The sequence below is a fragment of the Protopterus annectens genome, chromosome 2.part1, assembly GCF_019279795.1.
Source record: "Protopterus annectens isolate FY-2018-M chromosome 2.part1, PAN1.0, whole genome shotgun sequence".
Classification (NCBI taxonomy): Eukaryota; Metazoa; Chordata; order Ceratodontiformes; family Protopteridae; genus Protopterus; species Protopterus annectens.
In genome coordinates, this window is record NC_056729.1 from 1,399,463,395 (window position 1) to 1,399,535,483 (window position 72,089).

Genomic DNA, 72,089 nt, shown 5'->3' on the forward strand with positions numbered 1-72,089 from the left:
TAGTTAACATACATTTCTTTACTAGAATGTCTATTCAGTTCTATCTCTATGGATTTGCTGGCTCTCTATCACAATATGTAACATTTAAAATGAGTATTACCATGACGTAAAAGTTAATATTCATTTAGGTTTTAGTTACAGGAATACAAAATATATCACAATTCTATTTAACGTGGCTAATAGTTCCATTTGTCAACATCATAACCAGTTTGTTACTCATTTAAACATGCCTGTAAGAAAATGAAGGAATACATTTCAAAAAATACAAACCATAACTTTGCCAAGCCTTCATAATACATAGTGCAGCTATATTTATTGGGGGGAGGTCATTTAGCATGGCCAGTAGCAAATGCACTTAAATGCAATCTTTGTTGTTATTTAGCAGAGTCTAATGACTATTTGTTTTAGCCAATGTGTATTTAAAAGATCTGCTGGGTCTCTGTTGTTTTATATGCTGGAAAGGATATCCTGTGCCACAGTCACAATTACAAGGTGCAGCTGAGTTACAGATATAATACTATTTTCTAACATTTCAAGGTTATGTTTTTTGAACTGTTACAATGAACAATTATATACGATTTACAAAGAATGACTAAAGTATACTAATGAGCATGTTCAATTGTTGCTTTCCATTCTTTTGATTGATTTTGCCTGTAACTTGACTAAAGTGACCCTAGAGACCTAGCTTATTAGTATTTATCTGAGTACTTAACTGAGGAAAGAATGGATAAGAAACACTGTAGCCAGCATCAAGGTGTCTGCCAGAGAAATAACTAAATGTTCATCATTATGATCATTCCTGCAGTGGCCTTTGCTATATAAATTATATCCAGCACAGCTGTCCAGCTTCCAAAGCTTCAAGGTACTTTCCATGGATAAAACCAGTTAGCTTCAAACGAGCTGACTAAAAGGTCAGGTTTGGGTACCAAGTCCTTCAGTGCTTTTCTACCACTGACAAAAGTGCTCTTCTGTGTACCTTCAAGGATAGACTGTTGGCTATTGCTGTTCCATTGCTGAAAAGATGAGCTCCTTTTGGGAAAAAACTTCCATACTACTTTTATACTTGTGAAACCTAACGTTTTCTGAAAAACAAGTACTTTTATGCTAGGAAAAAGTATTTTGTTGACTGTATTGTGCCTTTTATATACTTTTAAATGGGAGCACACTTTTTTTTGCAATTGTTTAACAAAGTTGTTAAAAGTTATTTAAAACTACCTTTTCTGTGTGTGACGCCCCTGCACTGGGCCAGTAATCAAGAAGCCTCAATCATCACCACTAGCACCAGTGAGAGACATGCACATTGGGAGGATAACAAGTACACACAAAGTAAAGTACAATTTCCCTTAAGAGCACACAGAGATCACAGTCAGTCTGGGGCTGTTTCTCTCTCTTTATCCAGATTGCCAATAAGACTCCCCACTACCACAGCTGTAGGGTTTAGATCTCAGCTGAGTTGTCAAGCCAAAACCTCCACCACTCTCTCTGTCTAAATAGTGCTTCATCTCTCTGCCCAAGTAGCTCACACACACACACACACACACACACACACACACACACACACACACACACACACACACACACACACACACATACATACACACTTTGAGATTTGATTGATATATAAACACACAAGCACTCCTGGGGAAGGCTGGCACAGGTTCACTAGCTATGCCATTCTGCCCTGACTATAAGGTAGTACCAGCTGCCACCAACCACTCTTATCAGCTGATATAAGACCCTTCCCAAAGTGTGACCAATTCTACTGTGTAATGTAACTATTATCCAAATGATGTGTGTCCAAAACTAAGGCTATTTAAGAGTGGCCTGTGCAGTGTCACCAAAATACATATGCAAGTACTCTGCGAGCTTAGATATCTGTAAACAAATCCAACCATAATTAAAAGATTTAAATATGTTTAATAATAAATAATAAAAGAACAAGACAATTTTCAATGACTCAACACAGTGACAATAGAGTTTAGAATCACAGGAAATATTTTAAAACAACATTGCAGAACAGTCTCACATCAATACAGAAAACATCTGAACTAATCTTACTATATTCCTCTCTATCTCTAAGAGAGATACTATGATCTAAGTCTTACTTACAGAGCAAAGCAAATGCAGATGAGAAATGCTAAAGAAGGATGTTTCATGTCCAAAGACAGTTACAAAATGCACAGACTCACTCTCTGAGATAATTCTTAAATTACTATCAAATAATTTTGCTGGGTTATCTCATATTACATCATTCTTTGTCACCTCTGTGTCAAAAATACTTATTTTTCAGAAGTTTGCATGGAACTGGAAGTCGTAAAACAGTTAAACACTTTTACCTTTGAAACCTCTAATTATTTCTATTTCCAGACAATAGAAATAATTTCTAGCTGCAGACATTCTGTCTCCTGGCTGAGATAAACACCATCGTAAACAATTCTTTTTTTTAGGAGTTTGCAAGTTAAGTAGGGTACACTGTGGTTACATTCTTGAAGCTAAGCACATAACATAGAGTTTAACACACACTTCTGCGCCAGCAGTTTAATACACACATAACATGTAGTTCTCTTACATTTGTAAAACAAGCCTATGGATCGTATTAATATGCACAAATGACACAGAATTATTTACAAAATTTCAGCTAGCTGGGCTAGCAGCCTTCACAGTCCCCATTGCTTGAGATGGTTGAGCCTATCTGGGAATTCCTTACCCCAATCCCTGTCTTCAGAGCCCATCTGCGTTGGCATTGCTAAACCCACTATGGTGCTGCACTGTCATATCATATGCTTGCAACCCTAGGCTCCACCTTAGTAACTTGTCAGTTTGCTGGCTGGCATGATGTAGCCATGTTAAGGGATTGTGGTCAGTAACTACAGTGAATTTCCTTCCATACATATAAGGCTGAAGTTTCTGCAGTGCCCACACTATGGCTAGAGATTTCTTTTCTACAGCTGCATAGCATTCCTCCCTGGGTTGGAGCCTATGACTGAGATAAATCACTGGCTAACACAGGGCGTCCTCTCAAAGCTTCTTTAAGCTTCTGGAATGCCTGCTCACATACTGGGGTCCACACTACCTTATGTGACCTGTTCTTCCTTGTCAGGTCTGTGAGGGGAGCAGCTATGGTACTATAACTGGGGGCAAACTTTCTGTAGTACACTGTTGTCGCTAAAAATGCCCTCACCTGTTTTTGGTAACAGGTGCAGGCCATGCCTGAATGGCTTCCACTTTGACAGGTTCTGGCCTGATCTTACCACTCTCCACTCTGTGCCCTGGGTAGGAGACCTCTGCCATACTCACCTGCCATTTGCTGGGCTTAATGGTCAACCCTGCCCCCTGTAGTCTCCCCAGCACCTGCCTGACATAGTGAAGGTGCTCTTGCCAGGAATGGCTGTAGATGGCAGTATCATCTAGGTAAGCAAGGGCAAACTCTCCTGCTTCTGCTAGGATATGATCTGCCAGCCTCTGGAAAGTTGCTGTGGTATTTTTCATCCCAAAGGGCATCTTAGTGAACTCATACAAGCCAAAATGAGTCACAAAGGCTGACCTCTCTCTAGCACTGGGAGTCAAGGGCACCTGCCAGTAACCCTTGGTAAGATCAATGGTGGTAAGATTCTTAGCCCCACACAGCTGCTCTAGGGCTTCATCTGTCCTAGGCATGGGGTAAGCATTTGATTATGTGTGACTATTTAATTTCCTCTAGTTGACACAGAACCTAGTGCTGTCATCCTTCTTTGGTACCAGCACCATTGGGGAGGCCCAGGGACTGCTGGACTCTTGAATTATCCCTAGTTTCAACATTTTCTGTATCTTCTCCCTCAGAGTCTTTTTGACTCTCTCTCAGGCATATAAGGGGCCTGCTTAATAGGCCTTTGGGGTCCTGTATCCACATGGTGTTGCACCAGGTGGGTGCACCCTAGTTTCCCAGTGAACATGTCCCCAAACTCCTGTAACACTGCTCTGATTTCTTGAACCTGGGTAGTGGATACCAGCTTGGACATTGCTAAACCTTCCACTGAAGTGTCAGTCCAAGCCTCACTGAGGAGATCAGTCACCAGATCCCCCTCCGACTCCTTCTGCAATCTACTGCAAATACGCAGCACAAGAGCCTCCCTATCATGGTAAGGTTTCATCATGTTAACATAGTACAATTTGTGCCCCTGCCTCCTGCATAGCAGCTCTACCAAGTAGTTAACATCACTGACTTTCCTTACCACCTTGTAGGGTCCCTCCCAAGCTGCCTGCAGCTTGTAGTGTCTGACAGAAATGAGAACCATTACCTGCTGCCCTACAGACCTTTTTCTGCTGTTGGGCTTTTGCCAGGTTCTCCTGGCCCCAGCCCACAAGTTCCCTGGGCCTTGTCCTGAGGTTTAGGACATATGCCACAACAGACTCCTTGTGGGATTCACACTCACCCTCCCACTCATCTCGAATTAAATCTAGAGGTCCCCTCACCCTAAGCCCATACAACGACTCAAAGGGTGGAAAACTTGTGGATTCCTAGGGGAACCTCCTTGTAAGCAAACAGCTGGGGTATATATTTGTCGCAATGTTTTACCCCACAGTACTTCCACAGACAAGCCAGCAGGTCTGACATGAAATTATCACCTCTGTCAGTCAGTATTTCATTTTGGAAACCCTCCCTGCTGAAAATCTCTAACAAAGCATTTGCCACCTTTTCTGCCTCAATGGAGGACAGGGCCACTGCCCTAGGGTATCTTGTAGCATAACCTACTGCCACTAAGATATACTTTTTCCCTGTGGATTTTATATATTTAAGTAGTGGGGTGTGTAGGGGGTGCAGAGGGCTTGCCCCTCTGCCTACATCCTTTATGTTGCCTTTTTTTTAATACATTTTTTGAGCATTCGAAAACATAATTGTTCGATCATTAAAGGTCAATCTTTAGTGATTCGAACAATTGCATTTTCAATTTTCCAATAGGAACCCACCACCAACCAATCTTATCAGCTACTATAAGGCCCTTCCCAAAGGGTGACCAATTCTACTGTGCAATGTTACTATTATCCAAATGATAAGTGGTTCCAAGACTAAGACTATTTACGAGTGGCCTGTACAGTGTCACCAAATACATATGCAAGTACACTAAGAGCTTAAATATCTGTAAACAAACCAGCCACAGTTTAAATATATTTAATAATAAATAACAAAAGAACAAGAGAATTCTCAATAACTCAACACAGTGACAACAGAGTTCAGAAACACAGGAAATATTTTAAAACAACATTGCAAGACAGTCTCACATAAATACAGAAAACATCTAAACTAATCTTACTATCTTCTTATCTATCTCTAAGCGAGATACTGTGATCTAAGTCTTACTTACAGAGCAAAGCAAATGCAGATGAGAAGTGCTGAAGATGGATGTTTCAGGTCCAAAGACAAATACAAAATGCACAGACTCTGAGATAGTTCTTAGGTTACTATCAAACATTTCTACTGGGTTATCTCAGATTACATCATTCTTTGTCACCTCTGTGTCAAAAATACTTATTTTTCAGAAGTTTGCCTGGAACTGGAAGTCGTAAAGTATTTAACACATTTACCTTTGAAGCCTGTAATTATTTCTATTTGCAGACAATAGAAAGAATATCTAGCTGCAGACATTCTGTCTCCTAGCTGAGTTAAACCCAATTGTAAACAAATAATTTATTTTAGGAGTTTGCAAGTTAACTCTGTTATTTTCCAGTAGGGTACACTGTGGTTAGTTACTCATTTAAACATGCCTGTAAGCCAATGAAGGAACACATCTCTGAAAATATAAACTTTAACTTTGCCAAGCCTTCATAATACGTAGTGCAGCTATATTTAATGGGGTGAGGTCATTTAGCATGGCCAGTAGCAAATGCACTTAAATGCAATCTTTGTTGTTATTTAGCAGAGTCTAATGACTATTTGTTTTAGCCAATGTGTATTTAAAAGATCTGCTGGGTCTCTGTTGTTTTATATGCTGGAAAGGATATCCTGTGCCACAGTCACAATTACAAGGTGCAGCTGAGTTACAGATATAATACTATTTTCTAACATTTCAAGGTTATGTTTTTTGAACTGTTACAATGAACAATTATATACGATTTACAAAGAATGACTAAAGCATATTAATGGGCATGTTCAATTGTTGCTTTCCATTCTTTTGATTGATTTTGCCTGTAACTTGACTAAAGTGACCCTAGAGACCTAGCTTATTAGTATTTATCTGAGTACTTAACTGAGGAAAGAATGGAAAAGAAACACTGTAACCAGCATCAAGGTGACTGCCAGAGAAATAACTAAATGTTCATCATTATGATCATTCCTGCAGTGGCCTTTGCTATATGAATTATATCCTGCACAGCTGTCCAGCTTCCAAAGCTTCAAGGTACTTTCCATGCATAAAACCAGTTAGTCAGCTTCAAACAAGCTGGCTAAAAGGTCAGGTTTGGGTACCAAGTCCTTCAGTGCTTTTCTACTGCTGACAAGAGTGCTCTTCTTTGTACTTTCAAAGATAGACGGTTGGCTATTGCTGTTCCATTGCAGAGAAGATGAACTCCCTTTGGGAAAAAACTTCCATACTACTTTTATACTTGTGAAACCTAACATTTTCTGAAAAACATGTACTTTTATGCTAGGAAAAAGTATGTTGTTCACTGTATTGTCCCTTTTATATACTTTTAAATGGGAGCACACTTTTTGCAATTGTCTAACAAAGTTGTTAAAAGTTATTTAAAACTACCTTTTCTGTGTGTGATGCCCCTGCACTGACCCAGTAATCAAGGAGCCTCAATCCTCATCATTAGCACCAGTGAGGGACATACACATTGGGAGGATAACAAGTACACACAAAGTAAAGTACAATTTCCCTTAAGAGCCCACAGAGATCACAGTCAGTCTGGGGCTGGTTTCTCTCTCTTTATCCAGATCCCCAGTAAGACTCCCCATTGGCACAGCTGTAGGAATAAGATCTCAGCCGAGTGGTCAACCCAAAACCTCCAGTACCCTCTCTGTCCAACCAGAGCTTCATCTCCCTGGCCAAGTAGCTGACACACACACACACACACACACACACACACACACACACACACACACACACACACACACACACACACACACACACACACTTTGAGATTTGATTTATATATAAACACACAGGCACTCCTGGGGAAGGCTGGCACAGGTTCATTAGCTATGCCCCTTCTGCCCTGACTGTAAGGTAGTACCAGCTCCCACCAATCACTGTTATCAGCTACTATAAGACCCTTCCCAAAAGGTGACAAATTCTACTGTGTAATGTAACTATTATCCAAATGATAAGCGTGTCCAAGACTAAGGCTATTTAAGACTGGCCTATACAGTGTCACCAAATACATATGCAAGTACTCTAGGAGCTTAAATATCTCTAAACAAACCAGCCATAATTAAAAGGTTTAAATATATTTAATAATAAATAATAAAAGAACAAGACAATTCTCAATAACTCAACACAGTGACAACAGAGTTTAGAATCACAGGAATTATTTTAAAACAACATTGCAGGACAGACTCACATCAATACAGAAAACATCTGAACTAATCTTACTATATTCCTCTCTATCTCTAAGAGAGATACTATGATCTAAGTCTTACTTACAGAGCAAAGCAAATGCAGATGAGAAATGCTGAAGAAGGATGTTTCAGGTCCAAAGACAAATACAAAATGCACAGACTCACTCTCTGAGAGAGTTCTTAAGTTGCTATCAAACATTTCTGCTGGGTTATCCCAGAGTACATCATTCTTTGTCACCTCTGTGTCAAAAATACTTATTTTTCAGTAGTTTGCCTGGAACTGGAAGTCGTAAAACAGTTAAACACTTTTACCTTTGAAACCTCTAATTATTTCTGTTTTCAGACAGTAGAAATAATTTCTAGCTGCAGACATTCTGTCTCCTGGCTGAGATAAACACCATCATAAACAATTCTTTTTTTTAGGAGTTTGCAAGTTAAGTTGGGTACACTGTGGTTACATTCTTGAAGCTAAGCACATAACATAGAATTTAACACACACTTCTGCACCAGCAGTGTAATACACACATAGCATGTAGTTCTCTTACATTTGTAAAACAAGCCTATGGATCGTATTAATATGCACAAATGACATAGAATTATTTACAAAATTCCAGTTAGCTGGGCTGGCAGGCTTCACAGTCCCCATTGCTTGAGATGGTTGAGCCTATCTAGGAATTCCTTACCCCATTCCCTGTCTTCAGAGCCCATCTGCGTTGGCATTGCTAAACCCACTACGGTGCCGCACTGTCATATCTTATGCTTGCAACCATAGACTCCACCTTAGTAACTTGGCAGTTTGCTGGCTGGCATGATGTAGCCATGTTAAGGGATTGTGGTCAGTAACTACAGTGAATTTCCTTCCATACATATAAGGCTGACGTTTCTGCAGTGCCCACACTATGGCTAGAGATTCCTTTTCTACAGCTGCATAGCATTCCTCCCTGGGTTGGAGACTATGACTGAGATAAACCAATGGGTGCTCTTCTCCCTCTGAAGAAATCTGGCTAAGTACAGCCCCCACCCCATGGTTCAAAGCATCCACCTGCACAACAAATTCTTTGCTGTAATCTGGACTGGTTAACACAGGGCATCCTCTCAAAGCTTCTTTAAGCTTCTGGAATGCCTGCTCACATGCTGGGGTCCACACTACCTTATCTGACCTGTTCTTCCTTGTCAGGTCTGTGAGGGGAGCAGCTATGGTACTATAACTGGGGGCAAACGTTCTGTAGTACACTGTTGTCGCTAAAAATTCCCTCACCTGTTTTTGGTAACAGGTGCAAGCCATGCCTGAATGGCTTCCACTTTGGCAGGTTCTGGCCTGATCTTACCACTCTCCACTCTATGTCCTGGGTAGGAGACCTCTGCCATACCCACCTGACATTTGTTTGCTTAATGGTCAACCCACCCCTCTGTAGTCTGCCCAGCACCTCACTGACATGTTGAAAGTGCTCTTGCCAAGAATGGCTGAAGATGGCAATATCATCTAGGTAAGCAAGGGCAAACCCTCCTGCTCCTGCTAGGATATGATCTACCAGCCTCTGGAAAGTTGCTGCGGCATTTTTCATCCCAAAGGGCATCTTTGTGAACTCATACAAGTCAAAAGGAGTCACAAAGGCTGACCTCTCTCTAGCACTGGGAGTCAAGGGTACCTGCCAGTAACCCTTGGTAAGATCAATGGTGGTAAGATACTTAGCCCCACACAGCTGCTCTAGTGCTTCATCTGTCCTAGGCATGGGGTAAGCATCTGATTCTGTGTGACTATTTACTTTCCTCTATTCCACATGGAACCTAGTGCTGCCATCCTCCTTTGGTACCAGCACAACTGGGGAGGCCTAGGGACTGCTGGACTCCTGAATTATCCCCAGTTCCAACATTTCCTGTATCTTCTCCCTCAGTGTCTCTTTGACTCTCTCAGGCATATAAGGGGCCTGCTTAATAGCCCTTTGGGGTCCTGTATCCACATGGTGTTGCACCAGGTGAGTGCACCTTGGGTTCCCAGTGAACATGTCCCACTCATGTAACACTTCTCAGATTTCCTGAACCTGGGTAGGGGATAACTGCTTGGACATTGCTAACCCTTCCACTGAAGCATCAGTCTAAGCCTCACTGAGGAGATCAGTCACCAGATCCCCCTCAGACTCTTCCTGCAATCTACTGCAAATACTCAGCACAAAAGCATCCCTGTCATGGTAAGGTTTCATCATGTTAACATGGTATAATTTGTGCCCTGCCTCCTGCATAGCAGTTCTACCAAGTAGTTAACATCACTGACCTTCCTTACCACCTTGTAGGGTCCCTCCCAAGCTGCCTGCAGCTTGTTGTGTCTGAAAGAAATGAGAACCATTACCTGCTGCCCTACAGACCTTTTTCTGCTGTTGGGCTTCTGCAAGGTTCTTCTGGGCCCAGCCCATGGGTTCCCTGGGCCTTGTCCTCAGGTCTAGGACATATGCCACAGCAGACACCTTGTGGGATTCACACTCACCCTACCACTCATCTCAAATTAAATCTAGAGGTCCCCTCACCCTAAGCCCATACAACTCAAAGTGTGAAAAACCTGTGGATTTCTAGGGAAACCTCCCTGTAAGCAAACAACAGCTGGGGCATATATTTGTCCCAATGCCTCTTAAACTAGTTTGGAAATGCCATAGGATAATCCTGAGTGTAGAGTTTAACCTCTCAACAAGACCATTAGCCTGGGGATGGTGGGGGGTGGTCTTTAGGTATTTTACCCCACAGTACTTCCACAGACAAGCCAGCAGGTCTGACATGAAATTATCACCTCTGTCAGTCAGTATTTCTTTTTGGAAGCCCTCCCTGCTGAAAATCACGAACAAAGCCTTTGCCACCTTTTCTGCCTCAATGGAGGATAGGGCCACTGCCCTAGGGTATCTTGTAGCATAATCTTCTGCCAGTAGGATATACTTTTTCCCAGTGGATCTTGGGGTACTCAGAGGACTGACAATATCCATAGATACCCTCAGATATGGCTCCTCAATCGCAGGCAAAGGCATCAAAGGAGCTTTCACCTTGTCCCCTACCTTGCCTACCTTTTGGCACTGCTCACAGGTCCTGCAGTACCCTGTTACATCTCTTGAAATCCCAGGCCAATAAATGTTTTGCATAATATATCTGTTTGTACGTTTTATGCCCATATGACCTGCAAAGGGAATATCATGGGCTATGGCTAGAAGTACCTGACGGTAGGCTCTGGGCACTAACAACTGCTGTTTTCTCTCACCCTCTAGCCCTCCCTCAGGGATCCACTCTCTGTACAGTAACCCTTTGTCGCAGTATACAGATTCCCCCTTCCATTGAGAATCAGGTGTCTCACTAGTTACCTCCCTCTGGCTTTGTAATGTAGGGTCTGATAGCTGAGCCTGTCTCAACTCTCTCTTTGTAACCCTTCCCAGTTCCCCTTCCACAGGAAGTCTGGTATCCTCTGACAGCGGTGCCTCACTGTCAGCCTGGGTACTGCTACTCACCTCTGCCCTTGCATTCACTCTGTCCAAGGGAACATCAGTACCCACAAGCAGCTGTCGCTCACCTTCAGTCTCACTACTACATGGTAGCTCCCTCCCTGAAGTAACCACCTCACCAGTCCTGGCTGCAAGTGTGCAGTCTGTCTGGGTCTCCCCCAAGCTACTAGACCCACATGCTTGTCTCAAGCCTGACTGCGTGTAACTGCATGAACACATGGTACTGCATTATCAAAATCATTCCCTATCAGGACATCTGCCCATCCTCAAACACACCTACTTGCTTTCTTCCTTTTCCACCCTCCCTGTCAAAGTGAACCCAGCCAAAGGTATTTGGAATGGGGTCCCTCCTAAAGTTCTGACTGGAGTATACTGCCCAAGCAAGTAGTGCTCCTCTGTAACCATTGCAGGCTTCACAATGGTTAGGTCAGAGGCTGTGTCTCTCTTAGCCATGGTTTCTTTTCCATTCACTAAGATAGGATATAACCTCTTGTGGTAGTTTGCTACCTTTGTTGTCTCGATGCAACTTACTGCTGGCATTTTGTCATTCCCATTTACTGGCTCTCCCATCTCCATGGACATCTATGTGCTACATGGTCCCACTAGTTGCATTTAAAACACTTAATCTTAGGTCCTGGATGTGTACCTGGACTAGTGTCTTCCCGTGCTACTGGCAGATTCTGTTGGAGCAGTCTGAGCTGCCCACCATGGATTCCTTAGACCCATGAGCAGCACTGGGTTTTCCTTTTCTGTGCAGGGATGCCCTGCTGCCTGCTAATGGTATAGGTCTCCCTAATTCCCAACTTATATATAGTAAGGCATTATCTATCAGCTAAACAGATTCTCATGTCTTCAGGCAAAGTGCTAAGGGCTTGTTCCCTCACCAAAAGGTCTGCCAGCCCTTCAGAAGTGGTGACCTGACATCCACTCATCCACCTATGAAAATAAGTGCTTAGTTCAGCAACATATTCACACACTTTCATCTGCCTTGCGTCTATGCTCATGAAACTTTTACCTATAAGCTTCAGGTGTTAACTTAAAAGGTTCTAGCAAACAATTCTTTACAACATTATAATTTAAACAATCATTATCAGACAGTTTGAAAAGAACGGTTACAGCTTTACCATGGATTAAGGGGGGGTCAGGACCCATATGCAGACCTCTTGATCAACATTATACTGTTTACATACCATCTCAAACATATGAATAAAATTATGAAAATTATTCCTGTCTGTAAATTGTGGAAGAAATTTACTGACCTTTATTGCTTCTGGGGTTCATTTACTCCCTTCCCTGTTACTTCCATGACTCTGGCGAAGAGTCAGCATCTCCTTTTCATGTTACCTCTGCCTCTCCTTCTTCTCAGCTTCCAGGCATAGCAGTTTCTCATTTTCCTCAGTCTCTAGAAGCCTCAGTCTCTCTGCTGTCTGTATTTTCAAATGTTTGGCCTCTAGCTCAAGTCTCTTTAACTCCAGATGGATTTTTAAGTCCTCTGTGGAAAGGCTGAGATGTTCATTCTCTGAGAGTTGTACATCCCTACGGCCAGTCTGAATGTCCTCCTGGTTGCTGTTCTCTGATGTAGCTGTGACTAAAGCTGCAATCATGTCTACTTTAGGCAGGTTGGCATGCACCAGTCCTTTAGTCTGGCACATCTCTGCCAGCTGGCTCCTGGTTGGCTTGCCATACTCCTCTGCTGACATGCTTGCCTGCTCTCCCTGACTAACTAAGCTAACAGAAAAAAAATAAAACTATTGTGATATGAACTCTGAATGTTCACTACATGGCTGATTAAGAGTAGAAGCACCTTCAGTGATCACTGTACACAAACAACAGGAATTCAATATCTACACTACTACAAGACAATTAATATGTGATGTGCCTATCTCACCGCTATCAACCAATTAATATGTGATGTGGCTATCCCACCACTGCTAAACAATTAATATGTGACACCCCTGCACTGGCCCAGTAATCAAGGTGCCTCACTCGTCACCACTAGCACCAGTGAGGGACATGTACATTGGGAGGATAACAAGTACACACACAGTAAAGTACAATTTCCCTTAAGAGCACACAGAGATCACAGTCAGTCTGGGACAGGTTTCTCTCTCTTTATGCAGATCCCCAATAAGACTCGCCACTGGCACAGCTACAGGGTTAAGATCTCAGCCGAGTGATCAAGCCAAAACCTCTAGCACCCTTTCTGTCCAACCAGTGCTTCATCTCCCTGCCCAAGTAGCTCACACACACACACACACACACACACACACACACACACACACACACACACACACACACACACACACACACACACACACACACTTTGAAATTGAATTTATATACAAACACACAGACACTCCTGGGGAAGGCTGGCACAGGTTCACTAGTTATGCACCCTTCTGCCCTGACTATAAGGTAGTACTAGCTGACACCAATGGTTGCATATTACATTATCAAAGTTTCAGTACTTCGAATACCATATGGTTGACACCATATGATCGAAGTACTAAAATTTTGAAAATGTAATAAAAAAAAAAAAAAGAAACAAAAGTAACTGCAGTGAGCAGGGGGCGGTAAGCCCTCCTGCACCCCCACCTCCCCTACTTAAATATACCAACTCCGAGGTTGCACTTTAACAGAGATAAGTACAGGAAAGGGAAGGTTTCCCTTTCCTATGCTGTAGCTTGATCTCGGAGTTTATATATTTAAGTAGTGGGGTGTGTGGGGGGTGCAGGGGGCTTGCCCCTCTGCCTACATCCTTTATGTTACCTTTTTTTTTAATAAATTTTTTGAGCATTCGAAAACATAATTGTTCGATCATTAAAGGTCAATCTTTAGTGATTCGAGCAATTGCATTTTCAATGTTCCAGTAGGAACCCGCCACCAACCACTCTTATCAGCTACTATAAGGCCCTTCCTAAAGGGTGACCAATTTTACTGTGCAATGTTACTATTATCCAAATGATAAGTGGTTCCAAGACTAAGGCTATTTAAGAGTGGCCTGTACAGTGTCACCAAATACATATGCAAGTACACTTAGAGCTTAAATATCTGTAAACAAACCAGCCGCAGTTTAAATATATTTAATAATAAATAATAAAAGAACAAGAGAATTTTCAATAACTCAACACAGTGACAACAGAGTTCAGAAGCACAGGAAATATTTTAAAACAACATTGCAAGACAGTCTCACATAAATACAGAAAACATCTAAACTAATCTTAGTATCTTCCTATCTATCTCTAAGCGAGATACTGTGATCTAAGTCTTACTTACAGAGCAAAGCAAATGCAGATGAGAAGTGCTGAAGATGGATGTTTCAGGTCCAAAGACAAATACAAAATGCACAGACTCACTCTCTGAGGTAGTTCTTAAGTTACTATCAGACATTTCTACTGGGTTATCTCAGATTACATCATTCTTTGTCACCTCTGTGTCAAAAATACTTATTTTTCAGAAATTTGCATGGAACTGGAAGTCGTAAAGCATTTAACACTTTTACCTTTGAAACCTGTAATTATTTCTGTTCCCAGGCAATAGAAAGAATTTCTAGCTGCAGACATTCTGTCTCCTAGCCGAGTTAAACACCATTGTAAACAAATCACTTATTTTAGGAGTTTGCAAGTTAATTCTGTTATTTTCCAGTAGGGTACACTGTGGTTAGTTACTCATTTAAGCATGCCTGTAAGAAAATGAAGGAGCACATCTTTGAAAATATAAACTATAACTTTGCCAAGCCTCCATAATATGTAGTGCAGCTATATTTATTGGGGGGAGGTCATTTAGCATGGCCATTAGCAAATGCACTTAAATGCAATCTTTGTTGTTATTTAGCAGAGTCTAATGACTGTTTTAGCCAATGTGTATTTAAAAGATCTGCTGGGTCTCTATTGTTTTATATGCTGGAAAGGATATCCTGTGCAACAGTCACAATTACAAGGTGCAGCTGAGTTACAGATTTAATACTATTTTCTAACATTTCAAAGTTATTATATACAATTTACAAAGAATGACTAAAGTATACTAATGAGCATGTTCAATTGTTGCTTTCCATTCTTTTGATTGATTTTGCCTGTAACTTGACTAAAGTGACCCTAGAGACCTAGCTTATTAGTATTTATCTGAGTACTTAACTGAGCATAGAATGGATAAGAAACACTGTAACCAGCATCAAGGTGACTGCCAGAGAAATAACTAAATGTTCATCATTATGATCATTCCTGCAGTGGCCTTCGCTATATGAAATATATCCAGCACAGCTGTCCAGCTTCCAAAGCTTCAAGTTGCTTTCCATGCATAAAACCAGTTAGTCAGCTTCAAACGAGCTGACTAAAAGGTCAGGTTTGGGTACCAAGTCCTTCAGTGCTTTTCTACTGCTGACAAGAGTGCTCTTCTTTGTACTTTCAAAGATAGACGGTTGGCTATTGCTGTTCCATTGCAGAGAAGATGAACTCCCTTTGGGAAAAAACTTCCATACTACTTTTATACTTGTGAAACCTAACATTTTCTGAAAAGCAAGTACTTTTATGCTAGGAAAATAGTATTTTGTTGACTGCATTTTGCCTTTTATGTACTTTTAAATGAGAGCACACTTTTTTGCAATTGTGTAACAAAGTTGTTAAAAGTTACTTAAAACTACCTTTTCTGTGGAAGCAGTCCCTCATTTAGATCTTCTTCTAGCCTCAAAAAGAAAAAATATTTTTAAGCTGCATTTGTCAATGTCACTGCAGCAGACTGGTAATTTGCCTGAATCACAGGTGAGTGACTCTGCTGTGGCCAAAGCTGGTTCCTCAGATCACTCATCTTTTACTTCAGACCCCTTTGGTATAGTCCATACAGCTACCATGGACCAGGGGTTAGCCACATCCTCTGCAGCTGTAGGGTCCCTTCAGTGGGTAAGAGAGAGGCATTCTTGTCAGTCATGGGATATGGGGCAAGAAATGTGCCCTGCTTAGCCAGAATGTTGTACCCAACCCTGGAAAAGCTGGTGCTGGCAATATTGGGTATGTTTATCCACAATTTCCTGTCAGAAAGAGACAGAAAACAAAATATTTATCTTCTTCTATGTCAGTTACTCTGGACAGGAATAATGTATTGGGCTTGGCAAAGGGTCTTTTGCAGGCTTTTGACCCTTAGTTCCTTAATCCTTTTTTAACAGCTCCTTCTGTTCTAGATTCAGTTAAAAAATTAACCAGTACAGGTGTTCCGCTTAGGATTTCCCCATATCTTTCAGTTTGTCTATACTCTGTTATCAATTCTTGATAGGGAAGGTAATCACTAGCCTGCAATCCAAATGTCTTCTTGGCCTCTTCCCATTCTATTACCTTTCCTTCTCTAATTATTTGTTCCAAATACCTTGGCTCCTTTGCCAGATTTCTTCAGTAAATTCCAAGCCTCTCTTATCTATTCTCTGCAGCCCTAATTGCAGTCATCCCTATTGGCAAAATCTCCTTTCTTCATTCCGGTGTTGACTGAATTCTTAGTATACTTTCTCCTACTTTATGAATATCATATTCTGCATGACTTCTGTTATTCTTCTTAAGGATCTGCCTCCAAATTGCCATTCTTTCCTTATTTCTTCAATTTCCTCCTGGTTCATCATCATCCCGTTTCACTTTGAATTGTATCTTTCTGCTTGTGTTATGTACAAGAGCCTTAACCATGTAGCTCTAAAATATCCCTTAAAATCAGGCAATCCTAAACCTCCTTGTTCTGTTGGGAGGATCAACTAATCCCACTTGACTCTTGCCATCTTCCCCTCAAATAAAATCCTTCAACTCTTTATTAATTACTGTCAACACTTCTACTCTGGTTGATAAATATATGGCTGACCAGTGTCTAAAACTATAGGGACTTAAAACATTTTTACTACATGCATCTTGCTGTCCATATCTACAAACAAGAACCTCCACTTTCTCATTTTTTGTATTATCTCCTCACAAATCCTTAGCTGTCACAACTGAATCCTTTTTAATCCATACTCCTAAATACTTAAATTTATCATGTCTTCCATAAATATAGATATTGCTGGACCAATTCATGTGTGGGCACATAGTTCACAGCTATAGACTTTGTTTTATCTTCATTAATTTTATATCCTGAAAAAAACCCGGAACTGTCTCAGAATATTCCACAACAATGAAATTTCCTTTTCTGGATCCATCAGGTGCAATATAACTCTTTCGACTTTTCCCGGTTAGGGGTTGCCACAGCGGAACTCCGGTCCGCTATTGATTCGCAGTAGATTTTTACGTGCCGAGTTGCCAGCTCTGATGCACAACCTTCAACAAAGGTACGCCCATTCACGCATGTCTCTACACAGAATACGCTCTAGCTGAGAATCGAACGGGACAACGTCTTACTGTGAGGTGACAATGCTACCGCAGCACCACCATCTCCAAATAAAGACAACTTTCCCTGAACACCATACCAATTACATCCCTGAATTACTGAGTCCCTTATTTTCTTTGCCATTGTTTCTAAATATAATGAAAATAACAAAGGGGAAAGAGGGCACCCCTGCCTGGTTCCTCTGTTCAGACACATTTTGGCAGACGAGCCCTCCCACTTTGATTTTTGCCTCTGATCCCTCATACATCCTTCTAATTAACCTTTATTAATGTGACAGGAAATGCAAATACTTCCAATATCCTACTCATAAAATTGCAGCTTACTCTGTCAAATCCTTTCTCTGCATCAAGACCCACCAATAACAGCAGTGTTTTCTTACATTCTGCTTCCCTCTGGATCATCATTTTTCTATACATTTTGTCAAATGTTTGCCTCCACACCACAAAACCACACTGGTCTATATCTATCAATTTTGGCATTACCTTTTCACCATTACAGACATAAACACTTTATGATCATGGTGTAGAATTTAAATGGGCCTATATGAAGCTGGATCAAATGGGTCTTCACCATCTTTAGGTATTACAGACACCACATATTTTTTCTAGAATGTCGGTGCCTTCCCTTCATTTAAAATATGGTTAAACAAATCCTTCCAGATCTTTACCACTTTCTTCCCTCCTAACTTCAAAATTTTCACTGGAATATCATATATTCCTGGAGACTTTCCTGTAGATTGGTTATACTTCACTATTTTTATCTAATGTCTTCCTGTCTTAGCTGTTAGCTATTGAGCCTCATCTACCCCTAACCTTGGTGTGACAAAGGGGGATACTGCCAACCCAACTAGCTAGAATTTTGTAAATAATTATATATCACTGGTGAATATCGAAATGATTTGTGTAAGATACTTGTGTTACAAATGTGTTAGAACTGTATGTCATGTGTATATCAAATTGGTTTGTACAGACATGAGTGTTAAAAAGGTATTTTATAAAGTGCTTGTGCTTACAATGTAACCACGGTGTCTCCTACTGGAAAAGAACAGAAATGCACATGCACTATTGTATCTATTTAAATACATATATTTTAACAGTGGAAACTGGAGTACAGAAGGTTAACTTAAATTAAATTACTTTATGGCTACGCCATAAAAGATGGTATCTTTCAGTTTCAGTGCAGCAAGGAGACACAATGTCTAAAACTAGGGAACTTTCTGTAGTGTCTCTAGGGTAAAATAATTACTAGTCTTGAAATGTGAAGGAATGTAATTGTTTTATAACTTCCAGCATCTGCCAAAGATCTGAGGTGTATGTATTTTCACAGGTAGATGCTAAATACTGTCAGCTTCCAGCAGTGGTATTTTCACCTGGGATAGAGTCAGATGACAAGAAATGATGTCATTATGCAAGCTATCCCAGCAGTAATATTTGAGTATTAATTTGAGAACTCTCTTAGAGAGACAAGGCATTCTATATTCTGTCTTGGACCTGACAAGAGCCATTCACCACAACATCTGCCTTACTCTGATGAAGTAAGTTTCTAGGGAACAGTATAATTCTCCTAGATGTAGTCAGGAAGGGTTCCAATTAGAAGAACAAAAGTCCAAAATATCGAATGGCTGTATACGTGAAAATGCCATTCATTGATGTGTTTTTTGTGAGATTGCAGTACAGTGAAGATCAGGAGATTTGCCCTTTACTGACTGTAGTGCGATCTCAGAGTTGGTATATATAATTAGTGGGGGGTGTGGGGGGCACAGCCCCCCACAATAAAGGGTTCAAAGTCTAGCATTTTTGCTGTTTACAGTGTTCGATTATATGGACTTTCGTTCATATAATATAGACCTGTCAGGAATATAGCAAAGCTTAGTTTAGATATTTTTCTTTATGTATTTGAGACTGTCCTGCAATGTTGTTTTAAATATTTCCTGTGATTTCTTCTCTGATGTCACTGTGAATATATACTGAGTATTTTCTTGTTCTTTTATTATTATTAAATATATTTAAACCCTTCATTGTGGCTGATCTGTCTAGAGATATTTAAGTTTTGAGAGTACTTGCATATTTATTTAATGACATTGTGTGTGCCACTCCTAACAGCCTTGCTCTTGGTCAAACTACCAGTTGTATTAATATTAATATTACACAGTAAGATCGGACACCCTTTGTTAAAGCCTTAAAGTAGCTGATAAGGAGTTGGCTGGTGGCAGTAATAACTGCCTTATAGTCTGGGCAAAAGGGGGCACAGCAAGTAAACCTGTGCCGGCCTTTCCCATGTGTGTGTGTGTGTGTGTGTGTGTGTGTGTGTGTGTGTGTGTGTGTGTGTGTGTAAATCAAACCTCAAAAAGTGTGTGTGTCAGCTACTTGGGCAGGGACACAAAGCACTGGTTGGACAGAGAGGGTGCTGGAGATCTTGGCTTAGCTGTGTCAGTGGGTAGTCTTATTGGGATCTGGAGAAAGAGGGAAAAACCAGCCCCAGACTGACTGTAGTCTGTGTGTGCTCTCAATGGAAACTGCACTTGATGCAGAGAGTTGCATCTGCAAATACTGTGTGTGTTTGTCATCCTCTCAGTGGTGAGAACTGAGGCTCCTTGATTACTGGTCCAGTGGTGGGGCATCACATATTTATTGGTTGGCAGTGGTGCGATATCCACATATTGGGATTCAGTGGTGTGGATACTGAACTTCTGTAGCCTGTAAATGGTGGTCACCAAAGGTGTTCGTACTCTCAAGCAGCCATATGGTAGACATTCAGTTTCATGTCACAATAGTTTTATTTATTTTTTGTTAGCTTAGTTAGTCAGGGAGGGAAGGCAAGTCAGCAAATGAGTATGGCAATCTGACAAGGAGCTTGTTGGCTGAGATGTGCCAAGACAAAGGATTGGTGCATGCCAACCTGACTAAAGCAGAAATGATTGCACCCTTAATCACAGCTGCATCACATACCAGCAACCAGGAGGACAAACAGACTGGCCTTGGGGATGAACAACTCTCAGAAAATGGTCAGTTCAACTTTGCCTCAGAGGACTTAAAAATCCATCTAGAATTAAAGAGACTTGAACTGGAGGTCAAATGTTTGGAAATAGAATTAGCAGATAGACTGCAGCATTTATAGGCTGAAGAAAATGAGAAACTGAGACATCTGGAAGCTGAAGAAAATGAGAGGCAGACGCAACATGAAAAGGAAATGCTGACTCTTTGCCAGGGGCATGGAGGTAATGGGGAAGGGAGTAACCAAACCCCAGAAGCAATAAAGGTCAGTTCATTTCTTCCACAATTTACATAGGGTGATAATTTTGATAGTTTTATTCATATGTTTGAAAGGGTCTTTAAACAGTATAATGTTGACCAAGGGTTCTGGGTACGGTTCCTGACCATCTTACTCCATGGTAAATTTGTAACTGCTGTTTCTAAATTGTCTGATAATGACTGCTTAAACTATAATACAGTTAAAAATTGTTTATTAGAGTATTTTAAGTTAACATCTGAAGCTTATAGAAAAAAAGTTTTGTGAGCATAGACGCAAGGCAGATGAAAGTGTGTGTGCATATATTGCTGAGTTAAGCACTTATTTTCATAGGTGGGTGAGTGGGTGTCAGGTCACCACTTCTAAAGGGCTGGCAGACCTTTTGGGGAGGGAACATGCCCTTAGCACTTTGCCTGAGGACATGAGAATCTGGTTGGTAGATAGGGAATGCAATTCCACAGATGAGTTGTGGAAAAAGGGAGACCTATACCTAGCATGTAGAGCATCACTGCACAGGAAATGGATACTCAGTGCTGTTCATGGGTCTAAGGGAACCCATGGTGGGCAGCCTAAGCCACCTCAAGAAAGCCCACCTGTAACAGGGGAAGCCATTAGTTCAGGTACACAGTCAGGATCAAGGGTTAAATGTTTTAAATGTAACCAGTGTGGCCATGTAGCATATAGATGTCCACGGAGGTAAGGTGGGGAACAAAAGGTGGGAAAGTCAGCAAGTTGGAATGACATAATGCCAGCAGTAAGTTGTTTGGAGACAGCAAGGGTAACAAACTACCACCAGAGGTTATATCCTATCTTAATAGATGGGAAACAGGCCACTGCTAAGAGAGAGACAGAGCCTCTGACCTAACCATTGTGAAGCCTGCAGTGGTTAAAGAGGAGCACTACTTCCTTGGACAGTCTACTCCAGTTAGAGCTTTAGGAGGGACCCCATTCCAAATACCTTTGGCTAGGCTTCACCTTGGCTGGGAGGGTGGAAAAGGAAGCAAGCAAGTAGGTGTGTTTGTTTATCCCTGCAGATGTCCTGATAGGGAATGATATTGATGATGCAGTATCTTGTGTGCATGCAGGTACATGCAGTCAGGCTTGGAGACAAGGATGTGGGTTTGGTAGCAGGGGGGAGGGCCCAGACAGACTGCCCACTTGAATCCGGGACTGGTGATATGCCTACTGTAGGGAGGGAGTTAGTCTGTAACAGAGAGACTGAAGGAGAGCAATAGCTGCTTGTGGGTGCTAATGTTCTCTTGGACAGGGTGACTGCAAGGGCAGAGATGAGTAGTAGTGTCCAGGCTGACAGTCAGGCACCACTGTTAGAGGATACTAGACTTCCTATGGAAGTGGAGCTGAGAAAGGTTACAAAGAAAGAGATGAGACAGGCTCAGCTCTCAGACCCTACATTACAAGGTTTGAGGGAGGTAGCCAGAGAGGTATCTGATTGTGAAGGAAAGGGGGAATCTGTATACTGGGGCAAAGGGTTACTGTATAGAAAGTGGATCCTTGAGGGAGGGCTAGAGGGTGAGAGAATACAACAGTTGGTAGTGCACAGAGCCTACTGTCTTGCACTTCTAGCCATAGCCCATGGCATTCCCTTTGAAGGTCATATGGTCATAAAGCGTACAAACAGACATATTATGCAGAACATTTACTGGCCTGGGATTTCCAGGGAGGTAACAGGGTACTGCAGGGCCTGTGAGCAGTGCCAAAAGGTAGGCAAGTTAGGAGACAAGTTGAAAGCTCATTTGATGCCTTTTCCTGTGATTGAGGAGCCATTTCAGAGGGTAGCTATGGAAATTGTGGCGCCTCTGAGTACCCCATGTTCCACAGGGAAGAAGCATATCCTAGTGGTAGTAGATTATGCTACCAGATACTCTGAGGCAGTGGCTCTATCCTCCATTGAGGCAGAAAAGGTGGCAAATGCTTTGTTAGAGATTTTCAGCAGGGTAGGTTTCCCAAAAGAAATACTGACTGACAGAGGTGCCAGTTTAATGTCAGACCTGCTGCTTTGTCTGTGGAAGCACTATGAGGTAAAGCACCTAAAGACCACCCCTACCATCCCCAGACTAATGGTCTGGTAAAGAGGTTAAACTCTACACTAAAGACCATGATACGGGCAGTTGCAGACCAGTTTAAGAGAGAGTGGGACACATATTTGCCCCATCTATTGTTTGCTTACAGAAAGGTGCCCCAGGAATCCACAGGATTTTCACCTTATGAATTACTGTATGACCATAGAGTGAGAGGATCTCTAGATTTGATTCGAGATGAGTGGGAGGGTGAGTATGAATCCCACAAGGAGTCTGTTGTGGCATATGTCCTAAATCTCAGGACAAGGCTCAGGGAACTCATGATCTTGACTCAGGAGAACCTGGCAGAAGCCCAACAGCAGAAAAAGGTCTGGTATGAAGGACTGCTCGAGCTAGAGAGTATGCTGTGGGTCAGCAGGTTATGGTTCTCATTCCTGTCAAACACAACAAACTGCAGCCAGCTAGTGAGGGACCCTTAAAAGTAGTAAGGAAAGTCAGTGATGTTAACTACATGGTAGAACTGGTAGGCAGGAGGCAGGGGCACAAACTGTACCATGTTAACATGAGGCAACCTTACCATAATAGGAAGGCCCTGGTGCTAAATACTTGCAGTAGATGGTAGGAGGAGTCTGAGGGGATCTATAGCTATAGGGAGCCAGGCAGCACAATCCCAAATTACTATGGTGGAGTCTAGGGTTGCAGGGATATAATTTGACAGTGCAACACTGTAATGGGGCAGCAATGCCAAGGCAGCTGGGATCTCAAGACAGGGTATGGGGTAATGTATTCCCAGATAGGATCATCCCTCTCAAGCAACATTTCTCCAGGGTCACTTGAAAAACCAGCTTGAGTCTTTGAGGGGGGAAGAAGTGTGACAAAGGGGGATACTGCCAGCCCAGCTAGCTGGAATTTTGTGAATAATTATATGTCATTGGTGAATATCGAAATTATTTGTGTAAGATCCTTGTGTTACAAATGTATTAGAACTGTATGTCATGTGTATATCAAACTGGTTTGTAGACGTGTGTTAAAGAGGTATTTTAGAAAGTGTTTGTGCTTACAATGTAACTACAGTGTGCTCTACTGGAAAATAACAGAAATTACATGCACTATTGTAACTGTTAAATTTTATATATTTTAACAGTGGAAACTGGAATACAGGAGGTTAACTTTAGAGAAAAGATAACTGAAATTAAATTACTTTATCACTATGCCATAAAAGATGGTATCTTTCAGTTTCAATGTAGCAAGGAGAAACGTCTAAAACTGGGGAGCTTTCTGTATTATCTCTAGGGTGAAATAATTGCTAATCTTAAAATGTGAAGGAATGTGATTGTTTTATGACTTCCAGCATCTGCCAAAGATTTGAGGTATATGTATTTTCACAGGTAGATGATAAATACTGTCAGCTTCCAGCAGTTAGGTTTTCACCTGGGATAGAGTCAGATGACAAGAAATGATGTCATTCCACAAGCTATCCCAGCAGTAATATTTAAGATATTAATTTGAGAGCTCTCTTAGAGAGGCAGGACATTCTGTATTCTGTCTTGGACTTGACAAGAATCATTCACCACAATATCTGTCTTGCTCTGATGAATATGTTTCTAAGGAACAGTATAATTCTCTTAGATGTAGTCAAGAATATAGCAAAGCTTAGTTTAGATATTTTTCTTTCTTTATTTGAGACTGTCCTGCAATGTTGTTTTAAATATTTCTTGTGATTTTGAGCTCTGAGGTCACTGTGAATATATACTGAGTATTTTCTTGTTTTTTTATTATTCATTATTAAATATATTTAAACCCTTCATTGTGGCTGATCTGTCTAGAGATATTTAAGTTTTGAGACTACTTGCATATGTATTTGGTGACACTGTGGGTCACTCCTAATAACCTTGCTCTTGTTCAAACTGCCATGTGTATTAATATTAATATTACACTGTAAGATCGCTTACCCTTTGTTAAGGGCCTTAAAGTAGCTGATAAGGAGTTGGCTGGTGGCAGTGATAACTACCTTATAGTCTGGGCAAAAGGGGGCATAGCTGGTAAACCTGTGCCAGCCTTTCCCATGTGGGTGTCTGTGTGTGTGTGTGTGTGTGTGTGTGTGTGTGTGTGTGTGTGTGTGTGTGTGTGTGTGTGTGTGTGTGTGTGTGTGTGTGTGTGTGTGTTTGTATGTAAATCAAACCTTAGAGTGTGTGTATCAGCTATATGAGTAGGGACACGATGCACTGGTTGGACAGAGAGGGTGCTGGAGGTCGTGGCTTGGCCACTTAGCTGAGATCTCAACTTTATAGCTGTGCCAGTAGGGAGTCTTATTGAGGATCTGGAGAAACAGGGAGAAACCAGCCCCAGACTTATTATGGTCTGTGTGTGCTTTCAAGGGAAACTGCACTTGATGCAGAGAGTTGCATCTGGAAATACTGTGTGTGTACTTGTCATCCTCTCAGTGAACATCCCCCATTGGTATCAGTGGTGAGGATTGAGGCTTCTTGATTACTGGTCCAGTGGTGAGTCATCACACTTGGCATATTTAAGTCTTCCATATATATTTCCATTTGTGCTTTTTCTTGATTTCCCCACTTCTCTGCTTTGTACAAATCTTCATAAAATTTCTGAAATATATCTAATACCTCTACATGATCTTTAGTTATTTTTTCCTGTTTTATGCATCTTAAGTTTGGCAGCATCCTTTTCTACTTTCTGCTGCTTAAGTCATTGTGCCAAACAGTTTTGTGCTCTGGAGTTATCATCAGTAAAAAAAAAAAAAAACAGTTGCTTAGCAACAATCTTTCTAAAGTCATGTATTTTATCTAGATACTTCCTTATAGTCTCTTTAGCACTTAGCAATTTAGCCTCCTCTTTACTATAAGATTCCCCTTACTTGTAATACTTTAACCTTTGTCAGCTCCTCTAAATAATTCTTATTAATTATTAACCAAATCAATGTTTCTTTTATTTCTACCCTATTTTAAATACCACTTTCATTTTATCCGCCTCAATAGCTATAACTTCTGGAGTAGTTTCTATCTTCCCTAATAACTCCCAGATAGTTTCCACTATCCATTGCTTAAGTTCCACTCCTTTTAACAGGTAGGTGGAGAAGAGCCAGTGTCTCATCTTTATTTCATTACCCATCATTTTTATCTTAGTAAGTATTTGTGCATGATCTGAAATAGGTATTGGCTATGTATCAAAGTTCTCAATTAAATGGACATGTTCCTGTGAAATATAATTTCTATCAAGTCTAGTTCAGATATTGGGCCTTGGGGAATAATATGTAAATTCTCTCTGAGTTTCTGCTATTGAATTCACTTCTTTTATACCATTTTTTTAAATAAATTTCTTTAGAAATCTACCTGCTTTTGTTATAATTTCCCTTATAGGACCCCCAGATACATCCTCATTGTTGCAATCAAATTCCAGTCCCTACCTATGAGCAATATTCCCTGAGGAAAGCTGATTATTTCTCACCATTTTTTTAAAGCTCCAAAATATCAGTTTTAGGTGTAATATAAATACATGCCAGTGTAATCCTCATACCTTGCAAGCAGCCTTTTACTAGTACAAATCTTGCCATTGTTATCTTTGTTTCCCTTTCAATCACTAATTGAGCTTCAATAGCAATTAATATAAGTACTCCTCTTTTCATTTGTCCTTGATATTCTACAGAATATCCATCCTGAAATCCTTTTTTTATCAAATTCACATGCTCATTTCTTTCCAAATGTCACCTTTATTGAATTATCCCATGTGACATAGGCACATTTACATTTATATAAAAGTAGTCAAACTGCTTTAACAAGTTAAAACGTTTTGGTTCATATATATCATATAGGCTAAGCAACATTACATACATTATTAATTAATGCCCCTTTTTTTAAACAAGAAACATCTTTATTAAACCATCACTTACAACATAAGCAGTCATACACTTATATAAATGAAAACAAACCACACCAACCCAATCTTAGTTGCAAGCATTTTACATCACAAACCATACTGACACACTCCTAGTTGCAAACATTATACATCACTTATAATCTACCCAATCATTTCCATTCAAACATTACATAGGTCATTTAAGTCCTGCTATGTATTTTTCCCACAACTCTCATTTTTTTTCCTTTGTAGTTTGCTCCTTTTAATAAAGATCACAGTTGCAGTAGTTTTACCTCTGTTACTATATTGACTACTTCTAACATAGTTGGTTTAAGTATTCTTGCCTTTTTATCTATACTTGTGACACCATTCACATTCTAAGATAATATGGAAAGTGTCACCATTATGGTAAGAAGTCATTAGTCCCTACTATTATATATGGCAGCTTTTTAAATGTCTAATTCCATTTTTATGATACATACACCCATTAATGCTTGGCAGATTAAGCCTTTATATAGTTTTTTCCGTATCATCAACATTGGAACCTATGTCGCATTTTACAAGACTTTGTGTTTTAATAAAAACATTTAAAAAATAGCCCTAGAATGCCCTCACTACCTATTAACATAATACCAACACACATAACGATGTATACCATCAAATAATGTAGTTGGCCCCTCCTAATAAAAACATTTGTGTAAAATAGCAGATTCTAATACAGGCCCTAGTTAACTAGAAACTGAGGTAATACATGTTGAGATGCATGTTATTGCCTGTGCTTCTATATACAATAATTGGTGTCTGCTCTTTTTTATATTTATTCTACCTCCATAAGCTATAAAAACTACTCGCAGACTTTCAGAAATCATTAACTTTTAGCCTTGAAGAAACCACTGTTCTGTCTTTTATTGTCCTGTTATCAGTTTGGCTCCATGAAAAAGTAAGAGAAAAATAAAAATGTATTCCTCTTTTGCAGCCTGAAAGACAAGTTGAAACATTTATTTCTAAAGGAAATTTTTTTATTATATTTAGTGTTCTCATATTTGTTTTCACCTAAATGTGTTGTTAGATTTATCCAAGGATCTTAATCAAAACATTCACATATGCAAAAGCAAGAGTAAACCTATCCGCTCTACATATATTATGATCTGTGTACTTTTACACTCCATTTTCCACCTCAACAACCAAAGATTACAGCCTATTAACTTAAACATATGTTTGTCTAGCTTTTCCTCTCTTTTTGCACTGCAATGCCTATATTGCTTAATACCAAAAAAGAAGAAAGAAGAGGAAGAAAAAATGCATATGTTTGCTTTAATAAGTTTATCACATGCAAGAACAACTAAAATACTTTGCTATAAAATATGCAATTTATATTGTGAAGTTTCATAGAAATACTGTTAAGAAAATAAATTGTTTTACTTATAGTTATCATTTTCATTCCTCCTCCCCTCCCTCAGAGTCCTTCCAGATGTTGATGACATTACGTTAGGTAAATCTCCTTTATTTTCTCACAAGATAACAAGTCAGCAAAAGGCCATTCCTTCCACTTATTCTTATACAACTGAATTTCACAAATGTGATTGATGCTTTGCAGTCACACATTTCTTCACTAATTTCCATGTTGCTGGTCTTCCTGTTTATATCCATTGCTCAGCTCCAGATTCCACTTCAAATTCATGGTGCTCACGAATCTTCTGGTCACCTCCTGTGCTTTCCTCTGTCTTTCAAACATTTTCCTTTGAATAGTGGAAAAGGTTTCACTGGCAAAGTCTGTCTCTGTGTGCTTTCTTTTCAGAATATTGAGAAACAGAGTCCCCTTTTGCTTGATGGCTCATTTTTTTGTTGGATCAACTATTTCTGCTGGTAGGTTTGCATCTTTACTAATAAAGTCTTGGCTGCTTTCTCATGGCCATATTTGGAGCATACATGTGGTGTGCCCTTTCAATTAACCATTTCTGCTGTAGAATGCCAGTCCAGTTGTGTATTTGTGCCTTCATAAAATTAATAGTCTGTCCCTTCTAGATTCGCTGGTACAGTAGAAAATCTCAGATTTCCCTTATGTGTTCTGTCCTCTAATTCTACCATTTTTAAAACATCTCTTCTTGAGCAGTCTCATACTCAGCCAGCCTTTTCTTCATTTTGACCACTGTTATTTTTGCAGTATCAGCTCATTTGAATGTGTTTAAAGCTTCTTCCATTTCTTCAGCATTTTGCTATTTCAGTTGATATACTCCTTCAGTGTTTAATTTATTTGAATCAGCTTTGAGCACATCTGGCTTACTTTTTTTCTTCTAGATTACTGGAAACCATGTTGTGCACCAAAGCTGGAGCTTAAACTTCTTTTTGCTAAACAGCTGCAGGATTCTTCCCAGTCAGTGTTTTCTCTTCACTTTTTCTAGTTGATTTTCTTTCAGGCTCTCTTAGTTTTTCCTTTGCATGCATCCAGGCAGTGTACTTACTAGGCAGTAAATTAATTTTATTCAAGTTGACAATATCTATGGATACAGTTCTCACTTTCTGTTTCTACACTGGGATAGTTGAAGTTAAGCTGTTGACCAGTGTGCAGCTATCTTGGAAGTCCGACAGCAAAAGGCATTTGTACTTGATATAACACTGTGGTTATGGTTAAAATAGAAAATGGAATCCCACATGTTTTATTGTGTATACTATATAAAGTGGGACTATCTGAAAAAATAATAGCAATAAAATGTGCTAAAAGCTATCTCATTATGAATCATTTCAATATTTACTTGAAGCCAAATAAATAGGCTACCTAAAAGATAATTAAATGTAAAGAGTCTGTTTTATTTTAAAAAGATAGCACAGTAGTTAGTATCAACAAATAACCATCAAAGTCAGTCACTTAAAACAGAAGCACATGCCATGTTTGATGAAGTAAGATATTTATCTAAAATATACATACACATTATTTGTAAAATCAAACAGTTGGGTGAAATATTATTATAATAACATTGATGTATATAACTTTCTGATTTAACTTTGATTTTATGGTACAGAAAATATTGTTTATTTGAATTTTTCATATTGAAGCAACAGTGCAGTTTCTTCTTCTAGTATATTACAAGGTTATTAACTCTGTTCTAGTGCTATTTTATCTGCTTCTTTATAATGTTCTTGTCAAGTAGGTAATATGGGGTTAGGTCAGGTAAGGGATGGAATGGGTTGTTTTGTCTAGTTGTGAAAAGAAGGTATAATTATCTGTAAGAGGATATGCGAATATAATTGGTTAGGAAGGTCATCTTTTACTTTCATGTCATGAATCATACAGTCATTATGAGTTACCAGGGTATAAGATGAGAGAGCTTGAATTTGTTACAAAAAAGGAATTTCTTATTCATTATATATCAAAATGTTGACTTATTTAAAAACATAGTTTTTGAAATGGATTATTGACTTATGAAATTTGAATGGTATACAAGTTCTATGACTGAAAAACTTTTTCATTATTTTTTAATCTATGGTTCAAACTGCGTTCATCCAAGAAACTCAGATAACATAACAGAAAAGGGAAACCATAAACAAAAACAAACAAAAAATATTTCAGCAATATTGCAGCAGAAGATTGTTTTAAAAACAATGGAGTATTAATTTTAATTACTTAGAACAGTGGCACTGATGGTCAATAAAGACTGGAAGATACAGATTTAGTGTAAAAAAATTTAATTTCCACTTTCATCTCACCAAGACTTCATTAGAAAAGCAAATGAAACAGTAAAACAGAAGCAGCACATCTTAAATACATTCCTATTACAAACAATTAATCAATTAACCAATGAAATTCACATTAACTCAAAACCATTCATAAATTTAAAAAGACATACATCTTGTAACCATTTCAAACTCCTAAGAACAAGTATATAATAAACTTTATTATTGGACACTATATAATAAAAAATATTAATAAAATAAAAGAAAAAATAATTTTACATTTTCCTAATAGTCAACTTTCTATATTTCAAAAAGTATTTGATATTTATTACATCATTTAATCCTGGCTTTTTGTCTGCCCTCAGCTTTATTTGCCAAGAAGTCTCTCTCTGCTCTATCATGTCTTTAAAGTCTCCTCCCCGGGGATCTGCTTTAACCACCTCCAAAACTGAAAATAAAAACTTCTTAAATTTGTTACAGACAACTGAATATTACACAGGGCATTATTCTCATCCTTAATTTTTATACTATACATGTGTCCTCTTATTCTTTCCATCAAGGTGCATGTCGTCATTCCTACACAAAATGCTTTGCATTCACTGCACAAAGCAATATATACTAAACCTTTAACTTTACAAGTTGAATGACCTGTCACTTTAATGGTGTGATTGATGTGGAGTAAGCTTATAAATGGCCCTTCCAAAATATACCTACAGAAGTTGCAATGCCCATATTTAAACATCCCCATCTGCTGGGCTATAGCTGGACCATTGCTCCTAGAGGAACTCCTTTCCAAGACATTCTTTAAACAGTTGTTGTTCCTGTAAACAAAATTAGGCTTAGTACCTAAAATTTTTACTAACTCACTGTTACCTTCCACAATTATCCACTTTCTTTGAATGACCTCCATAATTCTCCCACTATCTGTAGTCATGTCAAGATTACATACTGTACCAAAATGGGATGTTCTGCCCTCTTTACTTTTGTTAATAATAATCTTGACATGACTACAGATAGTGGGAGAATTATGACCTCCATAATTCTCCCACTATCTGTAGTCATGTCAAGATTACAGATAGTGGGAGAATTATGACCTCCATAATTCTCCCACTATCTGTAATCTTGACATGACTACAGATAGTGGGAGAATTATGGAGGTCATAATTCTCCCACTATCTTGACATGACTACAGATAGTGGGAGAATTATGACCTCCATAATTCTCCCACTATCTGTAGTCATGTCAAGATTACATACTGTACCAAAATGGGATGTTCTGCCCTCTTTGCTTTTGTTAATAACAAGTGTCCTCCTCAAAATGGGTGGATACATCTGATTTCTTTTTTCCATAATGTCTCCCTGCAAAGACTCTAAGTATTCCAACTCATAACCCCTGTCAAGAAACATAGAAGTGATCCTGTGAAAGTCAACATCTAAATCCATGCAAGATCTAGTCATATGACAAGCTCGTATGTACTGCCCCTTGGGGATATTCTTTTAAAAAAAATAGGGATGATTACTTTCAAAATGTAAATAACTATTTGTAAAGGTGTCCTTCTTTAAATTTTGCTTTCAAATTCCCTGCCCAATTCATTCCATTCTAAGGTCACATCAAGAAAATCCACTCTGTTTCCAAAATCTTCCAAAAACTGTTCACTAGTGTTACAGTTCCCCTCCATAATGAAAATGAGATTGTCTACAAACCTAGCATAAAAATATATCTTATATGTCAGTTTCAACCTTGAAAGAATATTAGCTTCCGACCAAGCCATCTCTATGTTGGCATAAGATGGTGCCGCTGGTGAACCCATCGCGACCCCCTTACACTGTTTGAAAAAACGTCCGTCAAAAGTGAAATAATTATGCTCCAAAATAATTTCTAATAAACTGCAAACCAAATTTCTTTGACATGGTTCCAAATTGGAACCTGAAAAGAGAAATTCTCTTACTGCTTCTGCTCCTTCATGGGAATGCAAGTAATTAATGCCACTACATCTGCCGTCATAATAAAATGCTTGTACTTGTCAAAAGCAAAATCTGTAAGAAAATTTCTAAACTTGTCTAACAGATCCCAGGAATCTTTTAAATAAGATGGCAGACTCTGAACTACTGGATTCAAACAGAAATCAATCACCAAAGCTAAACCCTCAGTGACAGAATGAGGGGCAGACACGATAGGTCTGAATGGAGGGTCGGTCATATACGTATGAATTTTGGGAATGCCAAATAATGTACCGCCCTTCGGTTTTTCTACTAAACAGAAATTGTACATTCTCATGTCCATAACATCATTCATAAGTGCTTCATATAGATGTGTATTGATGAATTGAAAACTCCTGTGAATATCCCTGATGTTTACTTCAGAATATTCTTCTTTATTGTTTAATAATTTAAACATAGAAGTTTTATATTGCTCATTGGTCATTACTACAGTGTCGCCCCCCTTGTCACTCTTCATACACAGTAAGTCTCTTCTAGAGGTAAGCTCAGTTAGGGCTACCCATTCTAAACTACTCAGGTTATCAAACCATTTTTTCTTTTTATTACCTCTTTCCAAATAATGACTAATATCTTGCATGCATGCCTCCTCAAAAACTTTTAGTGTCTGACTAAATGCTAGTGTGTAACTAGAAGGTTTATAAAAGCCACTGTAGACACCTTTAACCTGTTTTAATATATAATTCAAATTTAATTTATGAACGTACTATTTTAAATAAATAACAGTCTTAGAAAAGTCTGCCTTTTTAGTGGGCACAAAGTTAAAGCCATAGCTCAACAAATTAACCTGGGAATCACTTAAAATCATCCCAGATAAATTAATAATTTTGAAATGATCATCAAAATGTCTTACTGTTTGTTGCTGGAGGATTCTGAAGTTGTCAGTCCTCTTTGCTTCACATTCCGAGTCTCGATTTTCTCTTTTGGGTAAAAAAAAAGCTTTGGTACACACTCCTGCTGTTTTCAAACCCACTGCAGCCATGTTAACGGCTGCTTCATTACCAGCTACAGAGCCTCCTGCTTCCACCTCACTCTCATCAAAAGAAGGAGCTGCGGCCTCATTCTCCGCCGTAAAAAACCTGGTTAACAATTTCGAGGAATGTGATTGGTCAATAGAACCCTTTACCCAACGTGGTCTATTTGTAGACTGTTTGCAAAACCAGCCTGCCTTTTTATGATTTTGCAAAATCATTATTTGGTGAAATATTTTCTTTTTTGTTAATGGAATCAGGAACAAAATGGATATATGCATTGTCATTCTCATAAGCTTCCACATCTCTGAGTAATTTGTGCTTACGCTCTATAACTTTATTCTCATGACTCAACTTTTTAGAAGCTGATCATATAAATTGTCAGAGTCAAAGTCTTTTATCATAGAACTGAGTTAATCATCAAGTTTCATGATATCCTGTTTAAGAGAGGACAGCTTCTTCTTGTTATTGTCTATCAGTAATTTTAAAAACTGAATACCAGTGTTACTGAAAAAACTTTGCTAGCTCATCAAAGAAAGGATCAGTGACCTTAGTACCATTGGTGCATTTAAAGAATCTTAAGCACTTAGGTATTATTTCAAGTTCAACACATCTCTGGAAATAACAAATTTCCAGATCCACTGACCGATACTTTTTCAGTAACCTACACAAACTGTCACTCTTGAAGTTGAACTCGTCAGTTCTAGCTTTGCCCACCTTATAATCAGCCCTCAAAAAAGGATCATACCTGCTGTCCAAAACTGAGCGTACATCATTATACTGCATAGGTCTAATGTTAGCTCCAGATGCCAAATTATTTTCATTAGGGCCACTTGAAACATTACAGTCTGTAACCATCATTCGTTCGTCATCCGAAGTAGATGTTGTTTCAGCAGGAAGATTTCCTTTAGATACCAATATCCTTAATGTCTTTTGTATTTCATTTAATGAAGTTACCAATAAATGAGACAAACCATTTTCACCCACCGTGTGTGGTGTAGAATGTAGAGTCATATCCATTAAAGGATCCTCTTCTATCTTGGCCATCAGAAAACACTTGACTCCAAACCAACAAAAGAAACAAAGTGCAACCACAGTAAAATCACCAAATTCACTTAGAACAGTGGCACTGATGGTCAACAAAGACTGGAAGATACAGATTTAGCATAAACATTTTTTTAATTTCTGCTTTCGTCTCACCAAAAATTCATCAGAAAAGTAAATGAAACAGTAAAACTGAAGCAGCACATCTTAAATACATTCTTATTACAAACAATTAATCAATTAACCAATGAAATTCACATTAGCTCAAAACCATACATAAATTTAAAAAGACATACATCTTGTAACCATTTCAAATTCCTAAGAACAAGTATATAAAAAAAATTTAGTACCAGACACTATATAATAAAAAATAATAAAGGAAAAAGTAATTTTACATTTTCCTAATAGTCAGCTTTCTATATTTCAAAACACGGCTGCAGTGGGTTTGAACACAGCAGGAGTGCATACTAAAGCTGCTTTTTTACCCAAATGAGAAAATCGAGTTTTAAGGACTTGGAATGTGAAGCAAAAAGGACTGACAACTTCAGAATCCTCCAACGACGAACAGTAAGACATTTTGATGATCATTTCAAAATTATTAATTTATCTGGGTCAACTTTAAGTGATTCCCAGGTTAAATTGTTGAGCTACATCTTTAACTTTGTGCCCACTAAAAGGACAGACATTTCTAAGACTGTTATTGATTTAAAACAGTAAGTTCATAAATTAAATTTGAATTATATATTAAAACAGATTAATAGTGACTACAATGGCTTTTATAAACCTTCTAGTTACACACTAGCACTTAGTCAGACATTAAACATTTTTAAGGAGGCTTGCATGCAAGATATTAGTAATTATTTGGATAGAGGTAATAAAAAGAAAAAATGGTTTGATAACCTGACTAGTTTAGAATGGGTATCCCTTACTGAGCTTACCTCTAGGAGAGACTTACAGTATATGAAGAGTGACAAGGGTGGCATCATTGTAGTAATGACCAATGAGCAATATAAAACTTCTGTGTTTAAATTATTAAACAATAAAGAAGAATATTCTGAAGTAAACTTCAAGGATATTCATAGGAGTTTTCAATTCATCAATACACATATATATGAAGCACTTATGAATGATGTTATGGACATGAGAATGTACAATTTTTGTTTAGTAGAAAAACCTAGGGGTGGTACATTATTTGGCATTCCCAAAATTCATAAGTGTATGACCGACACTCCATTCAATTGCAAAAAGTCTCTTAAATATTAAATTTTGCACAAATACAAGGTATATCAGTTATATATCAAGCAGCCCAGAACTAGCCTTGCCCAGCAGACACATCTCTGATCATTCTAACTCTCATGTATATACCTAGCAAGCGTATAAATCTGGATATCAGACAGTATACTACTATTTTTGTCATCCTTATGAAAGAGTTATTCCCACAATTATGCATTCATTTCATTCTGGTTTACTACAGTCTCATCAAACTAATGCTCAAACTTTGACCTCTGAATCTCAAATAAAAACACAGAAAATCTTTGCTCTAGCCACAAATGCTTCAAAAGTATTTGACAGAGTGATTTATAATATTCTCTTTTTGCCATGCTCAGATTTAATTTCCTAGAAGACTGTGTTGCGTATATCAAAGTATTATATTAAAATATGACACTCAACTATCTTTTAGTGGTTGCTTACTATAATAAATGGTACAAAACAAGGGTAACCACAGTCTCCTTATTTATTCAATATCTATATAGAACTTCTCTTTGTGTATCGACTAAACATATCCTATTACCACTTTTGAATCATAAAAGAAAAAAAATATATAGTAATTAAAAAGAATGACTAGGCTGCAAAAATATGTAAACTAGTAACCAAATTAACACAGCCAAAAACTACTCAATCTAAAACAAGAATTTACTGTCATCATTTGTCACTTTTGTCCAATTAAACATGGATTTGTTCAGCACTAAAAGTGTAAACAGTTACTCAAATAGTTTAAATAATGGAACACACAACTCACATAAATAAAAGTCAAGTGACCAACCATGAATTAAAGCACAAAAAAACACTTTTATAAGTATACATTTCAAATCAGTATTTTCTATAAGTTAGTGGCCCTAAGTCACAAAATCCTGTTAATAGAAATATTTTCTATAAGACCAGGGAGTTTATCATCTTCAAGCCTCAGTTGGGAAATAAGCTCCTTTTATTCAATTTTTTTCATCTGAATACTTACTCCTGGGATTTCTTTCTATTTTTTTTCTAAAATACTAATATAAAGTACTAAATACAAATTTCTTAAAATGTTTGCATCCCTATGCATGTTTGCTAAATACTTTACTTTGACTCGTCCTATTAATTTTATAAATGTGCTTGTAAAATACATTTTCTTTAACTCCTTTCAGTCTTTCCTATATAATATAAATGTTGCAATAGTTACAAAGGCCAAAAAATCACCATTATCTAGTTGTGGTTTCCTGTCTTTCCTACTGATGGTATACATTCATGCTCCTTTAGTTTCTCTGTTGAAGGTTTCTCAAATGGTGATGCCAATTTTCCTGACACACCTAGTCCTGTCCTTGGGAAGTTCACAATGCAATTAAATATATAACTTATTTATATTGTTTATATAACTTGTTTATATTGCTCAACTTCTTCCTTTTTATACAGCTCAAGCTCCTCTACACTCATGGCTGCTCCCCTGCCTCCCAAGTGAATAACTTCTTCAAGTTAACTGGCAAGAAAAGCAAGCAAAGAGAAAAACAAAAAAGAAAAGGGAACACTGCTGGGACTTTCACCCACTGAAATACTGTTATGTAGGTATCCTCCCTTGAAAGTAACATCTGCATCTTGTTATAACCTTTCACTCTTTTTAAGTTAATTGCCTAAGTATGCACACTTGCAAGGGTCTTTCCCACCTTATCTCTCCTGCTATTACAACAACCTGCCACTAGGAAGCAATGAAGGACCACTAAACAGCATAATCTTGGCCCTGAAAAGCAGCTCATCCTGTAGGCAGGACAGTGCTTTGCTAAACTTCACCTTCTTAAACATTGTTTCTTTTCTTGAGTCACCCATATCCCTTCTCAGCATTTCCCTTTAGCAAATAGTTGTTAATTGGTAGAATTACTGCAACGGGGGTAAATATAACTGAATAAAACTCCATGCCACTTACCCTCTACAGTCCTACTCCTGATACTTTTTTACCATCTGATACTTTTTCACTGGCTCATACCTGCTAGGTAGGTAGGGTTCTGCCCGCTCCACTCCCCCTCGCTATGCTAGGGCTTGTTCCACTTCCCTACCCTACCCTCATTCCCACTCACCCCCCTGCTCATTTCCTTTATACCTAACTGTGCCATGCCCAGACACATCCCACACCTGTCACCCACTTGTGTAAATTACTAGGCCCACCCCTTCTTGCCTCTATTCTCATAAAACATACTCTACTTATAGTACTGCCCCTTACTTAACTAGCTACAGTCCAACCTACCAAAAATACCTCAAAATTAGCTCTACACACTCCTTCCACAAACACACATGTATTCTCTACAAGTAATTCTAACACTAGCACTCACCATCACAGCACACCTAACTTCACTCTGCACCAATATCATACACCCCATCAAAAGTCTCTCCACCTCTAACTCACCTCCAAAATTCACTACCTATCCCCTACTCTTCTCACCATCACTCTTTAATCATACCACCTATGAACTACACCCCTACAAACTCCCCCAGTATCAAAGAAAATCTACCTTATTTGTTCAATATGACTTAACCTTCTCAAAATACCTACTAACTATAATAGACATTGCCTCTCGCTTGTTATGCAGTGGAGATATCAACCCTATCCCAGGTCCACTAACTAATCCAACTAATCATTAAAATCAGTCTAGCACCAACACTAGCTCACACAAGAAAACATCCTGCATACTAATAATTAATCATAATATAAGAAGTGTTCTTAACAAAATTATAGAGCTCCATGCATTTATAACACTAGACTTACCTGATGTCATCTTCCTCACAGAAACATGGCTTAAACCATACATTAAAAATGAGGAGATTCTTCCTCTGGCTATAGCATTCTAAGAAAAGACCGTACATGTAAAAGAGGAAGCGGAGTTGCTGTCCTATATTGAAACAACCCTAATGTTGACCTATTTAACATTGGAATCCCTGCATTTAACAATGCCGAAATCCTACTCGCCAAAGTAAGATTAAGTACATAGAAACAGTTAAACATTCTAGGATCATATATCCCTCCAGGAGATAACAACAAAACTCTAGAATCTTTAATCCACTGGGCCTCTGAAGCACTCTCCCATGAAACAGTAATTCTGGACAACTTCAGTATAGACTGGACCTCACTTAACTTACCCCATCCCCTAACTCATATTAACCTGCATGGTTTCACACAACTTACACAAGCCCTCACTATACTAGACAAATCTCTAAAAATAATCAGTCTTAGACTGGATTCTCACCAATGGCTCAACTGCCATTCAAAACTCCAGAATGCTGCCAGACACCCTAAGTGACCACTTCTCAACCTTTATTATCAGACAACTAATTAAACCCACTAAAATCAGCTCCCTCAGACATATAAGCTATACTAAAAATTTCAGGGCTGATGACCTCAGTACAGCCCTTTACCACTCCAACTGGTCTCCCCTTTCAGCACTTCTTCTAGATGAAGCAGTTGAGTACTTCAACTTCGTCTTCTTAAGCATTCTCAACCAACTTGCCCCCCCCAAGAGAAATCCGCACTAAAATCAACTATGCCCCATGGCTTACCAAGAACACTAGGCAACTTATGAGATAAAGGGACAAAGCATGGGATACCTGGTTCAAAAACAAAAATATTCGTAATAGGCAGACATTCTTAGAACTGAGAAATATATAAATAAATAACCCAGAGTCGACAAAAATAAATAGTAGAATGAAATTCAATCTAAGCACAATGCCAACCCTCAAAAGTTATGGGCTGCTATAAACAATATTCTCCAGCCAGGCAAATCAGAAACTCCACATCCTAACATAGATACCACCTCTGTTAACATGGCAACCCAATTCAACGTTTTCTTTACCAACTTTATACCAAAACTATCTACAGGCCCCCCTCCTCAACTCCCATTATACTACATAACCCACCAAACAACCCAAACTCCTTCACCCTTCAACCAGTGCCAACTAATACCATCTATAAACACCTAACCAAATTTAAACCCGCCATTCTAGCAACAGACAAGCTACCTGCTAAATTCCTTGAAGTTATTGCCAAGGCTATAGCCTACTCAATCTCAATAATCATTAACAGATCAATTTTTGAACAAAAGCTGCTACTTCTCTGGAAAATTCCCCACATTATACCAATACACAAGGGTTGCAAGTCTACTGACCTCACTAACAATCCCCTGTAACTATACTAACCCTCTGGCTAAAATTCTTGAGAAATGTATTCACACCCAGGTCCTAACTTATCTTCTTTCCAACAATCTTCTTGCTGAAACTCAGCACAGATTCCGCTCCAACCATAGTACTACCACCACACTCATAAAATGTAGTAACCTAGTAAATATTCAGTGCAACAATGGCCAACTAGTTTCTGCAGTACTCCTTGACCTATCAAAAACATTCGATACAGTCTCCCATTCAAAACTGTTCACAGTACTCTCAGAATTAAATATATCCACCCCTACACTATTATGGTTTCAAGACTACCTCTCTCAGTGCCTACAAGCCATTAAGTTGAAAGACTCCCTTTCCCCACTTCTTCCTGTGAAACTAGGAGCACCCAAGGATAATTTCTAGGACCCTACTTTTCACTATATTCACAAATAACTTTCACAAAGCCACCCCTCTAGCAAACCTTGTACAATACGCTGACGACTCCACCTTAAGCTGCTCTGCACCGTCCTTTCTACAACTACAAACCAAGACCCAAAAAGCCTTTACATCCATCGAAACCTGGCTGTCAAACTTCTAGCTAAGACTAAATCCTAAAAAGACCCAACTTATGCTCTTCCATCCCTCCAAAGCAACAGTACCTATTCCCCCATTCACTATATTCGCATCAGATACAACCCTTTTCTCTCCAGTTGCACAAACCAAACTACTAGGGGTCATAATCAACCACAATATGAAATATGACAAACATATAGCTCTAACAATTACCAAAGTCCACAAAAAACTAGGTCCTCTTTACAGATGCAAAAACTTCCTAACAACAGTAGTCATCTTAGCTCAAACCCATCTTCTCTCAACCCTACTGTATGCCTCTCCTATCCTAGTTAATATAAACAAAAGTGATAGAAATAAACTATCTGCATGCTACAACAAAATAGCAAAATTTGGCACAAACTCCTCTTACCAAACTCATCGTAAAGCCCTAAAACAGCTTTCTTGGTTGGAACTTCCAAACACCTTAGCCTTAAACCAACTCATACTAGCTCACCCAATACTATACCATCCCAATAAAACTCCAGCATTACAAGACCTGATCACCCTTTACTCCAATAACAGAGAACTAAGATCCACCAAGAAGACTCTAACTGCAATCTCCAAAAGCCATTACAGCTCTGGTGACTCCCTTTAGTCCAGTAACATTGCCAAGACTTGGAACTCCCTGCCACTCAAAATTAGGACTCAATCCAACAAAACCACCTTCAAAACTCAACTCAAATCCTACCTAAATAACTCCTGGACCTGCAGTTGCTTAGCACCGGGCTGCTCTATGCTGATGTTGGTCCCGTATCCCTCAACTTACATCTTCTTATAAACTTCCACTACTTAACTATATGTAACTTCACTCCAGATACTTCTCTTAACCTCTTCCACTTATCTGACCTGCCATCTACCAAACAACCTGCCATCTAGCCCATAGCACTATTCCCTCCCTAGCTTAAGAAGAATAGTCTCATCTTCTCATGCAATGTACCCATACACAAACATACTAATTCCTCCTCTAAGGCAACTTATTTTGGTATTTTATCCTTATAATTTCTGCATAACCTCTACTAAACTAACTGTATGTTTATACAATTTTTATATTTTTATTACTCTTGCCATATTTTGTTACCTGTTATATTGTCTAAATTGTATTTTTCATACCACTTTTATCGTTGTTAACTTCATATTTACTGTATCTTACTAAATGTTATGGAGTTTTTCTCCCCACGTCACCGCTGAAAATGGACAGCTACATCCAGTCGGACCCTCCCGGTAAGCAAATGTAAATAAATAAATAAAAATAAACAAATATTTTACCGATCACACAGGTAGGCACAGTATACTTCTCAACTTCTTTGCTTAAAAATTCTGGACAAAACCAAAAGCAATGGGGGGTGGGGGTGGGGTGGGGGGTGGGGGGTTGCAAATGCCAAAATCAGAGACAATTTTTGAATCTTAGTCTCATTTACTTAAGTACATGACTTGCACCCTTTTTCAGAATTTTGGAACAATGAATAGATAACTGAATGCACTGTTCATAATAAATGCAGTGATCTTCTAATCCTATTTCAGTCTGTTCTTTAAAACCTTATTAATTTTTTGGCATTTCACTGTTATGTAACAAAACTAATTTATAAATATTTTGTGTACTTCCCTGTCTAATTGTTCAAATGTGTACTTCTTTCTGTATTGTAAAGTATTGCAAAAAGTATTACACTAAAATTCAAGTCTTTTTTTCAGGTCTATATTAGTTCGTCGAACTGAGATTTCCACTAACACCTAAACATCGACTGCATTTCAATGAAAATCGTTTCAGCGATTCACTGAATTTACCAAGGGCAAGTAAATACTTGCCCTGGAGTACAATGGACCAACATGTAAGTAAAGTGAACCCACACCCCTCTAACTGTATATGCCAACTCCGAGATTCCACTTTTTGTTGTGTCTTTCGGCTTTTCCCGGTTAGGGGTCGCCACAGTGGAACTCCAGTCCACTAATGATTGGCAGTAGATTTTTCCGTGCCGAGTTGCCGGCCCTGATGCACAACCTTCAACGAAGGTACGCCCATTCATGCATGTCTCCACACAGAAGATGCTCTAGCTGAAAATCGAACAGGACAATGTCTTGCTGTGAGGCGACAATGCTACCACAGCACCATCCCGAGATTCCACTACAGTGGAGAAAAGAGCAAAGTTGAATAGTAGCCCAACTACTTCTTTGCCCTTGGTAAATGCAGCAAATCGCTGAAACAATTTTAGCTGAAGTGTGGTCAGTATTTATGTGTTCACTGAAATCGCATTTCGGTGAACTAATATAGACCCTTTTTTTCTCAAATGTCCTGCCACAAAATTTAATTTTAGTTTTTAGTTATGTAATTATTTCTGCCAGACGTCCCAGGTCACGACTGAAATGTTTTTGGGACCTGACTCTTCATTTGGTCAGCAAATATCAAATGTATAAATAATGAAGCTTTATATTATTAGATTACGCTACTTTTGAATGGGTAAATAACCTTTTAGACTAATTAATCAGAAAGTCACTTAAAAAGTTAATGGATCAACAAGCTGTGCAGCATCACACATTTTTAAACAGTTAGAAATATGAAACACTATAAAACTCAAGAGATTTACCAGAAAAAAGATTGCAAATTTTACAACAGACAGGCTCAACTAATCAGATTGCAAGCCTTCATGTGAGCCTTCAGATATCTATGTGACTTAGGATGATGGAACACAAAAACATTTAGGAACAGAGTGTTGCACAGTTAAAATAATTATTCTTAACATTATATAAGGATTTGCCAGGAATGATGGTAGATAATTTGAAGTCACTGTGAGAGCTTATTTTCCTGCAAGTCTATGCCTGCTGAAGACTCAGGCTGTCCTGGTGGGATACAGTCTCAGCTCTGCAAATGTTGCTTCTCCCAAATATTCATTGTTTTATCAGACCCTCCCTTACTCCTACATTAATACATTGGCTGAACAAGTTTAGGTGATTCAGTTTGTTTGGGAATGGAATAGATGACATTTTGTTAGGAATGTCTTGTTTCCTCCTTGGAAGCGAGGAGGAAAAGGAGGTCTAATATATATTTTTCATAATATATATAATATATATTTTCAGATCACTGAAATGGCAGTCTGCCAGTTCTATCGTATAAATCAGGAGCCCAACCTCTCCCTATGGGCAAGACTTGAATTAAATTTGCTTAGAAGCAAGTGTCATAAAAACAAGAAAGCCAGTCTTTTGTGTCCTAAATATTTACCAGTCAATTTATAGGGATGGTGGATGTTGAGTACAGGCAATAAGACATTCAAGATTTTACAAAGTAAATACTCTGTATTCAAGATGTTACATTGTAAATACTTTGAGCTTAATCTATGGCTAGGTAAGCAGCCCCTGTGGGAGCAGCTAGTTTGCTTCTAAAATTATGTAGATAGAAGCATTGGTGGGGTGAATGAAGGGATGCATATCCATACCAGATCGTCTAGTGAGCTCCTTGTGTAAGGATAAGTGCTTGAAATCATTTGACCAGTTACAGCTAGAATTTGCAATAACAAAGAAAGGTTTTTAGTGATACTTACATTTGAGGTATGCCTTATATCACTATCTTTTAAGAAAGGTCTCATCAAGGCAGATGTATTCTTATGTAGTATAGATGGCGGCCTCAATTTATGAAAATTGCAGACCTCATACCTTTATCTGCTGCACATTAGGGATTAATGGGTCATGACTATAAAACTGTTTAAAAAGCATGTATACTTATTCTTCCAGGGTCCTGAAAAATGCACTGCAGGGCTACAGGTGCAAGTTTTATGTATGCCGTCCATGTTCATTGGATTTTTGTGCTATGAGCCTAGACTACTTTTTAGAGGTTATTTGGCACAAACCAGGATGGCAGCCAAGGGTTATGCCCTCTCAGGGTTGTGTGGTAGATGTCACACAGAAAGAGCTGATACCCTGCACATGATTTGAATATTAGGTAGAAGGAGGTGGCTTGGTAGGCAAACCCTCTCAGCTAGGCATCTGCCCATATGTTACCAGATAGGTAGCTTACTGGCTCAGTGATGGATATGCTAAAAGCCCTGTTGCTCTACTTAGTCTCATACAGACTGCTTAGAGGTGACCTGTGTCTGGCATACAAGGCCATCTCAGACCCAACCTTGATGGAGTTGCTGCACATCTGTAAGTCAAACTCCACTCGTGCAACCCACATGCAAGGCCTTAACCTGGTCTGTGACATTAATAGAACTTATTGGTGGGATAGATTTGTGTCCCAAAGACTCCCCCATCTGTGGAATAGACTCCCTCACCATGTCAAGCAGAGTACCTCTCTAGCCCTCTTTAAGAGCAACCTGGACGACTGGATAGGAAACAAAAAATACACCCCTGGGATCCCACCTGTGTCCCTGATGGACAAAAAAAACAGGTGCTGACTTTGAGGGAATATGGGCAAAATTCTTGGCTAGGCTTATAAGGGCCTATGGGCCAATAGCCTAGTATCATCCTATAAACCTATAATTATGGCAGGGATGCATGGCTCCCTGACCAAGGCAAAGATCAGTAAGTTCACAGAAGTGCTTTCAGTACAAAGCCCCATCCTTAAATTCTATAGAATCAGTTAACCTTAAAGGAAATATAATCTGTTGCAATATAATTTTTAGATTTTTCAAAGTTATAGCACAGATAGTTTTATAGATTGAATCGAAACATCATGTAAGCAATACACTATGTGTGAAAAGATTTGCGTCCTCTTTGATCTTATTGGCAACTCTCATTCACTAAAACGGCATTCAATACATCTTGAAACATATCAGTTACACTCTCCATTTATTTGTTAACTTACCAGCAGGCTGAATTCAGTATAAGTTACTATTATACCCAGTCCATTATTTTCTTCATTCACTCTATTAGAAATGAACACTTTATAATCATGAAACACTTGCAACTTGACTGCCTACCATATCATGCAACAATCCCCTGACTACCAGTCTATTACTTGGTTAACCATGCCAAATGTGACAATAAATAATAGCCCATTTTAAGTATTATTTTGTAGGGCATATCTCTTAAAAATCCTTTAGAAGAAAACCATGCACGCACATTGTACCAATTTCACTTCAGCAGTTTAACAAATGTATATCTTGTTGTCAATTATTTAGGAAAGCCTTGCATCTCAATCAATTAATCAACACCTAGTAGCTAATGAACTCACCAATAACACTGACAGAAATGAAACTTCAACGTAGCCCCTCATCACTTAGAATCTAACACCTACTTATATTAGTTATCATTTAAATATAGGTTAATAGGAGGTTACTAAGCTAACAACCCTAGAGCCCTTACAAGCCTAGCAATATTTACCCAGAGTTGCTCCAATTGTCAGTGGTTAGTGTGACATCCCCTCTCTGGGCCAGTAATCAAAGAGTCTGAATCCTCACCACTGACACTGGAGAGGGACATTCACTTGGAACAAAAATAGATACACACAGTATCTCCAGATGCAGCTTTCTGCATCCAACACAATTTCCCTTAAGAGCACACAGGGAACACACTCAGTCCAGGGTCTGGGTTTCTCTCTCTGCCTCTCTCCAGGTCCCCAGTAAGGCTCCCCACTGGCACAGCTATAGAGCTGAGTCCTCAGACAAATTTCCAAGTCAAGCCCTCAAGCACCCTTTCTGTGAAACCAGTGCTTTGTGTCCCTGCTCCAAGCAGCTCACTCACACATACACACACACGCACACGCACACGCACACACACACACACACACACACACACACACACACACACACACACACACACACACACACACACACACACACATCTGGAAGAGGCTGGCAAAGATTTACTAACTATGCCCCCTTCTAGCTAGACTATAAGGACATTACTGCCACCAGACACTCCAAAGCCAGCTACTCTAAGGCTGTTACAAGGCTACCCAATTATACTGAGGGAATTAATAGTATTTGACCAATTCAGTAAGGTTTTCAGGAGTGGCCACAGAGTCACCAAATAGATATAAGTACTCTCAATGGTTAAAATATTCTCTAAAGAACCAGCCACAATGAAAAGTTTAAATATGTTTAATAATAGCACACAAACAGCAGAAAAAAACACAAATGGTAACCAATAAAAGAAAAAGCGGTTCAGGCACACCAGAAAACAGCTCACAGTTAATCTATATTTTTGTTATATGGGATGGACCTGAAGATATTTTAACCAATTTCATTGAGTATCTGAACATTACTACAAATTTCTTAAGATTTACATATAAATATGATAGGACTGGGATCGATTACTTAGATGTGAGAGTGGACAAGTTTGAAGGACGGTTAAAATCTAGGATACATAGAAAAAGTATATTTAGTAATTCCTATCTTCCCTACACTAGTGCATACCCTTGGAAACAAAAGAGAAATATTGTGAAAGGTCAGATGGTCAGGGCAGCTATGATGACCTCTGAGAGAAATGACTTCTTGGATGAAATTGAGTTGATTTCCAAACTATTTAATGACAGGGGGTACCCTGTAAGTTTAATTGAAGAGGTAGCCTTGGAAGTTATTGGGGGGTGGAGTGTCAAATATGTGCCCTTACTAGGTGAAACTCAGCAAATCCTTTCATGGGGTGATGATGAGCAATATTTCATAAGGGAATTGGTGATTCAATATAGCCATGCTTCACAGGAAATTAAGGACTTGATTAATAACAATTGGAAAATGTTAAAATTTAACCAAGACACTGTGCAAAAAATAGGTGAGAGCCGTAGATTTGTTTTTAAGACAGGTACTGATTTAAAAAAAAGTTTTTGAAAGAAACAGGAATGAGATTAAACATCGGGGTGATTTTGGAACCAGAAAACGTGGGAGATATGGGTACTGCAAATACATTATTGGTAAGGAACAAACAATGTTGGATAATAATGTGAAGAGTGTTATACATTTTAGGAGGGGCAACTATATGACTAAGGGTATAGTTTACTTGGCCTTATGTAAAGACTGTCCTAGTTTTTATGTGGGGAAATATGAAAGAGCACTGGAAAAGCGTATTTACAAACACATCTATAATATTAAGAAAAAGAGTCTGAACAATGCTCTTTATAGTCACCTCCCTACACAGCCTAGTCATACTGGATTTCTTTTTGGAATTTTGGAACAGGTCTGTGTGGATCCTAGGGGAGGTGACTGGGAGAATTGGCTCAGTTGTAGGGAAACCTACTGGCAAGTTAAGCTTAATGCAACTAACCCCCCAGGTCTGAATGACCATATTTCTATTAAGCCATATTTAATAAAGAAGGCTAGAAAATTTTAACATTGGTATATTTTGTATACCTACAGCAACATTTATTAATCTTCTTCTTTCTGCTTTTTCCCGGTTAGGGGTCACCACAGCAGATCACCTGTCCGTTCATGATTGGCAGTGGAGTTTTTATGGTGTCGTGTTGCCAGCCCGGCACCCAACCTTCCACAGAAGGCACACACATACACACAGTCACACCTAGGGCCAATTTAGTGTGTCCAATCCACCTACAGCATGTCTTTGGGATGTGGGAGGAAACCGGAGCACCCAGAGGAAACCCAAGCGAACACAGGGAGGGCATGCAGACTCTGCACAGAAGGCACCCCAGCCGAGGATCGAACCAGAGAACCTCTTGCTGAGAGGAGGCAATGCTAACTGCTGCACCACCATTGCCACCCTATCAACATTTATTAATGTTTTATGTTTTTTAAGAGATTGTATTATTTTTACATAGAAAAAATGTGAATTGCTTGTTATTTATTTAAGTAAGTAGTGGTTGAGTTTATACACCTTTAAGACATCTTGGCACCTTTTTTGAGAAACAGGGTATTTAAATGGCTGTAATTGTATGTGTTTTATTCACTTGATAAAGCCCTGAGCTGTGTCAGGGTGAAAGCGCTTGTGTGGAATTTTACTGCAATAAATTAACTGTGAGCTGTTTTCTGGTGTGCCCAAACCGCTTTTTCTTTTATTTATATTTAATAATAAATAATAGAAGAACATGAAAATATGGAATATCTATTTACAATCAACATCAGAGTTTCAATCACTGGAAATATTTTAAAAAACACAGATAACTGGATTCACACAGATACAGAAAAACAGCACTTACCTAATCTCTCTGTATTTTCCTAACTGATCTAAAGAATTATTCTTCCCTGGTTCACTTATTAGAGCAAGGCAAGATGAAATGGGTGGGAGATCCTTCGGGTTCCAAAAAAGAGACTGCTCTGAGACTTCAGTCTCATCTAGTATTAAAACATCATTTTTGCCCTGGATTATAGAATGACGTTACATACATCTGGTTATTTAATTTCTGGTTCCCATACTACCCCCTTTCCTAGCAACTGACCCAGTATCCTGCACATATGTGTCAATAATACACAGACATAGAGCTTTGCTAACATCTGTTGCAGCTTCTGGAAGTCATAAAACAATAAATCACTTACATTCTTCCTACAGGAGCTAATAAACCATTCTCTGGCACAGACATTTCAACTTTGGCTGCACTCAGAATTGTAAGATGGAATATTTATGGCCTAATTTAAGTAATTTAATTTTATTTATTTATTTATTTTATTTTACATTTGTTAACCGGGATAGTCCGACTGGATATATGTCCATTTTCAGCGGAGGCCCGGGGAGAAAAGCTCCAACAACAAAAAAACAAAGTATCATTTTATAACACAGAAATTTGGGTAGCATGAAAAAAGTTACTTATTTTTCAAAGTTAGGTGGAGCTGAGCTTAACCTCCTATCCTCCGGTATCCTCTGTTACAATGTATTCACTTCTACAGTTATAACAGTATAGTCTGGTATACATGTATATTTTTTTCTGTCCAGCAGGACACACTGTTAATACATTTTTAATACAAGCAGCTTTACAAATACATTTTTCAACACAAGCATCTGTACAAATCAGTTTGATATACAAATGGCATATAATTCTTTATAAAATTCCAGCTAGCTGTGGTGTCATATGTTACACATCCACTACCCTACTTATCCTGGCATAGCTGCCAATTACTCACATTGTCACAGTTAGGTAAGTGAAGTTCTCAGAGGCAAGGGTCTATGGTAGTTAATACTGACTTCATTTGTCCAGGAAGGCCATGGGTAACACCCCAGGATTGAATTTATAGTCATCCAACCATTGATCTAAGTTGCATTTGAGGAGGGTCAGGGTGGGGCTCTGTTTCATGTGAACTGGAAGCTTGCTCGAGAGAAATGGCAGTCTCTGGGACATGTATCTGTCTCTCCACATGACTTATTCATGTCAGAGGCTAGGTTAAGATCCCTGAAGTGAGTGAGTCTCTTGAAGTTTGATTTACGAATGTGCAGCATGTTGCCTGGACCCACTGATGCAGTGTTTTTGTCCTTGGAGAGCACTGTGATGACATGCTGCCTTGAAATAATAGGCTGAGGAATGGTGGCAGGTATACTTTTGCAGATGACTGGAGGGGAGATGGAGTGAAGTCTTCTCCAAATTTGTCAGCTAGCAGGTTGGCTATTACCTCTGGTTGAGTATGGGTGGTGCCATCCACAAACAGTTCGACACATAGCTGAGTATTCCCTTTCAGACTTTGGACATAGTTTAAGAATGTCTTTTGATTATCCTTAGCTAGGGAGGTTATTTTTGCTTTGTAATTAGCTTTGGAGGACTTGACCAGATATCTTATTTGTTTTCTTAAGCTGGAGAGGGATTTCTTCCTCTCCTGCGACAGTTCTGTCTTGTCTTTGGACATTACTTTCTTTCTCTTGTTGTATAGCCTGTTTATACTAGGCTTTTTTTTTTTTTGCAAGACCTGGCTTTAATCTGGTCAGATACAGCATATTCTGTATGACTGCTTAAGTGGTTATACAGAGCATTGGTGTACACATCTGCATAGGAGTCCATGTTATCTGCATTTGAGGGGGCTTTATACCATCTTATACCATCAGTTAGTAGGAAGTAATTTGTCTTTGAAAAAATCTTAAGCATTTTTGAGCTTGATGGGGTATGTGGTCTTATAATTACATTGAATGAGACTGATTTATGGTCTGATCTTACCAGGGAGGACATCACACAGGGTGGGGGGTGCAATGCTCTCCCAAGTTAATGAGTACTATGCTTAGGACATTTGAGCCTATTGTGGGTGTCCTTACTAGCTGTTCCAGAGCATTTGCATCGACAAAGTTCAAGAACCTCTGAGGCAGAATGTTTGTGGGCATGTATGTTTCCCAGATGATGGTAGGATAATTAAAATCACCCATGAGTAAGATGTTGGGCTGTATGGAAAGTGACTCCAGTACGTCCAGGTATGTGGTTTGCTTTTCCTGTTTCATGATGGGGGACCTATAACTAGCTATGATGTAGTAGGGAGCTTTGCCTATAGTTACTTGGACATGGAGTAGCTCAAGAGAGTCATACTGTTTGACCAGTCTCGAGGTGTACTTATCCTTAATGAAAATGGATATACCTCCTCCTTTGGATCTTTCACATTCAGTTTGTGGTCTGAACGTATGCAAGGCATTGTAGTCCTGCACAGCTGGGGTGCTTTCTGTGCCTTTGAACCACGTCTCAGTTGCACAGATGTCAGAATCTTCCAAAGTGAGGAGTGCTTTGAGAGAGTGCAGTTTCTTGTTTAGACTCCTAGCATTAAGCAGCAGTGCCTTGAGTTTATCTAGAAGGATTTTGTTATGTTGGGAGGTTGGTTATTTCAGCACTGCACAAAAAAGGCACAGTAGGGGTGGCTAATGCCTTTGATAGTATCTAAAAACCTAGAGGAGGTAGGTACAGATCTCTGGCAAAGCAGCATGGCCTGTCGACCAAGTCTTCCCAGGCTAACAGATATTGCATCCCCTTGGATTGATACCAGAAGCTAAGTCAATTGGTAAATTAAATCATTTTTTGTTTGTACTGTGATGTCATCCTTGGAGAAGTTAGAACACTGCTTAATGCTAGGCTTATACTTGCCTGAGACACATAATCTGAGAGCTCAGTCATGTCTCTCTTCATATAGTCCAATGAGGTATGTCTCAAGTCATTCACCACCACAAGGACTATGACAGAGTCATACCGGTAAAACAATGTAGACCAACTCCAGAACACTTCAGCCCAGCACAAGGAACACATCCCCGGTTAGACTATGTCAGTAATATGATGATGAAGGAAGAAAAACTTTTAAAAAAAATTATTAATGATAAAACAAAACAGTGTAAGAAACTTCTCTGTGTGGAAGATTTTCAGTCCATATATTTCTAGTTAATCACTGTATATTAATCAAATCAGACAATAGTAGAAGAAGTAGAGAACTTAAACTTGTCTTAAGTCAAAACATACCAAAACAAAAAATAATAATAGAAAATATATAATTGTATAGCATTACTAAGTATTCAAACGTAATCCAAGCCAGGCAGGCAGTCTGTTTCCAGTTAAAAATCCTTTATTAAGTACACAGAGAAGCGATCCAAGTAAAACAAAAATAGAGTCATAATTTCCTCACAAGCTTTCTAAATATATATATATATACTTTTTATCAGGCATGGGAGTGGTTTATTGTGCTGTAAAACAAAGTGTCATTGGTACACAAGTTAAATTCACATCCCTTCCCCCATCAGTGTGGCAATTGAGCTGGTCCTGCCCTGCTTAGTAGCTGTCATAATAATATATAACCCTTATGTACTTTAAATAAAATTTATAATGATGTGGTATCTCTTATTTAACCAGATTATTAAGTTTGTGATTTTATCCTAGTCTAGTTCTATCCTATCCTATCCTATTCTAGTTTCTAAGCTTCAGGAAGCCTTTAAGTTAAGTTTTAGGAAGCCTGGACTAAACTACTACTGTTCAATTAAAAGTGCACTGGAACTTAGAAAATTGCCACATTGTTTACATGACCAATTGTATTTTATTTTATTTTATTCTACCAGTTGGTTTTAAATACCGTTTTAAATCAGTTGTAATTTAAGTGTATATTTTGTTTCCATCATCACACATACATTTTTTCTTATTTTTATTTTTTTGATGGTTCTTTTTTCCACTTTATTCAAAATGATGTGTAATAACAATACTAACTAATTATACAATTATATATACATATATTTTTATACATTTTTTTTGGGTTCTTGTACACAGACCTGAAGAAGTCTAGAAGGACAAAAGCAATCTTTGTTAACAATAGGTTATGAAAATAGAAATTGATTTTTACATGCAAAATGTATATGTATATATTTATATATATTTTTTGATTGCCAAATGAACTAAGGTTGATATATTTCCAGCCATGTAGTATAATGTCTTGGATAAAATCACAGACTTAATAATCTACTTAATAATCTGGTTAAAGAAAAGGTACCACATCATTATAAACTTTATTTAAAGTACATGAGGGTTATATATTATTATGACAGCTACTAAGCAGGGCAGGACCAGCTCGAATGTCACACTGATGGGGAAAGGGATGTGTACCAATAACACTTTGTTTTACAGCCCAATAAACCACTCCCATGCCTGATAAAAAGTATATATATATTTAGAAAGCTTGTGAGGAAATTATTACTCTATTTTTGTTTTACTTGGATCGCTTGTCTGTGTACTTAATAAAGGATTTTTGACTGGAAACAGACTGCCTGCCTTGCTTGGATTATGTTCGAATACTTAGTAATGCTGTACAATTATATATTTTCTATTATTATTTTTTGTTTTGGTTTGTTTTGACTTAAGAAGAGTTTAAGTTTGCTACCTCTACTACTATTGTCTGATCTAATTAATATTTATTTATTATTTATTTATTTATTTATTTATATTTGTTGACCGGGAGTGTCTGACTGGACGTAGGTCCATTTTCAGTGGAGGCCTGGGGAGAAAAGCTCCACAGTTAAAATAAACAGACAGTAGTTAAATTGGATTACATAGCGATTAACAATTTACATAGCAATTACTTACAACATATTTACAGATGAAGAACATAGTACATCAGTAGACAACTAGACTCTTTATCTGTGAAGTACATAACAGACATTAACAAATGCTACAAGAAGAAGTTCCTGCTGTATAATAAGTACTGACTTATCAGCATCTGAGCTTGCTATAATCAAGGTAGTTAGTGGAGTGGAAAGAAAGGTAGTGGTTGGATGGGGAGGGTGATATTAGAGTGGGAGTTGTAAGGGCATAGCCAGCATGTTTTTAGGTGTGCTTTTAGTAAAGTTTTGAAGTGGGTGCATGATGGTATGGAGGTAATTGTGGGTGGGAGGGAGTTCCATATTTTGGCTATGGTGCAAGAGAATAGTGCTTCACCAGCAGAGTTATTAGCTTTAGTGATCTGCAAGTGATTTTTGTTGCTGGATCTTAGTGGTCTGGTGGTGCGATGGGGTTGGAGTACACCATATACATACATATATATGTATATACAGTGATTAACTAGAGATATACGGACTGAAAATCTTCTACACAGAGAAGTTTCTTATACTGTTTTGTTTTTGGACCCACTACACTTTAGTGGATTGTTTTGAGACTTCGGGGATACCATGGAGATTACTTTTTTATTGATAAAACAGTATGTATAATGAAACCGGATAAGGGGAGTGGGGTGGTGTTGATGAATAAAAGTGATTATTTAGATAAAATGAATTTGACGTTAATGGATGGAACATAAGATTAGAGTTCCTTAAATGAGATTCATATAGCTTATTGGAATGTAGCCCTGGATGATATGTTATTTCAGGGCCAGATAAGTTTGGATGTATATAAATACATGAAAAATGAACACCCCATGGTACCCAATATTTTTGGAATACCAAAAATTCACAAGGGCCTATTTAATTTGAAATTTCGCCCTATTGTGGCTGGTCAAAGATCAAAAATGTGTTTTATTAGTACATTTTTGGACTATAGTATGCAGAAAGGTTTAACAACATTTACATACATTACTAAGGATTCATGGCATTTTTTGGAGAAATTGGAAAAAAAATAAGATAGCTCCAGGTGTGTTAATGGTTACTATTTATGTTGTTAATCTTTTTTCCATTATATCACATGATGAGGGATTGCAATGGCTGGAAACCCAGTTGATTAAGATGGGTATATATGATCAAGACTCTAACAAAATTATTGCCCTTATGGATATTGTGGTGCTGCGGTAGCGTTGTTGCCTCACAGCAAGACGTTGTCGCGTTCGATTCTCAGCTAGAGCGTCTTCTGTGTGGTGGCATTCGTTGAAGGGCTGGTAACTCGGCATGTAAAAATCCACTATCAAACATTAGCAGACCGGAGTTCTGCTTTGGCAACCCCTAACCAGGATAAGCCGAAAGACACAACTTATTCATTTTGAGGGTCAGTATTTTAGCAGTTCACTGGAGTAGCAATGGGGGCAACGTGTGCCCCCATTTTTGCAAATCTCATCATGTCTTTTTGGGAATAGGAATGCTTAATGAATAGTGTATATTGGTTGAATGTCTGACATTATACTAGGTTTTTAGATGACTTGTTTGTGTTGGGGAAGGGCACTGAAACACAGCTTAATGAATTTTTGGTTTATATTAACAGCACTGTGGAATTTTTACAGTTTACATATCATTATAGTAAAGAGCAAATATCTTATCTAGATGTGGATTTGCTCTTGGACAATAATAAGGAAATGTTACGTTCTAAGATTTACAGAAAGCTTACTTTTTCGAATCCTTATTTGGAATTCAGTAGTTGGCACCCCACACATCAAAAAAAGTCAATAGTCAGATGACAACTGGTGAGGGCGGCCAGAATGGTAAACCTGGATTGTGACTTTTTGGATGAAGTTGAATTTATAATGAATTTGTTTGTTAAAAGGGCATATCCCAATGACGTTTTAGATAAGATAAGTGAGGAAGTTATAGGAAAACGTATGAAAGGCATTTATAGGCCAATAATAGGTGGTCCTGTTAATACAAGTGGAATGGTGTCTATTATTGGACAAGAAAACAATAGTGGACTGGTTAGTAAAAACTATGGTTTTAGTTTCATTACAACATATAACTTTGATGCAAGTAGGGGTTCTGACTGGGATATTTTGAGTTATGTTATCAGTGTAGAGCAAAAAGTGGGGAGGGTTCCCCCAAAAATAGTATACAGAAAGGACAGATCATTTAAAAACCTTTTTGAGGTAAATAGTGGGAATTCAAGTAGAAGCACCAATATACCAAATGGAAATTTTAAGATTGGGATGTGTAATTTTTGTGTACATATCTTGGAAACTAATGACAAATTTAAACTTAATGGTAAGGACATTAGTATAAAAGAACATTTTAATTGTGGTAGTTCCAATGTTATTTACATGGATAAGTGCCAAATGTGTCCAATTTTTTTATATAGGAAAGGCAAGCAGAATTTTTAAAAATCGGATTAGTGAACATAATACAGATATTAGAAAAGGGAGAATCACCAATGCCTTACAAAGGCATATTAAAGAACATGGTGACCATTACTTTAAGTTTTTGGTAGTTGAACAGTTAGTTAGGGATCGACAGGGTAAAATTGTGGACTTACACCTGTATATTTGTGAGTTGAAATGGCAATTGAGATTAGATGCAACTCAGTATCCAGGAATTAATGAAGCTACCAATATAGCATGTATTTTAAAGCTAAAACATTTATTAGGTTAGAATATACATGGAATAGTATTATTATTATTTTTTGATGTTTGTAATGAGTGTATTAAGTTTACACATACAGCATCATCATCATCTTCATTCGGCTGTTCCCATTAGGGGTCGCCACAGCGGATCTTCTGTTTCCATTTCTTCCTGTCCTCTGCATCATGCTCTTTCACACCAACCGCCTGCATGTCCTCTCTCACCACATCCATAAACCTTATCTTAGGCCTTCCTCTTTTCCTCTTACCTGGCAGCTCCATCTGTAGCATCCTTTTCCCAATATACCCAGCATCCCTCCTCAGCACATGTCCAAACCAATGCAATCTCACCTCTCTTGCTTTGTCTCCAAACTGTCCAACCTGAGCTGACCCTCTAATATACTGATTCCTAATCCTGTCCATCCTAGTCACACCCAGTGCAAATCTTAACATCTTTAACTCTGCCACATCCAGCTCTGACTCCTGCCTTTTCGTCAATGCCACCGTCTCTAACCCATATAACATAGCTGGTCTCACTACCCTCTTGTAGACCTTCCCTTTCACTCTTACTGGTACCCGTCTGTCACAAATCACTCCTGACACTCTTCTCCACCCATTCCACCCTGCCTATACTCTCTTCTTCACCTCTCTTCCACACTCACCATTACTCTGAATTGTTGATCCCAAGTACTTAAACTCATCCACCTTTACCAACTCTACTCCCTGCATCCTCATCATTCCTCTACCCTCCCTCACATTTACACACATATATTTTGTTTTAGCCCTGCTGACCTTCATTCCTCTCCTCTCTAAAGCATATCTCCACCTCTCCAAGTTCTCCTCAACCTGGTCCCTACTCTCACTACATATCACAATGTCATCTGCAAACATCATAGTCCACGGGGCCTCCTGTCTGATCTCATCTGTCAACCTGTCCATCACTACTGAAAATAAGAAAGGGCTCAGAGCTGATCCTTGATGTAATCCCACCTCCACCTTAAACATATCTGTCACTCCCACTGCAGTCCTCACCAATGTCACACTACCCTCGTACATATCCTGTACCACTCTTACATACTTCTCTGCCACTCCCGACTTCCTCATACAATACCACAACTCCTCTCTAGGCACCCTGTCATATGCTTTCTCTAAGTTACAAAGACACAATGCAACTCCTTCTGACCTTCTCTGTATTTCTCCAACAACACTCTCAGAGCAAATATTGCATCTGTAGTGCTCTTTCCTGGCATGAAACCATACTGCTGATCACTAATCATCACCTCCCTTCTTAACCTATCTTCCACTACTCTTTCCCATAACTTCAAGCTGTGACTGATCAATTTTATCCCTCTATAGTTACTGCAGCTCTGCACATCACCCTTAGTCTTAAAGATAGGTACCAAAACACTTTTTCTCCACTCGTCAGGCATCCTCTGACTTTCCAAAATTTCATTAAACAAGCTGGTTAAAAATTCCACTGCCATTTCACCTAAGCACCTCCATGCTTCCACTGGTATGTCATCTGGGCCAACAGCCTTTCCATTCTTCATCCTCTTCATAGCTGACCTTACTTCCTCCTTGCTAATCTGTTTCACTTCCTGATTCACTATCCCCACCTTATCCAACCTTCTTTCTCTCTCATTCTCTTCATTCATCAGCCCTTCAAAGTACTCTTTCCATCTACTCAACACACTCTCCTCACTTGTGAGTACGTTTCCCTCACTGTCCTTTATCACCCTTACCTGCTGCACATCTTTCTCAGCTCTATCCCTCTGTCTAGCCAATCGGTACAGGTCCTTTTCTCCCTCTTTAGTATCCAATCTCTCATACAACTCTCCATATGCCTTATCCTTAGCCTTCGCCACCTCTCTCTTTACCATGCGTCTCATCTCCTTATACGTGTTAATTTATGTAATTAATTAATTTAAGTGTATTTAAGGCTGGGCAAATTATTGTATGATGTTCTGAGGAAGTCCCTATCAGGGGAAGAAAGCGCTAAACCTTTTCATTAAAGTTTTTTTACTTGGTCCATAACTGTGTTCCTTACGCTGGGCTGAAGAGTCATACGAGTACTTGTAGATGAGTGACTTGATGGATCCTGGCACCTGACAAGCAGCTAACTGTAACCCGCTCCTTATCTATCCTGGTAAGGGGAACATCTGTGTGTCACCTATGACCAATGCATTACATTTTGTGGTGTTACCCCTTATGAGCTTATTTGTTTAGACACTGATGTGTCTAAACACATAAGCTTAGTAACTACAAATATGCTTAATAACTACAAAAAACCTCTGTATCATAGCTGTGCATACCCCCAGGTAACAATATTCCTCTACTAGAAGAAATTCTAGCCTGGATCTCATTAACATAAAAAAATGAAACCATCATCCTAGGCGATGTAAATATAAATTGGATCAACCTGAACTCTAACTCCCATAGCCCTAGCATTAAACTTTTCAATTTTACAACTAATAAACACCCCCACCAGAACTAACAAAGATAACACGTCAAGATCCACTCTAGACTGGATTCTCGTCTCCCACCCCAGTAAAATATCTGAAGCAGGCACCCTCCCAGACTCACCTCCCTGCTTTCACCCACCGCTTCACCACAGCCCCACCAAATCAACACCAATGCAGGCAGACTAGGAACCTAACTGACTTCAACCATCTACTCTTTAATGATGTTGTTGTTGTTGTTGTATCTTTCGGCTTTTCCCGGTTAGGGGTCGCCACAGTGGAACTCCGGTCCGCTAATGATTGGCAGTAGATTTTTACGTGCCGAGTTGCCAGTTCCGATGCACAACCTTCAACAAAGGTACGCCCATTCATGCATGTCTCCACACAGAAGACGCTTTAGCTGAGAATCGAACAGGACAACGTCTTACTGTGAGGCGACAATGCTACTGCAGCACCACCACCTCAGCTCTAATCTTTAATGATATTCTCAAAAATATTAACTGGCACATATTAAAATCTCTCCCACTAGACAATGCAGTAGATTACTTTAATAACACATTCCTGGACATACTAAATAGCCTTGCACCTCTCCGCACAAAACAACTCAAAACTAACTTTACTCCCTGGCTTACTAAATTCACTAAAAATCTAATGCACCTTAGAGATAAAACCTGTAAAAATGATCAATATAACAAAAATCAGACACTCTGACACTCTTTAAACAGCTTAATAACCAGGTAAAAAAGCTGACATGAAGAACATGGAGAACAGGACCAAACTACTGCAACACAAAAATATACTTAATTAAGCCCTGGATAGTAACATGCACCAGTACGCAATTGCCAAAGTAATTAAATTGCCAAAGTAAATGAAATATATTCTATTTTTTGTATTTTAAAATTGAAAAACCTTATGAGATAAGTAGTAATAATACATTTTTTGATCTTGTGCAATGAATGATGTATAGTGTTTTAAGCAGGCATGCTACAGTGACATAGTGATGTTTTTATTTTTATTTTTGTTAGTGATTTTATTGCCTGTATCTTTTTACACCTAGGTTATTGCTTGCCAAATGAATTACTTGGGTTCTAGGCTGATTCTTTTTTACATATTTGTTGCTTTTTCATGTTAGACTTTGTTGGGTGCACGAATTAAATACTTTATCTTATTTTATTGTGTACACACACATATATATATAATATACATTTTTTCATATACTTTTTAGTTATTGTGTACAATTTTATGAACGTTCTTATCTTTTTTATTAGATTTACTTGGATTAGGGAATATTTGATGAACATTAATTAGTGCACTTTAATTGATTTAGTTCATTGTTAACAAGATAGTTTTGTGTATTGGCGGTTGTGGGCACATGACCTTCTTTGTTTAATTATTTAATAGATATTGATTTGAATTTGTTTTATCTGAAGAAGTCCTGTAATTGTGTGGGACGAAAAGCGCTTAATAAAACAGTTGATTTTTTTGTGTTGCAGGTAAAAAAGCTGCTGTATAAGGACAAAAAAGCTCACTGTATAAAACTACAGTCCAACCATAAACAAAACCCCCAAAATTTCGGGAACTCCATCTCATCCCTCCTGAACCCTGGCTCAAAAAAACAATCCTTGTCCCCATCCTGACAAACCTGCTCAAGAAATTGCCTCTCTCTTCAACTCATTTGTTATAAACTCTATAGCCAACATTGCTGCAACTTTTTCTCTTAGTATTAAAAGTTTAAGTGACAATACTCCAGCAACCCCCCACCTTCCCCATATCTACTAATACCACCTCCACTACAAACCCCACCTCTCACTCTACCCATAATTTTAATACAAATCCCATTCCAACCATGACCATTAAAAAACTACTCCTTAAGCTCAAACCCTGCTCTAACACTCCTGACAATTTATCCCCAGCATTCCTAAAGATTGCAGCTGAGGCCATTGCTTTCCCTATAAGTATTCTAATCAACAGTTCCATCCAAGAATCTTACATCTCCAAACTATGGAAGAAAGCCTTCATCCTCCCTCTTCACAAAGGTTGCAAAAACAACAACATCTTTAACATTTGACCTGTTGCTATCCTGTCCCCCATCTCTAAGATCTTGGAAAATATTCAACTTCAACTAATGCCCCATCTCCTTCCGAACCACCTCCTGTCTACCACACAACATGGTTTCAGACATGGCCACAACACTACACTGTCCTTACTTCTTTCCTGGATACTATTAATAAAACTAGTGATAATAGAAAAATTGTATCTTCCATAGTCCTAGATCTCTTGAAGGCATTTGACACTGTTTCCTAACCTCTGCAAGTATCTCTACTCTCCAACTTTAGTCTGTCCAACACCACTCTCAGCTCGTTCTCAAGTAATCTAAAACACAGACAATAGGCCATCAAATGGGAAAACAATGACTCTTCCTATCTTCACACTTCTACTGGGGTTCCTCAAGGCTCCATACTCAACCCCCTACTATTCAACATCTTCATTAACAACTTTCACAAATCTATAATGAATGGGACCCTTATCCAATATGCAGATGATTCTCCATTGTCTGCACAGCCGAGTCTATCTCAGTGCTCGAATTCAAAACCCAAACAACCTTCTCCACCACAGAATCCTGGATGCTAAAACACCACCTAGCCCTTAACCATAATAAATCCAAGATCATGCTATTCACCCCCAAAAGTCTACCCTGTTGGACAAAGACATGTTTAATGTCTACTCCCAAACTAAAGCACAAATAGAAATTGTCAACCACACAAATGTATCCTTATGTGAGATTCTTGCCTCCAAGATCAGCAAACTGTAGTTTGATCATCATAACAGCAGAAAAGGTTGCTAATTAAGGCAATATATTGTAGAGCACTAATTTATTTCTTGTGTAAAAGCCATACCAGGTCATAAAATACACTTGAAGATAAATGGCATGTAAATACTTGATTACAAGAATCATGTTGTTGAAAAGCCATTTAGTCCATATATATATATATATATATATATATATATATATATATATATATAGGTCCACTTTTTAATTCCGAAAACCCAAAATCTCGAGTTTTGAAATACTGAACTCAAAACATCAAGATTTTGGAATCTCGAAATTAAAAAGTTGAAAAAAAAAAGCAACTAAAACAATGTTTTTGCAGGGGGCAATCCCCCCTACACCCCCCACACCCCCTGCAACTTAAATATACCATCTCTGAGATTGCACTACAGTGAAGAGAATGGTAAGCGAAACAAGAGCATTACCTTTCTCTTCACTGTAGAGCGATCTCGGAGTTGGTATATTTAAGTAGGGGGTGTGGGGGGTCAGGGGGGATTGCCCCCCTGCAAAAACATTGTTTTTTTTTTGCTCCACTTCTTAGTTTCAAGATTCCAGAATCTCGGCTTTCTGGGATCGGTATTTTGAAAGTCAAGATTCTGGGCTTTCGAAATTAAAATGTGGATCCATCTCTCTCTCTCTCTCTCTCTCTCTCTCTCTCTCTCTCTCTCTATATATATATATATGTGTGTGTGTGTGTGTGTGTGTGTGTGTGTGTGTGTGTGTGTGTGTGTGTGTGTGTGTGTGTGTATATATATATATATATATATATATATATATATATATATATGACTTCACTATAGAATCTCAAAATACTGAAATCCCAAATTTCAGTATTTCGAAATTGTATAGCCGAAAGCTTTAAATCCCGAAACCCCAGAACCGCGAAATTTAAAATCGCGAACCTACACTACAAATACACCACACACATACACATACACACAATGTCCCCCCACAATCAAGCATAAAATCCTACACTACAAACAAGCAGGGGGGCTTCCCTCCATATGAGGCTGTGCACCTCACACCCCCTCTACTTATATATACTAACTCCGAGATTGCACAATCACACACACAAAGATAACTCACACCCACACATTTCAGAGCCCCTTGCACACACACATCACAGCCACAACACACACTAACATACATTAAAGTGCCTAACCAACACACTTACACATACATATTTACCTGAACTTACACCTATCCATTCACACACTGCAACACCAGAAGTGCTATTTCAAAATCTCAGAACTTTGGGATTTTGAATTTTGCGCTTCTTGGGGTTTCGAGATTTAAAGCTTTCGGCTATAGAATTTCGAAATACTGACATTCTGGTATTTTAGTATTTTGAGATTCTATAATGAACCAATATATATATATATATATATATATATATATATATATATATATATATATATATATATATACACATACATGTATTAACAATCACAAGCAACAGAAACATCTCTTCCCATTGCATGAATTCACATATGTACTGGGGAATTCTTTCTGAACTGTGATTTGCTAAATGCCCATTATTGTCACTTAATATCTGCAAATTCTTCATCCTCTAGGTTGATGACATACATATTAAAGTGAACTCTGTGTTGCCCAATCTTTATTGAATTTTGTAACTATGACCAATTTGCTGTGCCTTCATTAGATCAACAGTCTCTCTTCTTCAAAGAAAAAAGGCCTTCAAGATTGCAGGATAGAACAGATTATCTCTTAAGTTCTTTAGAGGACACTCCCCTATAACATCAATAAATTTGGCTTACCATTGAATTGTTTGCTCAGAAAGAATCAAGATCAAATAAAATATTTCTACCATCAATCAGTCAAACATAATTTGGTCTCCAGACAAAGCTTGCACTGATTCAATGATCATCCAGTGTCAGACTGAAGCAGAACTGTTCTGGGATACCCCAGTTCCATATATGAAACCAATGAGGGACATTTATAAGCTTTCACAGTCTGAATATTGTCAGGTGAAAACAAGTTCAGCTGGCCATCTTAACTTCCATGTAGCAATACTTTTACACTCCCTGGTACTCCCTTAAAAATTAAATGCTTTCTCAGAGCCTTATTCTCTATTTCTCTTTCCTGCCACATACACTTCCACATCAAATGTTATAATTTATCTACTCATTATCCCAGTCACACATTTCATCTTAATGATGGCATCAGTTCGTTTGGAAACCTTTTCTTCCTTTCATCACCCAGTCTTTTCACAAAATCCTACAACTTCACTATGATTCCTTTTTAACTCCAGTAACATAAACTTCAAAATGGTTGTGAGGCACATTCAAAACTGATAGGTTGTTAACTATCTCAAATGTCAGCAATGCCATTTACTCCTGCAGCCATGTGGTCTACCAACTTGTCTGAGGTTTCAGTCTATATTTTGGTTGTAAAGATTGGAAAAAATTCTCTCTAAATAGCACACAAATTAAAAAAAACTTCTGCCACAAGTAGATTTAATCTGCATTTACACATCTAAACTTTATTACAGACATTTGTAAATGTTAGTGCACAACTAAAGGATCTCTTCGAGCACCATAAGACTGCTCCCTTAAATTAATAATTTTAAAGGTTCCCTGGTGTAATTAAGAAGTATCAATGAAAATTATACTTTCCCTCAAGGTAAGTTAAAATTGTTTGCATAGGTGATTCTTGTAACATTTTCAAAAAGGATCCGAATTAGTCCACTATTATGAATGAAAAATGCTTATTTATGTTGTTGTTTGATTCCATGCTGTCATACCTTTCAACTGTCCAGATTTTTGCCTCATATTTTTGGTCTGTTTCTTATTCAGTTTTGTTTTTCTGGCCAATCTTTGGCAAATCATGGAGCATCGAAGTCAGAAAATATTGACAGACATTTGAGTTTCTGACTTCATACCATTCTAAAACTATGAGTAAAAAGGTTACACAGGAAAACCAATTGGTTAAAAAATACACAAAAAAAATCTAGCAAAGCTAGCCTTTCCACTGTGTGATACCTTAAACCTCTTGTATCAGAGGCAAGTAAAAGTAAAAGAAAAAGTGATGGACATTCAGAATTGCCATTTAGCTGAAGCACCTGATATCCTTAAGGGTAATTTGCATATATCCCATGTTGCCTCTGATACAAGAGGTTTAAAGTATCACGCAGGAAAGTCTAGCTTTGCTAGACTTCATACCATTCAGAAGACTGATGCTAATGCAAAACTTGTTATTCTGTCAATTGTATATGTTTGCAGAGCAATATTAAAAAAATGTCCCTATTTTTGAACCTTTGTTCACCCCCCCCAGTTATTTTTGGCTGTGTCCAGATTTCTTGCTATAAGAGGATGAGAGATGTACATGCTGTGCATTTTTTGTGTGTGTTAGATTTTTATTCATTTGGCTTAGGCTCCAAATGTAGTATTCGAACGGGATTCACAAGCTACAGAAACTACTTTATTTTGTCGTTTTTTGATAGCAAGAAAGAGTTTGACATAGTGGATGGAGATTTTATGTTTAAGAAGTTGAAAGAGGTGGCACAGGGAGAGAGATTTGTAAAGGACTCAAGGCACTTACTCTTGGTAAAGACAGTGATCCAGGGGGTCTGTTGTGCTCAACAGTCATAGGATGAGGAATAAAGTAGTCCTTTGTCTCCATTTCTCTTAGTTTTGGTAGCTAACATGTTGGTAACCAGTTCCACTGGGATAGAGGGATAATGCTCTGAGTGCAAAAATAATTGCCCTGGATCGATTAGCAGCTCAGGTGACTGATAAAGTTGGCATGGAAGGATGGGCATGCCCATCCTAAGGAGAATGTGAAGCAGACTGGTCATATGCTGCAAATGTTCTTTGTAGGAAGGGTTGCGATGCAAGTATGTGACCTGGGGTAGGTGCTAGGCTCACAAGGCCATCATTGGGTGGTAACCTTTAAATCTTGGTGTGATGGAGTGTGCTTTCACATGAAGTTGACATTGTGGACAATGGACATCCACATTTATGCAGGTAACATATCTCCCTGCTCAGCAATGGAATTAAGTTAATACAAATGGCCATGTTATAGCCCTCTCCTAATATTTCCTACCCTGATAGCTGATGCAGTTCCCAATTTAGGAATGAATGTGTTGTATCTGACTGTAGGAAGGCTTGATGATCAGCAGATATTGGGGCCATAAAAGAATTAGATAAAAAATGAAAATAGAGATGCTGAAGTTCATGGAACTGCTGTGGCGAAATCTTATTGAGGAATAGCATTTAAAGGTATCATCTTGTTTGTGGATTGCAGTCTGTTATCCTTAGATAACAAGAAAGGGTTGCTAGAGGTGTTATGCAAAATGTTGCAGTTTCAGGAGGTTTTAGAGATGGAATAGTTCCTTCGAAATATGTGCTGATGTCATTACATGATGCTAGGCTGGGACATGTGGAGCTGCAGCTGGTACAGGGTGAGGTGAAATAAATGGACTTTATTGGAATGTGTGATGGTGAAGTAGACAATGAAAACCTACTGGTAATGGACAGTGTATAAAGTGGCAGGGGTCAGATGAGTACCTAAGGGGAAGGTCTGGATCTCTGATAGGTAGACTGGATTGGTACAGCTCTTACCCAGAATTTTATTTATAGTGAAATATATAGGTTCATAGGTTCATAGGTAGGTACTAGGCTATTGGCCCTAGGGCCTATACAAGCCTCACCAAAAAGGTATCCTGGCTTTTGCCATCCAAGAAAATTATTTTCCTGTGACCCTGTCAATCAGAACCACAGAAGTGATCCCCGGGGTGAATTTCCTATTACCCATCCAATCATCAAGATTTTTCTTGAAGAGTGCTAATGAGGAGCTCTGTTTGACATAGATAGGTAGTATGTTCCAGAGTATGGGAAGTCTCTGGGACAGGACTCTATCCCTCCAGCATGTTCTGTTTATTGTGGTGACAAGGTTTAGGTCCCTAGAGTGTGTAGCTTGGAGGGATTGGGATTTCTTATATATATGCACACAGTCAACTGTTAAGAGGATAAGAAAGTAATAGAAACTTTACGACAGATTTGTGTGGAGAGGATGGGTAGGAGGGTTGTTAAGTTGAGGCATGAGGTAAGTGAAACAATTGGTGGAGGGTACTCCCAGACTTTAGAAGATATGGTGATGGCAATGAATCTATGGTTTGAGCTGAAGGGATATCGTATCCACCTTCCTATGAGGATAATGTTGAAAAAGTTCTGGGTATGAGGCAGGAGATGATGGGATATCTCTGGATGACTGGCAGAAAGTCATGGAACTGTAGAGCAAATGGTGCAGGGTCAGCTTGTGTACAGAAATACTAAATAAGACCAAATAAGGAAGGGAAAGTCTAGGAGTAGGAATGGCAGGGATGTGTATCTTGCACAAGAGATGGAGGTAATGGCAATGGGAAATGACTAGAAGGCACTGCTTACAAGCAGGGGTCTTAAAAACTTTAATGACATGAGAAGAGAAGGTGGGGTGTTTATAGATTTATACATGGAATATGATGGATGGAAAACAAAAATGGAGACAGCTGCTCTGGTCAAGTGAGATGTCTAAGACAGACAGGGCAAGGGCATATTTAAGGTTGAATTAATGATTGGATTTTTGGAAGGAAGTGGTGGGGAGATTTTTAAAATACACTGGAAGAAAGGAGAACAGAGAATGGTATATACAGACTGAGGTCACTCCAGCACAAGTACAAATATGACTTTGTCATTGTCCATGTTGGTGTGAATGACCTGAGACGTACCTCCCTGGACTACATGAAAAGAGACATGGAAGAGCTCTCTGATCACGTAGCCAAGGCCGGTATGACCCTGACCCTGAGTAGCATCCTGCCCTCACCAAGAATGATGCTCTGTATAAAAAAAAAAAAAAGATCAATTTCAACAATTGGCTAAGTTTCTGGCATCATTCAAAGGGGATCCAGTATCTGTCCACCTGGGATGACATGCTCAACAAGCCACATTGCTTTGCAAGAGATGGCTTGCACCTGTCACCCTTAGGCTTTTGAATACTGGCCAAGGCTTTTGCTGCCCCCATAGTGCCTTTTTTAGGCAAGGCTCAAAAGACAAACCTACCACCATAAATAGCACAAGTAACCAAAAACTGAGGGTAATGCTATTCAATACCAGAAGTCTAAACCTCAAAATGCATGCACTCGAGGCACTCCTGAGTATGGAGAACATCGATATCTGTGCATTAACAGAAACCTGGTTTAAGGCTCCAGAAGCACCCCAGCACTACCAGGCTATAACTCATACCATTGATGACCACAGATGTATAACTCATACCATACTTTTCGGCCACAGAACCCGGACCGAAACACAAAAGGCAGGGGTGTATCCATATTCATCAAGGATACCCACACCTCCAGATTAGTGGCACAGCCCGATGCCTCAGAGATCATCCATGTGCAACTAACAATGGGCAAAACTGCAATTCAAATTGTAGCTTGCTACAGATCACCCACCATGACCCAGGACCCCCATTCCGCATTTCTGGAGACACTGGAAAATATGAAGGTCATACCAAATGCCCTAATATTGGGTGATTTCAATTACCCAAACATTAACTGGGAGAACTACTCTAGTACTAACTCCCTTGGCCAATGCTTCCTAGAATTTATAAACTCGAACACCGTGGATCAACTGGTCAACACCCCCACCAGAGGTGACAACATATTTGACCTGGTCATCACCAACATGGGCGACCAGTGTTCCACACTGGAGGTCAACCCCTCGCTGGTTAGATCAGACTATAGACTAATCACTCTGGATATCCACATCCTGCCCCCACCCCCAATCAAGGAAACCACCATGAAAAACTTTTAAATTGCTAACTTCACGTTACTTGCGACTGAGGTGGAAATGTTCACAGCCCCCATGCTAAAGGACAATGTTGACCAAGCTGCTGAATCCCTTACAAAGGCACTCTATGAACACCTGTAAGAATGCATGGATCGTGCTATCCCAAGCAAAACCAAGACTCACTCCTCCAAGAAAAGGAAACCAGTCTGGTGGACCCCTGCCATAAACAAGCTATACAACAGAAGGAGGAAACTAGTACAGAAAAGAGTAAAATCCCAAGAAGGAAAGACATCCCTGATCAGTATCAGCAAGAAACTACGATGCCTCATAAAATCATCCAAGGCTAGCTTTGAAAGAAAAATTGCCAAGGACTCCAAACATAACTACAAAGCGTTCTTTAGCTATGTCAAGAACCTAAGTGGAAACTCTCAGATCTGCTCTGAGTTAGTGCAGAATGGCACAAAATACACTGAACCGACTGATATTGCCAACATTCTGGCAGACAGGTTTAGTGCAAACTTCACCCCCCTCTCACCCCCTAAAGGGTCCATAACCATACCAGTAGAATGTAGAGCCCTCACAATCACTGACACACAGGTTAAAGCAGCCCTATCCAAAGCCAAAAACACAGCTTCAATGGGACTGGACGGTGTCCCAGGCTGTGTCTTACATGAGCTCCAAAATGAACTAACCCCTCACCTAAACACATTGTTCAAACTCAGCCTCTCTACAGGCTACGTACCCATAGAGTGGTGCACAGCAACAGTTATCCCGCCCCACAAAGGTGGAGTCACAACAGACCCTGGGAACTATCATCCTATAAGCCTGACTGGCCTGGTCTGCAAGGCTATGGAGCGCATCATCATGGAACTCATTAACAGAGACATTGGGAACCCCAAACATTAGACTCTACCCAGTTTGGCTTTGTTAAGGGCAGATCATGCCTCCTAAACCTGGCGGACTTCTTTGAGACAGTTACCAATGCTTTAGATGAGGGAAAGGAGGTCCACACAGCCTACCTAGCCCTCGCCAAGGCTTTCAACACCATTCCCCATTCTGGTATTAGAGACAAGCTCACCAGCCTGAACATAAACCCCTACGTCACAAAATGGGTTGCCAATTAGCTCACGGACAGAACCCATACGGTGAGAGTTGCAGGCTCTAGGTCCGACTCTAAACCGTTACAAGTGGCGTCCCCCAGGGCTCAGTATCGGGATCCCTCCTGTTCGGTATATACTTTTCAGAGATGCAGGCAAGCACAGGAGGACTATGGCTGATCAATTTTGCAGATGACTGCAAATTGGGGGCCATAATTGACTCTCTGGCTGATACAGACATCCTCCAGAAGGGTCTCACTGAGACGGATACCTGGTGTCAAAATCAGGGCCTCAAGCTAAATGCCAAAAAGGGCATAGTAATCCCCTTTTTAAAAAACAAAGTACTCACGAACTACCACATACAAGGTAGTCCCCTAAATACAGAAAATGTAATAAGGGATCTGGGGACCCAAGTAGATAGTAATCTCTCCTTTGATAATCATATTGCCAAGGTGGTTAGAAAATCCTTCTATGTGGCCCACCTAATCACAAAAGGGTTTGCATCTAGAACAAAAGAGGTTATTGTGCCCCTCTACTCATCACTCATTAGATCCATCATAAACGCCCCATTTGGGATGTACCTTACAAGACACCTGCAACAGCTGGAAAGACCACAGAAGTACCTCACCAATAGGATTACTGACCTCAAACAGATGTCCTATGCAGCCTAACTGAAGAAACTCTAGCTGTACTCATTTGCATATCACTTACTCAGAGGTGATCTCTGCCTAACATACAAGGCCATGTCCAACCCTGAATTGATGGACATGCTCCATCTAAAAAAAAATAAATCCCCAAGAGCCACATGCTCTAGGGATCTAAACCTCACCACAACGATAAATAGGACATGCTGGAGGGATAGATTCCTGTCCCAGAGACTCCCCATGCTTTGGAACAGGATTCCAATCTACATTAGACAGAGCCCCTCACTAACACTCTTCAAGAGAAACCTTGACGAGTATATGGGAAACAGTAAATTTACCCCGGTCATTACTGCAGTGGCTCTGCTGGACAGAGGCACAGGGAACTAATGGCTCTGCTGGACAGAGGCACAGGGAACTAATCTAAGGGGGCGGTGAAAGCCAACACATTCTGGCTAGGCTTATAGATGTCCTCAGGCAGATAGCCTAGTACTTACCTATGAACCTATAAACCTATATATAGCTGTGTACCTACAAAGAACTGGTCCCTTAGCCTATGTAACTTTTAAGATGTGTAATCATGTTGTGTAATCACAATTAAAAGAGCTCACTGAAGAGTGTAATATGTATATAGTGACTTGTGAAGGAAAAAAAATAATTGTGAAGTCTCTCACTAGTTCAGAAGACAAGCCACTGTGGTGGAATCACAATATCAGTTGGTTATACAACCAAAGAAAAAATCTTGGCCATGCGTAAGAGTAACAAAGCCATATATACTAAAAGCCCCCTGACCAATGTAAATAGGCAGTTAAGAGGGGTAATTAATACTTCAAAGGATAAATGTGAAGAAAAAAATTACTCCTCAGGGAAAGGACAACCACAGAGCTTTCTACAGCTATGTCCATAACCTCAGGAGAAGTACACAACAATGCACAAAACTTATTGTAAATGGCATCAGCTACACCAAACTGGGGACCATTGTCAACCTTTTGAATGACAGGTTCAGCTCAAATTTCTTCATCCACTCCCCCCCCAGTTGTGCAAGGGAAATACCATATACCACACCCCCCAACCATTACTGGGGAACAGGTAATCAGTGCAATAGCCAAGGCCAAAAACACTGACTTGATGGGCCCTGCTAACATCCTGGAATGTTTAATAAACAGCATGAAACATGACCTCTCTGGTCCACTTGAATCACTTTTCAACTGGAGCTTACAGTCAGGTTTTATGCCCAAAGAATGGAAGGTGGCTGCAGTCATTCCCCTTCACAAAGGAGGTCCAACCACTGATCCAGGTAACTACAGGTCCATAAGTCTTACCAGCCTCATATGTAAGACCATGGAAAGAATCATCATGGACATGATAAATGAGGACATAGGTAAGCTGCAAATGCTGGACCCATCACAGTTCATCTTTGCTAAAGGAAGGCAATGCCTACTAAATCTGGTGGAATTTTTTGAGAAGGTCACCAAAGCATTATATGAAGGTAAGGCTGTGCTTACCTTGACCTGGCCAAAGCTTTTGATACAATATCCCACTCTGGCATTATAGACAAGATCACTAATTTAAGTATAAACCCTTTTATCATGCACTGGATAGCCAGCTGGCTCACTGTTAGTACTCAGGAGGTCAAAATAGTTTAGGCTACCTCCACCAAGAATGTAGTCGCTAGAGGAGTTGCCCAGGCCTCAGTACTGTTCCCACTCCTTTTTGGCATCTATTTTCTTTCTGAAATGGAAGCAAATGCTGAAGGTTTATGGCTGACTAAATTTGTAGATGATTGCAAGCTGGGAGTTATCATCAACTCTACTGAAGACACTACCATTTTTCATGAAGGTATATCTTTGACTAACAAATGGTGCCGAAGCCATGGTCTTAAACTCAATGCTAAGAAATGCATAATTGTCCCTTTTGAGAAGTCAACCATCCTGGCTAATTACCTTGTTGATAATATGTCCTTAGAAATTGACCCAGTGGTCAGGGATCTAGGTATGCATGTAGACAGTAGACATACCTTCAACAGCCACATGGCCACAGTGTTAATAAAATCCTTTTATGTTGTGCAACTTTTAAGTAAGGGCATGGTCATTATTACACTGTACTCTGCCCTTATCAGACCAATCACAGAACACACTGGCCTCTTCAGTATGTACCTGACAAAGCATATGCAGTGACTAGAGTGACGTCAGACCTCTTTGCAAAAAGAATATAAAGGGTAACAAACCTGCCTTATGCAGAGCATGCTAAAGCTCATTCCATCTACTCAGTCTCCTATAGATTGCTAAGAGGTGATCTATGCCTGGCTTACAAAGCATCCACAACCCCACACTTATGAATCTCCTGCATATTCATAAGTCAAAGAGTACCAGAAATACAAGGTTTAGGGACGTTTATCTGTGACTTAAACAGAACGTACTCGAGAGACTGATATGTGTCCCTGAGACTGCCCCTGTTATGGAACAGGCTTCCCATCCATGTCAAACTGAGTTTGTTTATTACTCAGTT